This window comes from Papaver somniferum, unplaced genomic scaffold, assembly GCF_003573695.1.
Source record: "Papaver somniferum cultivar HN1 unplaced genomic scaffold, ASM357369v1 unplaced-scaffold_125, whole genome shotgun sequence".
NCBI classification, from domain to species: Eukaryota; Viridiplantae; Streptophyta; class Magnoliopsida; order Ranunculales; family Papaveraceae; genus Papaver; species Papaver somniferum.
In genome coordinates this window covers 18,051,559-18,123,647 of record NW_020621603.1, presented here as the reverse complement: position 1 = coordinate 18,123,647, position 72,089 = coordinate 18,051,559, and the positions used below count along the sequence as shown (strand labels likewise).

Here is a 72,089-nt window from a genome sequence, read left to right as displayed (position 1 = left end):
ACAAGAAGGATAATGCTAACTTGGTTGAAAAGAACAAGGATGAGTTTTCTGCTGTAGTGTTTGAAGTTAATTTGGTGACCAATGTGATGGACTGGTGGGTAGACTATGGAGCTACCAAGCATGTTTGTGGGAACATGGACCTGTTCAACTCCTACCAGAGGGTAGGGGAAGGCGAGAAACTCTATATGGGTAAATCATCTGCATCAGAGGTTGCAGGAAAAGGAAAGGTCGGTCTGAAGCTCACATATGGCAAGACTCTCACATTGAATGGAGTTCTTCATGTTCCATACATCTGCAAAAATCTTGTTTCTTGTTCTGTTTTAGATGATAAGGGTTTTAAAGTTTCAATTGAGTCTGGAAAACTTATAGTAACTAAGGGCAATGATTATGTGGGTAAGGGTTATAAGACTGGGGGGTCTTTACAAACTTAATGTAACCTGTCCTGAAGTGAAATTGAATGATTCTTCTGCTTACATGTGTGTGTCATCGAATGTTTGTCATGGTAGACTTGGTCATGTAAATTACAAATCAATGCATAAACTGGCTAGCGTAGGCTGCATACCCAAATTCACTTTAGATAAAAGTCATAAGTGTGAGATTTGCGTAGAATCTAAGCATGATAAGAAATCATTCAGGAAGAATGTCCAGAGAAACACTAAACTCTTAGAATTGATTCATTCAGACGTAATTGACATGAAGTCAGTTCAAACTAGAGGTGGTAAGAAATGGTTTGTCACTTTTATATATGATTGTACGAGGTACTGTCAGGTTTATTTGCTTAGAGGGAAGGACGATGCCTTAGAAGTCTTTAAGATATATAAACGTGAAGTTTAAAACCAATTGAATGCTACCATTAAAACTTTTAGGTCTGACCGTGGTGGTGAGTATCTAATTCCTGTTGGAGATTTCTGTGAAGAACATGGCATAATACATGAAACTACAGCCCCTTATTCACCTCAATACAAAAGTGTACCTGATTGTAAGAACCGTACCCTTAAGGATATGATGAATGCCATGTTGATTAGTTCAGGATTACCTTTGAATTTGTGGGGGGAGGCTATCCTCTCAGCCAACTACATCCTGAACAGAGTACCCTTTAAAGGATCATATAAAACTCCATATGAGTTATGGAAAGGTAAACAACCATCTTATGATTACTTCAAAGTGTGGGGGTGCCTGGGAAAGGTGGCCATCCCTCCTCCTAAGACAAATAAGATAGGACCCAAAATCGTTGATTGTGTTTCTATAGGGTATCCTGAGCATTCTAGTGCTCATAGGTTTATGGTTGTGAGTTCTGAAATTTCTGACATAGGGTTGAATAATATCATGGAGTCTAGGGATGCTGAGTTCATTGAGAATGTTTTTCCTATGAAAGTGATTCTCGAAAGAGATGTTTAGATGATCCCCTAGAATTTCCATCATCCAGTCAGTCATTACCTTTAGAGGAAGATGAACCAGAAATAGAACCTAGAAGAGGTAAAAGGGTTAAACCTAAGAAAACCTATCCTGGTTACATTACATACCTAGCTGAGTCTGATCCTCAGACTTATACAGAAGCCATGACTTGTCCTGAAGCTCTGTGGTGGAAAGAAGCTTCAATTAGTGAAATGGATTTCGTTCGAGAAAACGGTACTTTTGAACTTGTGGATTTACCTCCAGGGTCTAAGGCCATAGGTTGTAAATGGATTTTCAAGAGAAAACATAATATAAATGGAACTATTGAAAAATACAAGGCTAGGTTGGTAACGAAAGGCTATAAACAGATAGAAGGTATAGACTTCTTTGATACATATTCACCAGTAAGTAGAATTAGCTCCATTAGGATGTTAATTTCTATAGATTCTGTCCATAACCTACAGATACATCAAATGGATGTAAAGACAGCGTTTTTGAATGGTGAATTAGATGAAGAAATTTATATGGAACAACCCGAAGGCTTTGTAGTTAAAGGTTGTGAGAAGAAGGTTTGTAAACTGAAGAAATCTTTGTATGGATTGAAACAAGCACCTAAACAGTGGCATGAGAAGTTTGATCATGTGATGATTTCTAGTGGTTTTAGAATTAATGAATCTGATAAGTGTGTTTATACTAAACTTGTCAAGGATGCCTGTGTGGTTGTATGCTTGTATGTTGATGATATGCTTATACTAGGTACAAACATGGATGTTATTAATACCACTAAGAAAATGTTGAATGAGAACTTTGACATGAAAGACTTAGGCTTCGCTGATGTCATATTAGGGATGAAGATTAGAAAAACTTCTAATGGCTATAGTCTGAGTCAGTCTCATTATGTTGAATCCATACTTAAAAATATAATCAGTTTGATTGTAAACCTGTTTGCACTCCATATGATTCTTCTTGCAAACTCATGAAGAATAAGGGTGTAGGTGTTAACCAACTTGAATACTCGAGAGTCATAGGAAGTCTGATGTATTTGATGAATTGTAAGAGACCAGACATTGCTTATGCTGTGAGTAGGTTAAGTAGGTATACTTGTAATCCAGGGCAGAAACATTGGGATGCACTTAATAGAGTGCTAAAGTAATTGAAGTACAAAATGACCTTTTGTTTGAATTACGAAGGGTATCCAGCCGTCCTTGAGGGATTTTGCGATGCGAACTGGATAGCAGACTCAGAGGAGTCCAGTCAGCAAGGTTGAGTATCCTTCATGACAAGTTTAATTATTTGATCCTAAGCCCCATCCCCTTCGATGCTTTACTAACTATCAGAGAATTTCATTCTCTGTCCCTTCCCTATGGTGTTGATGTGATAGTGTTACTGCATGTGGAGGATGACTTTTAATTAAGTCTTAATGAGTTCTATAGTTTCAATTTAAGATTGAAGTGGGGTGTAGCAATAAACACTCTTGATGGAATTCACCTATCTGAATGAGGAAGTGGGTCGCTTCCAATGAGAATGGAGCCGATTCTCTAAAGCATTTTGAGAAACAGGATATGTCCAGGACCAAAATGGACAAAACGACACAAAGTTAGAAACACTTGGAGGATATGATGCATGGATGTTATTAGAATTACACCAAACGCTAGCAGTTCAAGAAATAGTTCACTGTCTAGCTAGTAGTTCCGGTAACTTCTCTCTAAGAAAGGTTCAAGACCTCATGGACACCTTTGCCTAAATGGTATTTTCCATACTCTGATTTTTCGTTTTTTACCAAGATTTCATTCATGTGGGGGATTGCTGGAGAAAATGAGTTATTTAATAAATGATTTTTTGGCCTTGTTGTGGTTTGATCTCATGACCTAAGGGTCTAAGGATACTCACTCATTTTTGAGTGAATGAAATGGAACCTTTAGTCCCACATTGTGGAAAACTAAAGAGGTTCTCCACTATATTACCATGTTCTCATGGATATGTTGTAAAACAATGTGGGTGGAGCGGGTGGGGCGAAAAATACATGTTTCGACCCATGCCCATGCGCGTGTACCAAGCATCAAGTCCGTGTCTACTTGAAATTATTTTTTGCAAGTTTTTAACTTGATAAATAATTTATTTAAGAGTTTTATTAATGGAAAAAATTCATTTTTTTGTGTTTAATTGTTTTACAAGAAACAAAACTCGTTTTATAAGAAAAAACCTAAACCTAACTTGATTTGCAAGTTAATTTTCCTACAAATACAACTCGAAAATATCTTTTCAAAACACACAAGCAGCGACCATCTCTAGGTCTACTTTTCTTCATCTTCTTGCTTTTATTTTCGTGCGGCGTTTTACTTACATCCCCGTTGCTGAGTTTAAGAGTGGGTAACTTGTATTGTGCTAATACAAGTTATATCGGGCAGTCTTATCCTGGACACATCTTCGCACGTTGGGGTTTAACATTACTTTAGAGTATACCCGCGAACTAATGTGTTAAGGACAGCTTGTTGAACCTGTGATTCTGCCCTCATCAATTTGTTCGTGGTAGAGTTGTTTGATACGGTTCTTTATATTTATTGTTTGATACATCTGACGTTTCTTCTATTGTTGCAAGACTCCAACAAATTTCTTATATGATAATTATCTCTATTAGGCCCATGTGAGAATCTGGTTATATTTAAGATATTGCTAAATATCTAATCCATGGTTTATATAAGGAGTTAGTATCCTATTTATGCTCTTCCTTGATGGACGGTCGAGATCTAAAGTCATATTACTAAAATCTTAGGAACTTGGTCCTCTCTCTACCAATAAAAGAGACACAATAACCATCAATGTTGTGTCTAAGGAATTGCTCATTACGACCAAGGTGAAGAGAGATAAACCATGACCTCCACAAGGTATTACCGCTGCTCCAAGTTGATTGATCACAGACTAAGGATTAACAATATAAGGTATTTCTCATAAACTCTATTAGAATATTATTGTGTGATTATCATGAAGTTCAAGATCCTAAATTACGTATCCATAAAATTAAATCTTATAGTTGGCATCTAGAGCTAGTGTTTAGAACTCATGATCGTCCGTTGATAAAATGTAATAACATGTTATTTTTTGTCTGCTGCTATGGTTTCAAATTTTACATCAAGTTATATACATTTCATCGTGACAATGTTTTCATGATTGATGAATCCGTAAAACTTAAATCAAAATTGAAAATACGGAGAAAATATGCGCATTAATGCTTAGGATTTGTCTCTTCCCGAAATTTGGAAGGGAAAAGATATCATCACCTAGTGGACATGTGGATTTAGGTTAGACAATTTTTATTCATAATGAGTGTGGGCTAATAATGGTAATATGCTGGAAATTAAAATACAGATTTAATTATTAATTGGATATAAAAATATTCCCATTGTAGATACCAAATATAAGCATCAACACGTGGCACTTGATTAAGTCATCAACAACACACAACTCTGCATCAACATACACTACAACTATTCTTTGTTAGCTTAATTATTAAGCTAGGGATATCATAGTAATTAGATGGGTACCTCTTTCCTTTATAAAGAAGGAGATTAGGTTAGAAAAGGGGGTCTTCTCTTTTTCATCAGTTTTACCTCTTTTACTTGCAGAAGTCCTCTTTAATGGAGGCTCTTCTTACACACTTAATAAAATCACTAACCCGTGGACGTAGGCCTCAGTATGCCGAACCACGTTAAATCCGGTGTCAACATTTCAGTATCTCTCATCTCTTTCTTCTTACATTACATTTATCATTCCATTGATATCACTGTCACCATTAAATCAGATTTGGTTGTGCTACTGGATTTTGAGTAGTCACAATTTGGCGCTAGGAAACTGGGAGAGATGTTAAAGAATTTATTTCTCCTGTATTTTATTCAAATCAAGTCTATTCCAGTGAGGGATCTATTCTCTTTTCTTATGCTTCAGTGAAGAATTTACATCGATGTAAAAAATCAGATATCGCCAAATCTATGAAGATATCAACAGATCTAAACACCACCCCTATATTGTTTATTCCTCATTAAAAAGATATCCCATCTTTCCATTTTATTTACGGATAGAAACTACTAACTACTTTGATCCCTCGCCGTTACAGGGAGAAGAGATCGGACACTCCAACCACGCAGCACCAACAACGCAGAGAAATTTGGACCTTGCAAATCGCAGCCGAAGAAAATAAAGTTACATAAGCTGCGTTGTTAAACTTTAGCTAATTTTTTGACATTTGTGAAACCGCAGGCACAGATATGCAGATGCAAGCTTCATTCCCGCAGCTAAATCTTTGAAGGCTCAAAATCCGCTGCTCAAGTCCTTCCCCAAAGCTTCAGTTCCGCTGCTCAGTTTCCGATGCTCAACTCCTACTCCGAAGCTCAAAGCCCGATGATCAACTCCCGCTCCCAAGCTCAAATTCCAATGATCAAATCCCGCTCCGCAGCTCAATTCAACTCCGAAGCTTCAGGCCTGCTGACAAACTCCCATTCCGAAGCCTCAATCCAGAGACTCAATTCGGAAGCTTCAATCCGAAGACTCAATTCCGAAGCTCAATTCCGCAGATTCAATTCCGAAGCTCAACTCCGTGGTTAAATTCTGCAGCTCAGGTTGAACTCCCCAGATTCAATTTCGCAGCTCCAGCTCCGTAGGATATCACCCAGTGTAATCACAACCTCCTCGCAACAGAGAAGCTTCATTTCTTTTTCGTTTCATTTGATATGATTTAACATGGTTTGTTCAATCCATGTCTCTAATCTATATGGATTATCTGCTCATGTGTGAAATAATCCACATTTTTATATATGTTCATGCGTACCCAAAGGCTGCAGGTATGATTTTCCTTTTGTATGGCCTAAATTGTTTTGTATACTTAACATGTTTGGTAAAATGCCTAGCCGAGCCACTAGTATTGTTTTAAGTTTCACATCCTCTGCTTAGGTCTAATTCATGTTCAAATACCATCAACAAATTGGTTTCCGTTTTTTATATCTAAATTAACTAATCATCTTGATCTTATTCTAGTTTTACGACTTAAATTTAGGCTCTTAAATCAACGTATAGTTTCTATTTGAATCTTGTTTGGTGGGGCATTGAATTCAGTAAAGCCTCAAGAGAAGCTCCGCGTTGTCACTGCGGCTAAAGAAAAGAAGCTGCATCACCCATGAAATAGTAGTTGATTTTGGAAATGATAAGCTTTCCTAATTCTTTAAATTTTCATTCTGAGTTCACTTATTAAAAGGCCTATTTTGGTTTAGTCTTTTACCAAGGGGACTAACTGTCTAACCTGTGTTCTTGTCGGATTGTTGATTTTGTAGGTTGATCTTAGTGGATGATCACTACGTGTACTGCATACAAGAGTTTGCTATATGAGATTTTGCACTGCACTTTATAAATGTTTGACTCACTCATTAATCTATGATATATTCAATTGCTTTGTTTCATGAAAGTGCAGGTGCAAAGACGAGCTATTGCTTCTTAACTGATGATTGTTAATTCCTACTATTATATGTTTAACCATTCGCACTAACATTAAATTCTTTGTAAATTGTCTGTTAGTGCAAAATAATTCAGTGATGCATGGTGGGAGTAACCATTCGTTTGATTTCTAGGTGATTATGAAAACTCTCACCCAAAAGTGCCATACCATCATAGCAAGAGGAGCAGCAAAGCTTTTGGCGCGAACAAGGATAAGCACAACCCGACACACAGTTTTATCATTATACACTCTCATCATGGAGGACTTTGGCCTATATATTCCCAGTATTGACACGTTTTATCATCACTAACTATGCCTCTGGTTGTTATTTTTATTAATACTGCTCTTACTACTAATGTCATCACTTACCTCTTGAGTTCCGCCTTTCAGTTCTTAATGCCACAGGGTGCAGTCCTCAATGCCACAAAGAAATCAGACCGTAGAGAAAACAATAAGTGTTAGATTCTATCATTAATCTTTAAGGGCATTTTCTGTTCTTCTTCATCTTGACATTGCAGGGGGCAAAAAGTGAGCTTTAGGCAGGCGCAAAAATGAGTTAATGGCATGTTGTTTCTCAACTGTTGTATTCACTCGACAAATTTTATTGTTACCTCTTCGTTATTACTCTCTCGTTAATCTTTATTGTCGAATCTCCTATTGTATTTTGTTTTTCTTGAAAGCGAAGGTTCAAAAATGAGTTAATAGCAGGTTTTTCTCAACTATTTGTGATCTCTTGACAATCTTTATTGTTACATCATACTGGGGAAAGCACTTACATGCAATCTCTCAGAACTCCCCCGTGAGTGTCTATGAGTGTATGACCGGGGGGAAGGCTTCCATAAGAAAGAGATACCCAACATGACACGCCTTTGGCAGCTCGGCGGAACGGGTGTTTGTTTATATTGCATACGCCACGTTACCGAGAGTTTCGGATCCCCACCGCTTGGTAATCCCCTGGCCAGGGTTTAGCCAGCGGGGTGACAGGTCCACACGTAACGCAAGGTAAAACCCCCTTGTGAATTTACGCGATCAAACACTCATCCACACTTACAAAACATGGACTTCAGCACCAATCAATGGTTTGATCCGCAACAGACAAGACGTAAAGTTGACATGTACATATGCTGCTACTGCTGAGTGCTGGACATAGCTGTTAATACCCGTCAGTCACCAGCCGTTTTTGCTGCTGCACATAACAATTACGAGAAAGCATGTATCAATGAGAAAGGGTAAGACACATTTGAGCTTTTTGTTTGCAGGGATGTTTCAGAACTTCGGTAAAGAATATGGGAAAGTATTAATACTTCGGTGTATCATACTCTTTACCGAATTTCTTCTACAAAGATCCCAAGCCATTCAGCAAGGGGCAATACTTCTTATTACTCCTTATAAACGGTAAAGAGTTGTATTTCTCTCTTATACTTCGTACTTCTAATTGATCATGCTTCATATCTCTAATTGGTTATGGATATACTTCAATATACTTCATATTGGGTATATTTCATACTTCTTATTAGGAATACTTCATGCTCATTATTGGTAATTCTTCATACTACTCCAAGGATTGATACTTCTTATTTTGGTACTTTATACTTCTTGCCGAAGTGTACTTCTTCAACAATTTATACTTATTACTTCCAGTGCTTCATATACTTCTTATATGAGAAGACTTACTCAATACTTCTTACTTCTTATACTTCATGCTTCTTGTAGAAGAGTACTTACTGCGGAGTTTTTATTTTTATCATACTTCTATTCGTTAGTGATTATTGTTTCTATAATCACTCCACATACTTTTTATACGTTTCTCAAAGATACTTATCTCAACGATACTTATCTCATTACCTCTACCCTCATAAAGCGCTATCAGTCGATGTAGGCGCCACTGGCTCCAGTCATGACAAGGTGCTAGTACGTACGAAGGAGAACTGAACTCATTCAAGCTACAACTCGGCTTGTACAACTGTAACGGAATGATGCAGTCTAACTTAACCCAACTTACATGTGTAAGCATAAAACAAATATTAACGGTTTAGTTTCAATTTTCTTTGGTTTTGCAGGTATGTAAGCCACGAATGGGACATCCAGCTTACCCTCAATAGCAGCTTCCAATAGCATTGGACATGAACCTCGCAGATTCCATCCATTGAGCTATACTAGCATTTTTTTACATTGAAATAACTTTTGATTTTAAGTTTACAGGCACAAAAGGAGACAGACATCAAATTAATGTGGCGAGTACACTTTGCTATGAAATTGTAATTTATATTTGAAACTACTTTGTTTGCAGGAAGTTGATCAAAGATGCCTTGGAATCTCGCAAAGAGTGGGGGCAAGTACATATACTCCGGCGTAGTTTTAAATTATTCACTTCAATTCCTACACCATCAACAGCAACAGGACAACCGTAAGACCTGTGTAATAAGGAAGAAATGCATCTAGAGCAGCAGAGCGTGAATCTACTGCTGGGGCAAGATCAACTCAAGACCAAAAGACAGCTCCATCAATCAAAGAAAAATTCAAGCCACCTACAGGTCAAGTTAAAATTTATTTAATACATGTTTGAGTCGCTGAGCAGTGCTGTTTTGTTGTTTCAGAAAAACGTAACCAAGTGTTCGGTACAACACAATTCCGAAAAACTCAACCGTCGATCATTATGCATGATGCAACACGCAGATAACTCCAAGCTGAAGAATAGAAAGTAGGTCCCTCTATCATCTCCAGAATGCACACGCCACAATCGCTTTCCTATAATCTGTTGCAACGAAGTCCACCACGCTCCCAGCAAGACACATAGCACCAATGTGCAGCCATCTCCATAAGAACACAACTCTGTACTTAAGCGGACATTTCAGGATAAAATCTCTCATCATAACAAGGCAGGGAAAAAGAAACCAACGGGGCAACACAATACCCAGGAACAAGGCACTTCGCACCATTGCCAAGAAGCACCAACGAAATGGTAGCCGCATCAAACCTAGCCAAGGCGCATCATAAAACATAGCAACATCAACTGTAAAATCAAGGTACAAGCAAGATACAAAGACGTTTTCTTAAGGATTGTTCTTCCAACAAACCTTATGAAAAGGGGAAAATTGTAGATACCAAATATAAGCATCAACACGTGGCACTTGATTAAGTCATCAGCAACACACAACTCTACATCAACATACACTACAACTATTCTTTGTTAGCTTAATTATTAAGCTAGGAATATCATAGTAATTAGCTGGGTACCTCTTTCCTTTATAAAGAAGGAGATTAGGTTAGAAAAGGGGGTCTTCTCTTTTTCATCATTTTTACCTCTTTTACTTGCAGAAGTCCTCTTTAATGGAGGCTCTTCTTACACACTTAATAAAATCACTAATCCGTGGACGTAGGCCTCAGTATGCCGAACCACGTTAAATTCGGTGTCAACATTTCAGTATCTCTCATCTCTTTCTTCTTACATTACATTTATCATTCCATTGATATCATTGTCACCATTAAATCAGATTTGGTTGTGCTAATGGATTTTGAGTAGTCACACCCATAAAACTACTAATGATAATAAGTAGTTAATATGATCATGAATGTCCGTTCCATAATTAATGAGGATCCATAAACGTTTTGTTTCCATTCACAACATTGATCTGATTGTCACTGTTCTTTGTTGCCAACCATTCGTCTTTCAACTTATATTTCAGTGGTGTTGGCCTTGGCCTTAACACGTGAACGTAATTTCAAAGGAATTAATTAAAGTTAACTTTTATCTAAGGGCCAAAATGCTTCGTTATTTAGTTAACCATATATATTATACACTATATGTACTGATTAAGTTTAAGATAACTGGAGTTTAAGGGTCTAATTACAGATAGCCCAATAATGTTCTGGGTCCATTAACAAGGACCGATTAAGTCTGACAAGTCAACTGTTGACCCATCAGTTGACCAGACCAATTTTTTTTTATTGATTCAGTTTTCATCTGTTTTTGCTCAATTGAGTTAATTTTGGACTAGGTTATTATAAAAACACATTATCACAAGTGAAAACAATTATTAATATGCTTCCGCTTTATCGAAACACTAACACGATTTTTTATCGAGTTTCATTATAAATTTTATGATGAAAACCATTTTTTGACACCATTAAATTTGTGTGTGCATTATGATATGGTTTGTGTGTGTGCTTGTGCGTTATGATATAGTTTCTCTCGCATTATTGTTTTTCTTTAAATTTTATGGGATTATACTTAAAATTATTATGGGACTCTTTAGTTATTACCACAGTGATACTAGAGTGTTATATCTCAGTATAATCATAATATTATTACAAGCATGAATTTGCAAACCGTAAAGTGTAGGTTTAGCAGTTATCGACATCATGTGATAATGACATTATTTTAGTTGATTGACTATCACCACAATGACGTCAAATCATTTTTCGTCATGATCAATTTTTTTTCAAATGCTTGTAATCCTGTTTTTCTTAAATATATCAGAACAAAATTTACCCACGGGAAATTGGAGTTCACATATTTAAGAAAACACTGATTGATATGATTGTTGATCATATGGATATGAGCTTATTTGAATCTTGAGGGTGTCTAGTGTCATTATGTTTCACTTTTCTCCCAATGTTAATGATAATTTCAGTTGTACGTATAAAATTATTGTGCTTAAGATTCTTAGGTCATAATTCTTTAGCTATCACCACAGTGATACTAGAGTGTTTTATCTTATCAATAATAATAATTTTATTGTACGCACGAATACGCTAAGCCGTAAAGGCAAGGTTTAGTAGTTATTATGGCATTATTTTTGAGTTGTTTGGCTATCACCACAGTGATGTCAAATAATTTTTCCAGTCATAACCGTTATCATGTCAAGTGCTTATAATATTGCTTTTCTTAATGTATTAGAACAACAATTACCCACAGGTAATTTGAGTTCACATGTTTAAGATAACATTGAAGTGTACAATATCTGATCATACATTATGGTAATTAAATAATCGGCACATGATTTTACGTTATTTCTTAAAAGTGCATAAAAGAAAATTTACATAAATTAACTCATTATCGAGTTGAGTAACCTATTACGAATTTTTCTTATGTTGTCCAAAACTTAGTGTATCCTCTATGAAATTGAGGTTTTATTTTTGATAAATTTCTCCATAATTCTGAAAATGATATTCAATGACTATTTAACACCTTTCATATTAATTCATAATATATCCGTTATTTATCATGATCTTTAAGCTTGTATCATATTTAAATGAGCGATGCATCAAAGAATTTTTCTTCAACGAAATTTCATTATTGAATTATATTTATAGACTTGCTTCATGCTCGATTTTGGTTTAAGAAAAAGTTCATTATGTTTGGATATTTTTCGATTATAGGGTGTTGATATTTTTTCACAATTTATGTAAGGCATGCTTTTGAATAAATCTTCGTGATTGATTTTTTAAGGTTACTCATTATTGTTTATAAGCGACTAAATATATGATCAGATCAAGTATGTCCATATCATTGAGTGGGACTGTGCAATATCACAAGAAAAGTCAGTGTGATATTTGCAATTGTACATGTTTGCTGGATAGTTTAGTTATCACCACAGTGATGCTATGGTCTTATCTGGTAAGTGTTGTATATTTTGAGTCCTCTTAGTTTGATTTAACGATTAGAACAATGCTTGTCACAAGTATTTTTTCTTCACACGTTAAACAAGCATTAAAGTTATCAAAATGTTTCATATACATGTGAAATAATAGCCACCCACAGGTGACTACAATTCACATTATATTAGGTTGAAAATGTTTAGAATTATTGGAGTTTTTTAATACATTTTAGGACGTGAATTTCCCACAGGTGATTCTAGTTGAAGTATTTGACAGACATAATGTTGAATTATGAGAATGTAAAATATCCACAAATATTTTTCATGTCTTACTTTGTTCCTTGATAAAGTTTTATCCACAGGAGAATCCTATTGAAGGTATGAAACTATTTTAAGCTTAATTGTCATTTATCTCTATTATAACTTTCAGTTTTTGTTCTTATTAATGGTTGATTACGATTATTTTGTAGACTTTTAATTAATGGTCCAATTTTTGGAAGATAAATTTTTTTATTACCTGATGTTGTTTTTCACGTTATTGTGTACATCTATAAATTGCATTATGAATCTCAATATGTGGAAGTTTTCTCGAACATTCATTATTGAAATTGAGAGGCAATTATAGAGAAAGTGAAAATCATAAAGTCTGACAAAGGTGGTGAATATTGTGAAAGGTATGAGAAAACAGGATAATATCCTAAATCTTTCGCGTAATATCTCCAAAAGGTTAGAATTGTTGATTCAATACACAAGGCCAACTTATCCTTGGCATAATGGTGTATAACCAAAGACAAAATCATACTTTTATGAAAATAGTTAGAAACATAATGAGTTATGCATAATTGCCACACATCTGTGAATGTATATTCTTTCTACAACTGTGTGATTTAAATAGATTTCCGAATAAAGCAGTTTCAAAGACACACTTTGGACTAGAAAGGTTGGAAACCTAGTTTAAATCACATTTAAGTTATGGTTGTTTAGTTGGAGGTGAGGCTTACATTTCCAAGAATGAAAATTGGATTTGAAAACTATTACTGTTTCATTGGTTTTCTTAAATAATCCAAATGGTATTATTTAATGTTCTAACTGTAGTATGATTTATTGAAACCAAAAATATAAATTCATTAGTGGTGGCATAATCGGTGGGAGTTCGTGGATATATCTGTTCAAGAGGTCATGATAATGATCTCTTATTTAAGATTTCTACAGATATTGTGAATCTTCTCATTGTCAGAATGTTAGATAATGAAAGACCACAAATTTTTGATCCTATATTCCATAATAAAACTACCGCCAAAAAACAAATTTCCTGATAACAATATTTACTAGCATTAAGAAGTTCCCAAAAGAGATTGAAAGAAAGTTGTTCATGTTGTTTCAGTGATTTGATTACAAGAATTTATTTCATGTTGATATGGAATGGCAAAGACTCGGTTTCTGGTTCACAAACTATTATGTGTATAATAATAATTTTGGTTAATGGATTGATGCTATGTGAGATAAAATCAATGGTTGAACGTCAAGTCCGGGATATTATTTAGTTGCATGAACGACACAAAACAATTGTGTGCAAATGGGTCTTTTAGCCCTAGCATGACTGTAATAGCATAAATAAATGATATAAAGCCCGAACTGCAGCCAAAGATTTTACTGAAATGATGCATCGATTATAAATAAGTTTTTCTCTCGTGTCAAAGAAAGACTTATTCAGAATTATCATAGTACTATTAGTAGCTCAATATGACTTAAGAGTTGCATTACTTAAATGTGAAAATAGCCTATATTAATGATAAATTTTAGTCTACAACTTTTAAAAATCAAAGTATGAAATTTACGAAGCCTCCCATAATGGTATATGAAATTCAACAAAACTATAAATGTTTCAAGTTTTGGATGAAATTATTACAGATTTATGCATATACCTCAAGATCAGTGGGAGAAATACATACTCTTGGTCATGTATGTTAAGACATACTACTTACAAGTAGTGATCTTGACTTTATGCATATCTTTATATTTTTTGAAATAAAGGATATCAATTAAGCTTACCATGTGATAATACATATCATATGGATTACTAAAGCTTTCATATAACGCATATATCGAGTATTCAAAGAATTTTGAGATAATAACATATTTAACAGATTTTATTTCATGTTGGATAGAAGATATAAATTTAATCTTCATTACGTCTTAATTCTGATATGAAACTTATAACAAGTTGTTGATATGTTAAATAAATGCCTTAATAATCGAAGAATAAATTACGGGAAAGCTATCAAGAATTTTGAGATACTATCTTAAGTTTTATGTCTTATAATTAGTTAGCAAACCCAACTGGAGTTGATTGGGTTTTCAGACTTCAGTTTTGTGGATGTATGGATTCTATAAATGGAGAATCCATTAATGCTAGTCCCACAATTGAGTTTGAATATTTATGACTGCGAAACTTAGAGAATTAAAGTTTGTCTCTACATTGCTGAAATTTATCGTCTTAGCTTCGCAACATTAAAGCACGATATCTATACGAAGGGAACAAAACACATGAACATTGAGTATATATACGTGAATTACGAAATTGAGAAACAATAGTTGTTCATTTATTGCTTAAGCACAATTGCATTCGGAGATGCACTTAATGAATAATTACCTTTTAAGACCTCTTAAGAAAATATTAAAATCTTAGGTCTGTGGGAGTAATTGATTACTGAATCAGCTAATTTATGTGCTTCATATTGAACACTTATTGAGATCTTATTAATGTCATTCTGAATTATTTCTGTATCCATGCTTAGTATACATTTATGTGAATGGATGAATGTTAACAGAAATCGTCTTTCTCAAAGACATTATTGGACCATTATGATACTCCTATTTAAGGCCTAGTTGAGCAAGGTACTCATGTTATGGTACATGGAAGGGAACATGTTGATAACAAGACAATGTGCAACCGCTATGAATCGCATGAATAGCTTATTTGATCAAGGTATTACGTTAACCACTAAAGTTATTATTTGGCAATTACGCGCGCCTTATGTTTCCTGCAATTAACCATTTATAGATTATCACATGGACTAGTGGGAGAATGTAAGATAATTTCTTATATGATAATTATCTCTATTGGGCCCATGTGAGAATCTGGTTATATTTAAGATATTGCTAAATATCTAATCCATGGTTTATATAAGGAGTTAGTATCCTATTTATGCTTTTCCTTGATGGACGGTCGAGATCTAAAGTCATATTACTAAAATCCTAGGAACTTGGTCCTCTCTCTACCAATAAAAGAGACACAATGACCATCAATGTTGTGTCTAAGGAATTACTCATTACGACCAAGGTGAAGAGAGAGAAACCATGACCTCCACAAGGTATTATCGCTGCTCCAAGTTGATCGATCACAGACTAAGGATTAACACTATAAGATATTTCTCATAAACTCTATTAGCATATTATTGTGTGATTATCATGAAGTTCAAGATCCTAAATTACGTATCTATAAAATTAAATCTTATATGAAGTAGAGATTTACAAGCTCCAAAGCAACTTTAAGCCTCCCTCGTAAGAGTTGCTTACTCTTCTTCATGGCAGCCGATCCATACAGATTTGGTTCAACAACAGATATTACACTGGCTAAATTCCATAAAGCTAAAACATAGTAATGAACAATAATGTATATGAAAGCAATTATGATAACAAAACTCCACAACAGAGCTCCTGAGAACGTAAATGATAGCAATTCTCCTTGATCAATATATTCCAAGTCCAAGACATGTAGGAATGAGGATGACCAAGTAGTAGGCCACGAACTTGAGAAGTATGGCGTAAAAGAAGGTGATCAGAAGATGTTCAAATATGCGAGGAATTGCAAAGAGAGTTGGGTATAATTAGAGATTGATTTGGATGCATAAAGAGAAGCTACTGTGAAGACAATAGTGGAAGTCGAGAGAAGAGAAAAGAGGGTAAGCATGATGTAGGAGAAGTCATGGATTGATTGGGGATAGAAGGTAAGCAAAAAGTGGGAGAATGAGATTTTACAAAATAACTGAGCCAATGAAACTGGGAGAACGAGGGTTATGATACTAATCAAAAACAGTGGAGATGGTGATATGGCTGGCATTTGAATTGCTTCTTCGATGATTTGATTTGCATCGAAGTTTTTGAGGTCTTTTGCTGCTGCAGAAAAGAGCTCCATTGCTGCTTAGTTTCACTGGTGAAAGAAAGAAATCAGAGAAGAAATAATGCTTGACAGTTTGGAAGCGCTGGTATTTGTAATGAGGGAACCCACTATGAATGATATTTCGCGTCAGTGAACTAGCTAGCTAGAGAGGAAAAAGTTTGAAAGAGTTTGGAGAGTTTGAAAGACTACTCACTAGCTACCTAACTAGAGAAGAAAAAGCATGCAGGATGACGAAAATGACTAATGCACCGTTAAATAAATCAGCACCAGCTAAAAGCAGTTTTGAGAAGGAGGAGTTTCCTAGAAGATGCAGTAGATGTATATGTTCACCGACATTGCCTAATTAGGAACGGACTTTGATGCATGGTTCCATTCATTTTTGATGGTATAAGTGTGTTTTGTGCAATGGAATCTAGTAGTGGTATTTTTTTTTCATCATCTTGATTTACTTTACTTTTACTTATAAGAGGATAAAGGCATTTATATATACTAGAAATGACAAAATATCAAAAAACAAAAGTCTTTGTTGACAAAATCCATTGTTTACAAAAGTTTGGTGACATCTACCAATCTCATTCCCATCTCATCTACCAACTAAATGGTTAAACTCAAACGGCACAAACTTCGGGTAGATATATAAAAAACACAAAATTGGTTAAAAAGACCAAAATCAACAATTCCTGGGTGAAATGGACAGTTAGATTTTGATACTGTTTAAATGGACAAAAATGTAAAAAAAGGAAGGATGTAACCAGTTTCATCGTGCCCATTTTCAAATATTTTTTCTTATTTTTAATTTACACAGGATGTATCCGGTTTCATCCTTGCTATTTTTTAAATTTAAGATAGGATGAATCAAGTTTCATCCTTGCTATTTTTTTTTTGCCATTTCACCCAAACTATTTTTTACTCGTCCATTTGAACCGTGATTTAAATATATTTGGACAAATGACCCATTTTCCGTATAAAAAATCCATGATAATTACATTCGGTTACTAATTACAGTAGAAACTCTTTTAATTAATACTCGATTATTTAATAAACTCTCTTAAATAATATCTTTGGCCGGACCCGAGTCGGGGTCAACGTGCCAAATTAAATTCGCTAAAATTATAAGATAATACATTTTTGATTATCTATGTAGACACCATATGAAATATAAATTAATAATGCATTATATATATACTCAATACATTAATGATTTACAAATACTTTTTTAAAAATGATTTAATTGTCTTCGGTTTTTTGCTAAAATCAATATCGCATTGAATTTCATGCATCTCCAATTTTTCTTATCATTGTAAGAATTTTTGGTGGTGTTTTCTCATAGCTCAGCAAAAAATTATTCAATGTGATTGCCACTTTAATAGCTTCGTTTCGTTAAGGGAGCTATATTGTAGAATTTTCATCTTGTTCTTCCACATCTTTATTAATTCCCATAATGCTCTCGAGTATTTCTTCATCAGTCAACAACTGTGTAACTTCATTTTCTTCCGCATATTTTTGGACATCTTCGACATTGCGATCGCCCAATTTCTTGGTCAAATTTTGCAAGTCTCGAGTGATTTCACTGTCTGTATGTTCATCCAAATTATCTAAACTTGTGTTATCTGTTGATCGAAGTTTACAATGACGAAAGCAATTTGCAAGTGTACTTGTACGAAAATCGATAGTCCATGCTGAAATTGTGCGATTCACTGCATCTAACATATTTATTTTTTATGGATTTGACGTCCCTAGATAATTCATAGCCTTCCAAAAGAACTCTATAAAATCGACGACGATAATGCATTTCTAAAGCTTGTAAATACCCCTGCCTCACAAGGTTGAATTTCTAAAGTTGTCTTTGGTAGCAAAAAACAAAATTCACCATTTTGCAGTCCTTCGATAGTTTTTGGATGAGCAGAGAAATTATCCACAATTAGGAGAACTTTTCTTGCAGCCATTAATATATAAATTAATAATTATTAATTTATCGTTTAGTTAATATCTCGCTTAATTAATACATTTTGATGGTCCCGATAGCATTAATTTATAGAGTTTCTACTGTAATATGGTTGATCTTTAGGTGTTTATAGATTATCCAACCGATGAGTTTATCCTCGTGAAAAGTATTTTGTTTTCTCTTGCCGTCTAATTTAAGAAAATTAATTTGGTTTTCTTTCTGACTTAACCAAAGCTGAACTAGACTTTCTTTCGAATATACTTTTTGTGTGGAAAAAAAGTAAAAATAAACTTTAATTTATCTGGATTGAGTTCCAGATATTTTTCATATAATGAATAAATTACTGTAAGTATGTAACCTAAAATATATTTTATTATAATGATTTGTACTATGCATCTCGCTTCGTGCGTGTATTAGTCTTCCGAAAATTAGCGACCCATCTAAATCTAGTGTTAGACGTAAAACTTGTTGTTCTCAAGCAAAATGCGTTATTTCTGAACAGTTTCTCACCAATTTCGGTTTATACACTGAAAACAAAAGAAATTTCAAAACAAAAATTTGAGACAAACGACACAATTCCTGATGCGACCTTAAAGTTTATCAGCAGTTCAACACGAACCGCTCCAAAAACAACGAAAATAAACCGCCCCTCACAAGATTTTGGATTTTGTGGTCCCAGTGGGCCCCACCCCGGGAGTTTAGCAAAGCCCATGTATATTGGGTCTGGCGGTTTTTTGCGTAGTTTTTTACGCGGTCTGTTGAGACTTTTTGAAAGTTTATACACTGAAAAAAAAAAGAATCAGCTGAGCTTCTTGTTTGTCTTTTTATGTGATGTGTGTCACCGTGTTATTGACGTGTGTGTGACTATTTTCTGAACAGATCTTTTATAATCATTTTCGTTAACTTTACGACCGACAACCTATTATTTGGATTTCGTGTATTGAAGTAACCTTTTTTTGTTTTTTTGTTTCTGTTTTGATTAAGTTAACCTGGCTAAATTGGGGACTATATGAATTAATTTGGGCCTATCATTACGTGACAAAAAAGAGACATTTTGAAATAAAATGAAAAACCCCTTAACCAATTATTTTTTAATGGAAAAATTACCCCTGATTAATTAGTGTTAATTTGGATAATTAGTGATAAAATTTCGTGTTAGATGTGAAATTAACTTGTGTTAATGAATCATCTGAATATGAAAAACATTAAATTTTTTTTTGAAGAACACCAACTCAGAATCGGTTTATATTGTCATTGGTATCAACCGATTGTAACCTCAAAAACATAGAGAGAGTTTTTGAAACTTGCTTCTACCCAGTATCGGTTTATATGGATATGAAAATCAACCGATTATCCAGAATCGGTTTATATGGACATGAACATAAAACGATTGTGGGTAAAAAAAAAAAATTATCTATACCTTATGTGTTGTTAAACATTAAATAAAATTAAAATTCCTTTTTATACCCGAGTTAAGAATGAGTATGACTTCATACTCGGTTTCAGATCGTTTAAGAAGTTGTACTCGTTTTCGATTCGAGTATAAAGTTATACTCGTTTTTAATTCGAGTACAGAACTATTTTCATTTTCATTTGTAATCGAAATGAAATCGAGTATGATTTCATACTCATTTTATCATCGAGTATTAACTGAAAAAAAATGGGTTAACCAGAATCGGTTTACATGATACATGTATAAAAACCGATTCCTGACATTGCACAACAGGAATCGGTTTATAAAAGTGCTCATGTAATCCGATTCTAACAAAAAAAGATACAGAAAAATTGAGAAAAACAATCGGTTTACTCGATACACACATAAAATCCGATTCTAACACTATACATCAACAATCGGTTTTTATAAGTGCTAATGTAATCTGATTCTGGTTCAAATTTCTAGAACCAAGAAACATATCAAGGACAATCGGTCTTTGTGGGCATGAACATAAACCGTTTCTATTTGTAATCGGATCACATATACATTAACGTTAACCGATTCTGATAAACCAGAAAAAATTTGATTTCAAAATTTTCAATTTTTGAGCAATTTTACGTTACTAAAACCTAGTTTATAGGACTAGGTTGAGAAGAAAAGAAGAAGAATCAGTTGAAGTGGAGATGGAAATGAATTTGATTTTGATTTTAGTTTTTAATTTTATGATTTTGATTTTAGTTTTTAAATTTTATGATTTTAGTTTTATGATTTTGAGTTTTTAATTTTATGATTAGGATTTGACAGGGACAAATTAGTACAATTAATATTTGATAGAGGGTAAAATGATAGTTTCATAAACTTAGACACCCCTTATCATTTTTATGGGGTGGATGAAAAAATCCATAGGCCCCAATTAAGTGGCGTATCTCCCAATTTAGCCAGGTAAGTTAACTCCTTCGCAGAGAGGACGAAATGAGTGGAGTTGGTGATCTAGGTGGGATTTGAGTTGTTTCTTCAAAGAAGACGAAATGTCAGTCAATTACAATCCTGTTAAAGGGGCGGGTGGTTCCATTGGAGGGGCGGAAAACCTACTCAGACAAAAGTCATTAGGTGGTAATTCAAGTGCCCCTTATCAAAAAAATATGGAAATGACCAATTAACCCTTATTATTAATAATCGAGATTAGTGATGATAATCAAGATTAGGGTTGATAATCAAGATTAGTGTTGCTAATTAATTTTCACTTATAATAACTCTAAAATCAGATTTTTAGAGTTATAAAAAAAAGTTTATAGGAGAAGAAAAAGAAAACTTATGTGATATTTGTGAAACCCTAGATTTTGATTCACTCAACCAAAATGAGTGATTCCAGTGGCAAATTTGAGAAGGGTGAATCTCTATACGATAAAGAAAACAAATACTACATACCTCTTGATGGAGATCCTGATATGGAGTATTTGTTAGATGGTAGAGATGTTTTAACCCATAGTGAAGGTCAATCTCAACCAATTGAAGAAATTACCCAACAAAGTGAAGAACCCGGCACTGAAAATCACTAGGTATACTTCTAAACTAGTTCCCAATAGCTTTTTGTTGCCTAAAATTCTCTAAAGAACGTAAAAAAAAAAATCAAATTTTTAAAAATTTCAGAAGAACCTATGGTTGGTAAATAGATAGTACCAACCGTAACTGTATGTTACATTTCGTAAAGTATCCAATACCAATCGTAACTGGTTCAATTTGGGGAAAAACCCAAACGTATTACCAGCTACGGCTGGTAGAAAATTTTCGGGACGAACCGTAAGCCCAGTACGGTTGGATATGTCCTTCAGTGGTTACCAACCGTAACTCATCATGCGCATGGCAGTATTTACTGCACTTTTTACGGTTGGTAATGTGTAAATCGAGACCAACCGTAACTTGGTTACGGTTTGTTATCTGTGTTTTTACCAACCGTATATTTCTCTGTTTGTTTTCATTTTCATTTCATCTTATTTACGGTTTGTTACTGGAGGACCATTATCAACCGGAGTTAAGTTACGGTTTCTAAATGATTGTAGTTACCAACCGTATCTCCGTTACGCTTGGTGTTTCCTGTGTCGTGTCCAACCGTAGCTTTATATATGTTTTCATTTTGTTGCCTTGTTTAGACTAATGTGGGTATATTGTTGTCAGAATCATGGATGTACCTCCCCTAATGGATGAACAACCTTCAACAAATCAACTTCTCACCCAAGATTCTAGCTCTCACTATTTAACCGAGGAGACATGGGAGGAAAAAGATGATGCAAAGCGTTGGTCTAGAGAACGAGGCAAGTTGATTATGTGTATCATAATTTGTAATGGTACCACTAGTGAAAGTGCCTTTCAAATGGTTTGCGAGTGTAGTGGACAACATAGAAGTCATGCAAAAAAGGGTACCGTGCAAGTAGCAAAGAAAAAGAGGAAGCAAACTACGTTCACTAAGAAGACCCGATGCCCCTTCAAGCTTCAATTTAAAAGGAACGCGGCAAAAAGGTGGTTTTTGGAGAAAGTTGTATGAGGTAGTCATAACCACCCTATACCGGAGAGTTTGCTATCACATTCGTATGCTGGATGCCTTACCGAAGAAGAAGAGAAGATCGTAGAGTCACTGATACAAATTCGTATGAAGCCCGTTGATATCCTCGCTCACTTAAAGGAAAAAACCCACAAAATGCTTCTACTTTGGCTAACATCTACAACGCAAGAACAAAATTGAAGGCTAAGAAATGGGAACAAAGGAACGAAATGCAACAATTAAGGCATTTGGGGGAGGCGAATAATTACTCGGTTTTCCACGATGATGATGATGAGAAAGGACGAATAAGACATCTTTTGTTGGCTAATCCTGAGTTTGTGAAGTTGGCACGGTGCTCTCATAAAATCCTTCTAATGGATTGCACATACAAAACCAACAAGTTTGAGATGCCGTTGTTCAGCTTTGTCGGGCAAACTTCTACCAATGCTCCTTTTATTGTTGGTTTTTGCTTCTTGAAAGATGAGCTCGAAGAGAGCTATGTATGGGCATTAAACCAAGTGAAGTTATTCTACGTAGAGGGATATACTCCAAAGGTGATTATTACCGACAAGGAACAAGCTTTGTTGAATGCAATAAGGAGGGTTTTCCCGGAAGCTCATAACCTTCTTTGCATGTTCCACTTGTGGAAAAGTATTGAAACTAAGTGCATGCGCCTTGTCCGTCCAACCAAAAAAACGAAATGGATAGAATAAAGAAACTACCGTTACATCAACAAAATGATGCCAAAGAGAAATTTAAGAAGGATGACAAGTTGGCGGAACTAAAATGGGAAATTTCCAAAACGGAGTGGAGAGCCTTGACCTATTCTATCACCGTGGATGAATATGAGGATAGAGCTCGTATGTTAGTGGCTCATTGGAAAATAGGTTATCCAGGTGTTGTGAAGTATTTGTTGGATAATTGGTTGGATCCACACAAAGAGAAGTTCGTATCGGCGTTCACTAACCAATATAGGTACTATGACAACCAAGCTACAAGTACGGAGGAGTCATCTCACAACCGGTTGAAGAAGAAACTTCATAGTTGTAATGGTGGGTTAGTTACGCTATTCGAAGCCATGGATTCGTATTTCCGCCGTGATCACGATAGAGTTACTGAGTCTTTTGAAAAAACCCGAAGTAAACAACACACCAAATGGTTAGACAATAAGTGGCTAAGGGGAATTACACATCAAGTTTCGCACCGCGCTATTGATAAGATAATGTATGAAGTACAACATTATGAATTGGGGGATTATGAAGAAGAGTGTGTTTGTCCAAACATGACAAGTTTCGGACTCCCATGTCGGCATGTTATAGCCACATACCAAGACAAAGTGATCCCAATTCAAGATGTTGATCCCTTTTGGAAACAATTATCATTCCGTGAAACAGTTTTTGATCAACAATTTGGAGGAACGTTTGCCGATACCGAGATTGGTCAAGCTCTAGCCGAGAAATATGCTACATTAATCCAAGGACAAAGGAAAATATGGTTGATTAACTTGAGAGATTTGGTATATCCACAATTTAGGTATGATATCTAGGAACCACCAAAGGGGAAGAGTAAGGGGAGGCTTCCTACCAAAAAAAAAGGTAAGTAGGAAATAAAAAGCAAGGGAATTGGCGGAAGAATCAAAGAAAAGAGATCCTTCTGGTTATGAATGGTTGAGAAAGGAATATGAAGCGGAGGATGAGATGGAAGAAGATGATGTTCAAGGTAGAAACAACCGAAAAAGACGTCAAGCGGATAAAGGAGAACCAAGCCGTCGAAATGTACAACAAAAATGTATCGAGATTCCTACTCAAAAAAGTGCAACAAGTAAAATTGATGTTAAAGGAAAAGGTCCGGTATTTCGCTCTAAACAACAACAAAGTGGGAAAACAAATGATGGAGTTAAAGGTAAAGGTTCCTTTGTCGGTCCCGAGGTTTCAAAGGAAGTGGTTGTTAAAGGAAATGGTTGTAAAGAAAGTGGGAAAATAAATGATGGAATTAAAGGTAAAGGTTCCTATGTCGGTCCCGAGGTTTCCTCCCAAGATAGTTTAATAAAAAGACTTGTTGGTAAAGTTGGTGTTAAACAATTAGCAAGGAACAATGGAAAGAGTCCGATGGTTGAAAAAAATCGGTCAAGTGGTAAGAAGGAGAAGGAGACGATATATATAAAAGGAGTGCCTAAACCACCACCTAGAGATGAGAATGGCCGATATAGACAGAACTATCACATTCTCTATGAATATTACCTTCGTTTTTTCCCCGACTTTATTCGTGATCATATCAAGGACACGGAGGATGTTCATGGTGATGGTAATTGTGGTTACCACGTCTTCGTGGAGCAACTTGGACCCTTTGAAGACGCGATAGGGTGGGGTTGTGACCAAGTTACTTATGTAAGGAAAAAATGCTTAATGGAACTACGTGGTTACCGCGACTTCTATAAGCCGATGATGAGAGTTGAAATAGACGAAACTGATGAGGTGTTAAGTGAGAGCTTCGCAAAAATGGAAAGGCGGTTAACCGGCAATATATGTTTGACAAGATAATATTGGATGCACATGCCTATATGTGGCCAACTACTCTGCAACGCATTCAATTGCGTCATTCATTTAATCTCCAAGACCATGAGCCATACATTTGCACCAACAAGAAACCCGTTTCTCGAAGATTTGTCAACAACAAAAACTGTTGTCATGGGGCATGTGGAAGGAAATCATTACATAGGCCTTCGATTGCATGAAGGAAGCCCATTACCTCAATTATGGAGGGAATTTGGTTGTGACGGTGAACTCCCCAAGACTTGGTGCAATCGATTTGAGAAAATGATTGAATTATGGAATGCCATAATGTTGTCTATGCCGAAGCAATTCATAGTTATGACCGATGATGAAGAGGATGCTTAATTACAAGTCTTGGTGAAATACATTTTATATTTTGTATTTTGGTATTTTGACTAAATGTGATATGATTGGCAAGGTTTCAGAGTAAGTTACGGTTGGTAACTAGTGAGGTACGGTCACCAACCGTAAGTAGTTCCAGAAACACATTTTATCTGTCATTTGCATTTACGGTTGGTCCCGATAATACAGTTACCAACCGTAACTAGCTTTAGAAACAAATTTTAACTGCCATTTGCACTTACGGTTGGTATCGATAATCTAGTTACTAACCGTAACTGACCCTGACACCAAATACAAAGCAATTATAAGTAATTTAAAACCATTAAACCATGTTTATTACTAAAACAACACTACAACCATCAAACCATTACAAATATAAATGACATTACAAATCATTCATTCATGCGAACTAAAAGGATACTAATATCCGGGTCTACGAGTGCGATAGAAGTATTTAAGGATGTTGAAATGACGTAAGTATTGAAAATTCGACCTTTTCCACCTTCTCCATTCTTGAATAGAGCTCTCTAAAACTTCAGCGTTAGTTTCACCCCTTAATCGTATTTCACCCATAATACGAACTAATGCCATAAATTCTTTAACGTTATCCCGAATAGTTCCATATCGAATATACAACATAATTCCATCGCGGTGATTAGGGTTACCTGTTTCGGAACAAAAGTTTTCAAAAAGAGTTCTCAAATAAATTGTACTCACAAAACCACATCGACGTCGTTCTTCCCCTCTTTTTGGATAGCATAGAACAAAGTTGCGGCAAATACATAAATCTTCTTCCAAATTTAATTCAGGGTTTAAAGCCATAATCTAGTTTAAGGTAAGCGATGATTCATGTGGAAGTGTAACTTCTAGAAAGGAGGATAAGTATATATTTATATATAAAAAAAGTTGTTAGTGTAAGGACATTTGAATAACGAATCTATTTTTTGATAATGAAGTTGTTGAAGGTCTCAACGAATATATTTTCAAATTGCACAAGGACATGTCAGTCCAACTGTAAGCACCAAACAATTATTTTTTCTGCCAAAAGTTTAGTTACGGTTGGTGAATGTAAGCACATAACGAACCGTAACTATGTAAAATTTTGAATTCGAAAGTTACGGTTCGTAATTATTTAGAGATGATAAACCGTAACTCTGGAGAAAACTGAATCCCAGAGTTACGATTCCTTAGCCAGAAAGATTACCAACCGTAAACCTGTCAAAATCCAAATATACATATTTACGGTTGGTAACTGTGACTCAAAATGAACCGTAATCAAAGTTATAGGTTACATGATGTTTTACGGTTGGTTAGGGTGAAAGAGTTACCAATTGTAACTTTCTCTACGGTTCGTCTCGATAAATTTTTACGAACCGTAACTTAAGTTAGTAAAAAATGCTTGTTCCAGTCTGTGCAACGGTTCATAACAAAAAATAGTTACCAACCGTAATTGACTCTGTAACTCAAAATTTCAGACAAAAACTGTCACAAACAAACATACATAAGTTTAAATCCATAACTAACACAAATAACTTCAAATTCATAGATAATACCCATAAGTTTAAATCCATAACTAACACAAATAACTTCAAATTCATAATTAATATCCATATGCTAAATTTCATAAGCTAAAATCCATAATTAACACACAACTATTAGTTTGTCATAATATCCATAAGTCGAAATTCAAAACTAACCACACACAACTAACATAAATCCATAACTAAGCATGGCGGCACCATGACCCATTTTGTTGGTGCTACCACCACCACGAGTTTTAGGACCACCACCATGAGTTTTTGGACCATCACGACGACCACCGCGACTACCGCGACCACGACCACCGCGACCACGACCACCTCTTTGGCTAGTGCGCACACCGTGCACCACCTCTTCATCATTTGTCTCTTCGCTGCTAGATGAAGGTTGATGACGACTACTACCCTCACCTCCAAGAGAGTTTATACTCCTCTTTAAGCCTCTTTCGTCCGTAACCAACCCCTCATACATTTCTGCCATGTTTGGATTATGCATGTTCCTTATTTGGTCTTGCAAGATCTTTTGTTCACGAGCTTTAAGCACACCATTACGACGGATGCATGAAGTCATGCTATTTTTCAAAGCTTGTCCTCGCTCTTTCTATTCACATATCAAAAAGAGTGTTAAGAGATTATTTCATAATAATCATTAATCTTAAAATCCAAAGTCATGAGGATAACAAAATTACGTACCGACATGAAATATAACTTCTTCCAAGTCAAACCAAATAGACCTTTTTTCTCTTTAGTCTCGTCGACCGCCTTCCTTTGAGCCATAGCCTCTTGAATATATGGTTGGGCCTCCGGATCATTATTGATCACATATGGATGACCAAAATGAGAATACCAACCCATGTAATCAACAGTGGCTTCTTTCGTGTTGTTACAAGGAATTGCATCTCCCGCTGCGAGTTGGTATCTTTCTTCATGGCGGTTGTTCCAAGCATCAACCGTTGGAGTTCGCCTGTAGTTGAGCACAATGGTGGGGCCTTTTGTCTCGGATCCTTGCTTGGATATTTGAAGTTTTCCTCTACAACCCTTTGTTGAATATGAGCAATTTGGCGTAGAGTTCGACGAGGATTGGTCATAACGTAACATGTGGGATGATACAATGGTCCATTGTAACCTTCGGTCTCTGTGAACCTACGAACATTAACTCCATTTTCAATCCTCAAATAAGGGTCAAAGATAACATCTTCAACATCGAAAGCATCTATTTTCTCCCTCATTTGAATGAGCTTCTCCTCTTTGTTCCTTAGTTGTCTGCCAGTGAACTTGAACTTCTTTCCGGTAGGGCCATAATCATGTTCTTCCCACTCAGTAGGAGGTCTCAGGCTCGGAAAGTGGTCATAAATCCATACCTAAAAAATAAATTAAGTATAAACAATTGACACATGACTAAAAATATAACAAACAAAGAAAAATGTAAACAAACTCACCATTAGAAGCGCAACATTCCCGGCAATTTCAGTAGCTCCAACCGTAGAGGCCTTTCTTAGGATGTCAAGTAAATATGCAAGGGTTGCAGTGGCCCACGAATAGTTTTTGATGTTGTCCAAATTCTTTAACAGTTGTAGGTAATGAACATTGACCCTATTTCCCGAGTTATCGGGAAAGAATACGGTCCCAAGAGAATACAACAAACACGCTGTGGCTGTACGCCTAACTGTTGTTTCATCCATCACCTGACATTCCCTTTCCTTTGCTGATGTTCCTTCAAACTTGGTCCTCAGATTCTTCAACAATAGCTTTTTGATGATTTTTGGTTTATGTGGTTCAGCAGGGTCATAACCACCAGCCAACTGAAACTCCATCTCAGTTTCATCTTTCTCCCACCCAAGTGTTTCTTGAACAAGGATATAAAGGTCAATCCAAGACATGTTGTTTTCGTAACCTTCAAACACAGATTGTCCTTCAACTTCAAGGTCAGTAATTTGCTTCATATCGTCCGGTGCTATTGTCATCTCTCCAAATGGAAGATGAAACGTATCGGTTTGAAGCCAATATCGTTCCCTAAAGGAAGAGACCACAACACTATCATACTCCGATTGAAGGTGAAGAATTCCAGGCCCTAGTCCTGTACTAGCCACTAGATTGCGAACCAAAGAACATTCTTGACTTAACGGCAAATGTTTACCCCTTTGACGCTTGAGCAATTTAATGCATCTTGCGTGGTCCTATGAAAACAAATATACAAAAATATAAGCATATTATGGTGAACTGAAATAAACAAACAAAATGTATCAAAATAATGAATTTTTTAAGAAAAGTAACAAAATACATACCCTTGTCTGACAGACTTTTGCGTACCAGGAACCGGTATAACCAAATAAGATTGAAGACTTATCTGGGGCCTCGCCCCAAGGTCTTTTATTCTTCTTCGGTGGCAACAACAAATCTTTGCCTTTAGGAATATGCATCCTTTCGGTGCGGGCTCCTTTCTCGGCTTCTTTTCTTTCTTTTGCCTTGGAGGTGCAGCTACAACTACCTCTTTTCCCTTGGTATTTTCTACCTCTTCATCATTTTCTTCCTCTTCCTTTTCTTCATCATTTTCTTCATCTTCCTTTTCTTCATCATTTTCTTCATCGACCTCCTCTTCATGATTTTCTTCCTCTTCCTCCTCTTCATCATTTGCTTCCTCTTCCTCCCCTCCATCATCATCGGTTCCTTTACATTCTTCTTCATCTTCATCATTATTAGTTTCTTTCTCCACAATTTCATTTTCGTTGCATTCACGGTTAGTTTCGACTCAGACCTCTTCTTGATCTTTATGTTCCACTCCTTATAGCTCAACTCCAGATTCAGCCACAGGTTGTTCCCTCAGCTTAATTTCAAACCTATTCTTCTTCTTCTTCTTCTTCTTCTCATTCTTGTGGATGCCTCTATTATCTACACCTAAATGCTTGTCACCGCGAGGGGTAGGCGTATGATAAATCGGGGTTAAGTCATTTCCTCTCCTTTTCTTCAGCCTATCAGGATTCCTACACAAGCATTACAATTGATTGATTTACTAAGCGTAGAACAAATAATATAGAAAACAAATCACTCAAAATGACTAAGTCTAATTACGGTTCGTAATAAGCCATAAATTACAAACCGTAAATAATTACGGTTCGTAAATAAGGAATCGAGATCAACCGTAACACAACCACGGTTGGTAATTCAGCTATAGTTACTAACCGTACTCACTACTTCAAAAAATCCTAACATACAAAAAGATGTACGGTTGGTAACTTTCATTAAGTTACAAACCGAAACTCAAGTACGGTTCATAAGTGAGATGCAAATATGAACCGTACAAAGTATTTGAAACATACAGAAGAATGTACGGTTCGTAACTAATGTTTCGTTACCAACCGAACATTAATAAATTTCTCAAAAAAAATAAAGTACGGTTCGTATTTGGGTAGTTACCAACCGTAAGTTCTTCAAATTATGCAGGTACGGTTGGTATCTGGGTTATTTGCATCCGTAACTCACACGCAAAAATCATTTTCCAGTTTCAATTTCGATCCAAAACCCTAATTTTTCATACAAAACTAACTTAAATCAAACAATAGACTAAACCCTAACTGGGTTTCTTCGTAACATACCTCAAATAAGTCATTGTGCTTGATTTTGACGGTTGAGGAGTTTCAAATTGATGTTCTTGACCTAATGGAGGATTTGGTTCATTAGAACGGCTACAATCTTCGTCAACCTTCTTCTTCGGCATCTCTAATATAGTTTCAAATCAACGATTATCAATTTTTCAACTCGCCGATTAATCGAAGAGGACGATGAAAAATCAGTTTTAATGGTGGTAGAGAGGAGGAGAAGAGAAGATGAAGGATGGTTGAAAAAAACTGTTTTGATTTTCAGTTTCAATTGGGTTAATAATGGGAAGGACAATTCAGTCTTTTCAACCACAAAAACAAGGGTAAATTAGTCCATTTGAGGTGAAAAGGGTAATCTAGTCAATTAACAACCCCTATAGGACACCCCCTAACCAATAATAGGGATATTACTATCACCCTTGTCGCCCCTCCAATGGAACCACCCTCCCCTTTAACAGGATTGATCAATTAACCTCTGCTCGGGTTTCTTTGGAATGGGGATACCAACTTGAAATTATTTAGGTGTTTTCAGTTTTTTTTTTAATCGTAGAGAACAGAATTGACATTTCATCTTGAAAAAAAATACTCTCTTAGCCAGATCCGACTCCATATAACCGTGAATATCCCCTAATTGTGCCTTCAGGGGAAAAAAAGAAAAAAAAAGGTGCTCTAAATAAATACTCCAATTGTGCCTTCAGGAGTAAAAGTTAAACGTTCAAAAGACACTCTAGTTGTTGATGGACTCTTTTCATATTGTCAAGGATAAAACTGGGTGCCCCTAAGAAGACACTCTTCCACCATCGAATTTCCTCAACTTTCCTCTTCATTTCCCGCCATTAATTCTTCGGGTAATTACTTTAGTTCACTTTCCTTTTTCAATTAACCATCGAATATGCTTTTCAAAATTGGGAATTTTTGTTGTTGTAAAATTTTGATTGATCTTTTCAGGGTTTTTCTTGATTGATAATTGGTAATTAGGGTATTGAAAGATGAAACGTAGAAGGTAGTAGATATGAAAGATGCTTGCTGAGATGACGATGTATTTCGAATTGCGTTGGTTAGAGAACAAGCAAGAAACTCCAGATTCCAGTTCTTTCTGTTTCTAAAGAGGAGGAAAAAGATCTTAAATGTAGCAGTCTTACGGTCAGGTTGGCTTCTTTTACTTGTGTTATTAGATTAGCACTTTGTTTGTGCTTTTCCCAGATTTTATCAAACATATGAAATCATTTGGTGCTGAATTAAGCTGACTGTTAAAGAAATTTGTGCTATGATATTGTATTAATGCTGATTTATGGGGATTCCTTAAGTCTTCTGGTTTAGTTTGAAACTGAAAACGCATATAGAAATTAGTGAGTTAGTGGGGAAACGAATTTTGTATGATGGGATTGCTATTTGCGTTTTCAGCTTCAAACTAACCTAATCACTAATCTCTAATCTAATCACTAATCTCTATATGCGTTTTCATACAAAATTCGTTTCCCCACTAACCTAATCACTAATCTCTATATGCGTTTTCAGCTTCAAACTAAACCAGAAGACTTAAGAAATCCCCATAAATCAGCATTAATACAATATCATAGCACAAATTTCTTTAACAGTCAGCTTAATTCAGCACCAAATGATTTCATATGTTTGATAAAATCTGGGAAAAGCACAACCAAAGTGCTAATCTAATAACACAAGTAAAAGAAGCCAACCTGACCGTAAGACTGCTACATTTATGGGGATTCCTTAAGTCTTTTGCTATTTATGCAGCATTGCTATGCTTGAAATCATTGTTGTTTCCTAATTGTCAGTTTAATGCATCTGCCTTTCTACTCATATTGCACAGTTGGCATCGTTGCAATAAGTAATGTACTAACTTCTAGAATTATCGCTACAGGATGAGAAGCTGAGGAAAGCTGTTGAATCTTTCAAGGGAAATATTTGGAAGCGAATAGGTGGGGTTTTTTTTCTTCTTTTTTCCAGTGTTTTCATCCGAAACATTTTAGTCGGAGATGTAAATACATTGTTGAGATTATTAGTCCCACATTGTCTGGGCATCTAAGATCCTGCGGTTTATAATCTCTTAGGGCCTCTCCACTCATTGCCAATTGGTTTTGAGTTGGATGCCCGCAGACTTTAACATGGACTGGTCATTCAGTCACGGGTGTACATGTGCCCACTTGGGTCACGACGGCTACTAATTCGGCCTACACCCCGAGTATGGGACCTGGCTCTGATATCATGTTAAAGACTGCGGGCATCCAACTCAAAACCGGGATGTGGGACTATTTGTCCTTTCACGTACATGTAGACATGTATTATGCTGAACTCTACCATTTATAGACAATTTGATTTGATTGCCCTAATGGATTAGTTCCAATTTGGCAGTTATTATGCTGAATTGTTTATGTATGGGTTTGTTATATTGATCATCTATCTGTGCAGCTGCTAGTTTACCTAGTAGAAGAGAAGAGCAATGTCTGCATTGATGGCGAAAGGTTCTTCATCCAGACCTGGTTAAGGGACAATGGACCCTAGAGGTTTGACACCAAGTCCGTCATTTGGTTCTAACAGTTGTCAGGGAGTTTCCAATTAACTTTATATCTTGCTTTCTCATGTTTCTTTCAGGAAGATGATAAATTCATGGAGTTGGTCTATGGACCCTCGCCGTTATAGCAAAAGAGTTTCCAGGTCGCACAGGAAAGCAATGCCGAGAAAGGTAGCCATGATGAGCTGTTCATATAGCGCCAGTAGGTTGTATTCAAGTAAGCGGTCATTCATTGCATGCGTACTGTCAGATAGTCAAGGAAAATAATATGTGCAGTTTCAGGTGGCACAACCATTTGAACCAGGAGAATAAGAGAGATGGTTGGACCGTGGAGGCAGAACTTGCACTCATGAATGGTTCTGTTCCACCCCTTTATCCCTGACTAGGTGAGGAGGGTCTAATTGGTGTACTAGCAACTGTATCCAGTTTTTCTGATGGTCTTGAATGCAGACAACTGGCATCAGAGCATGAGTTTAGTGTAGCAAATTAAACTCGCAACCAAACTTGGTCAGACAGAGAAGCAAAGCAGAAGGTGATCTAGATGAAAGTATTGCTGGAATACCACTACCAACTGCTGATCCAGTCATCACTTCTTTTCAGAATGAAGTATTGGACTTGAACTTGATTATTTCACCTACCGTTTGCTGCTAATAGGTTTTCAATCACTAACTCCATATAAGAAAAAGAGAGGCTAGTGGTACTCTGAATTGGAATGAGCGAGGTAAAAGATGAAAAAGACAAGAGTTTGCATTCATAAGAAAGAATGCATGAAAGATAGAACAAATAAAACTTACTTTAGTGAGGAGATCCCTAGATCAGAGGATGTGATTTGCAAGAGTGACAATTCTGCTTGCCGTGGTAATGACACTGTTAGCTGTTTTACACCTGGAGGCCTGTCCATACGGATGGGTCATTCTATTCCTGGAAGGCTTGTTTTTATTGCTCAAGGCTGACGTTTTCTGGTCTTTAGGGATTAAAATTAGGCACAAAATGAAGAAAAGTTGCTCCTAAATTAAAGAAAAAGAACAGATGAATGACGATTCTGCTTGTCATGCTAATGATGGCATTAGACTGTTCTAGTGATCAAAGGATTCATTCTCATGTCAGCCCGGCTTGTTCATGAGCAACGAAGATTTCTTGGCCTGATTGGATATTCTGAGTACTTTCTGGAATACTGTATAACTCTGGTTCTACAGATAGGGTATTATTAAATTACTGCTCAGTACTATTTGATTTATTTTTCCAATAATATTTTTTTCCTCTTTCTGAATTAGGTAACGTTTGTAATTGGAAACCTTAACCTACAGCGACTGACGAATCAACTGCACATACATTTGATCATCGGTGCGCTTTCTAACATATGTTTACTTGTGTACTTTTCATATCTGTTTACAAGAAAATGGGTGAAATAGATGTGTATTGCAAATGATGTTATCACAGAAATTCAACTTATTTATGACGAGAATAAATGCTGCTGAAATGTTCCATTACTGTTTTATCAGTGTTTACTAGGTTCTTTATTTCTGGAAATCTATCGATTTCAGAAAGTCACGTTATGTATGGACACATCAATTTCGATTTGTAACTGCTCAAGTAAGCGAAAATTTGAATACTGTTCTAGGGAACCTATCAAGAATGAACCCTCTGTGACATGATGGTTTCTACATTGCTTTGTCAATGATGCCAAGTAGCCAACAACCAAGTCATCAGAAACAAGGTCTCTTACAAGCTAGCAGTCTCTAGGCAAACTAGTGACAACATTCTCGGTTCTAATAAGTAACAGGGAAATTCAATAAATGATGACTTAGGCAACATAAATCAAGATTCACAAATGGAAACCAGTAATATAGTTATTCAAGAGAATACTCAAATTCAACAAAAGATCAAGAAAAAACTTTGAAAATCTTAATTCAAACAATTCAAGATTGTACCACTTACAAAAAAACAAACTCAGCAAAAACAGAGAACTTGTGAAAAGAAAAATATTCAAATGCTCTTAACTTCAGCCCAAAAACTCTTTCAGCACCGATTTCTTCCTTCCTGCCACGAGAGCAAAAAGATCCAAGTCAGTAATCAAAAAAATGAAGATTAATGCAATCTGCTTGTATATACTCTAATAAAAGATTAAAACCCACAGTGCAAGCTAGGTTTAAGAACTAAGAAAATGAAAATAACAAGGAATGTCTTCAATACTTCTCCAAGAATTTGATCCCAGTGTATACACATCAACTAAAGAAGAAGTACGTAGCTCTATAATTTTAAATAATTTATAATCATCGGTCGTGGAATCGTAATTAAAAGCATAAGCATGTGTGTTTTCTTCTATTTCTTCGTTTGGTGAATCGGGTAGAACCTTGTACTCTTTGGTACATGGATTCCAAACACAAAGCAAACCCTTAGTAACCTGATCTGAAACCCACATACAAACCAGACCATCGCAACAAGCCAACAATACAATATCCTGACCTAATGACCTGAACGGGTAATCATACTCAACAACATTCCTAACAACCATGTCATTCCTTGGCAATGCCGATGACAACTTATCATAACCCACAGAGCAAATAATCGTGGGACTGTTTCTACGCTTTGTTCCAGTAAGCATGAGTTTATAATTTTTCTTCATGATAGCAAGTTTAAGGTGGGTTTTAATGAAACCAGGGTCGGAAATTATGGAATTCCAAGATTTGGAAACACTTACAGCATAATAGAGATTTCACTGGTACCCATAATAGGATGTCAAGGTATAGCTCCTCAGGAATGCTTGACATGATTACTTCCCCTTACTACTTCCGATATCTTTCTTGAAGATTGAGAGAGAACTTTTTCTTTTTCTTTTAGGGCTTTCTAGGATGATATTTCGTTTAATATCTCGGATTTAGGTTTCGGGTTATGGTATTTGCATAATGGAGAGATTTCGGGAGTGAATATCTTCAACAAAATAGAAAAGTTGACTTTCAGAATTATAAGAAGGTAACTGGAGTACGTACGTGTGAGTGTCATGACTGAACTATTTTAGAAAGTGGTCAGTTGACGAGAAGTGATGGGCACAATCCATCACTTCACAGGACACTTGCACTCTTTGGGTGGAAATATTCTCTATTTTAGATCAGATATAATATTTGGAAACATTTCCAGCTGAGGAACATAAACTGTGGCGCTCTCATGCATATATGACATTAAATCGGGCTTATGGGTGAATCCAAGGGTTCCAGAGAAGGTGGAAGTGGCAGAACTTGGAAATCTAACAAAAACATATTGTAAACTTTGGTGCATTTGGCAAGTAGATAAAGGTAACTCTATGAATCAAATTTGCAGTATGATGTGCATAATTAATAGGATATATACTTTCACAAAAATCAACCTGCAGGCATTGTTGATTCAAACGGGACTGACAACTTCACAAACATGCATAATTAGTAGATGGATATATAAGGTCTGCTAGATACTACAATATTGGATATTAGAAATTACATGACGTTATTTAATATAAGAGGTTTTAGGTCCTTCATTCTCAACACTCTGGTCTCCCACTGTGTCATGATCTTCGACCCATCTCTCCGCACCTTAAATAGTACTGTCAGACAGTACCGTCAGACTCAGTAGTGTCGGTCAGTGCAACAGGCTGATAACCTACTCCGTCGTGATCTTTGACAAAGCTCTGCATTGCCACACCGCCAGCACTAGGAGGATTCAATGCTACAGACATATCACCGAGATCATACCCACAAAGATGATCATACAAAACCTTCTTATCAACCACTTGATTGTGGTATGCTTTACAGGCAAAGTAGAAGACACTCTGAACTAATAGCCCCGTAAGATTAACAGCCACCAACATGAACAAACACATCAATCCCAAGAAAAGCTTAGCCATGACATGTACAGGAAACTGCATGCCATACACAAACGCCTTTTCTACAAACCATGTACCCGACAAATAAAAGTTTACAAGTAAAACAGCAATTGCAGTTCTCCCCTGTAAGAGTTCCTTACTCTTCTTCATGGCCGCCAAGCCGTAAACATTTGGTTCAACAACAGAGATCACACTGGCTAAATGCCATAACGCTGTAACATACAAAGATACAAGAAAGTATATGATGCAAAACATGATAAAAAGACCCCAAAAAAGAACTCCTTCATCAATATGTAACAAATCTACTAGGACATATATAAAAGTCAATGCGGCCAAGAAGTTGACGATCATGAGAAGCAAGGCGTAAAAGAAGGTGATCATAAGATGTTTAAATATGCGAGGAACTGCAAAGAGAGTGGGAATAAAGGAGATGGATTTGGACACGTAAATAGAAGCAACTGTGAAGACGATAGCGGATATAGAAAGAAGAGACAAGAGGAAAAGGGAAAGAATGTAGAAGAACTCATGGATCAAGTAAGTGGCAGATGAATCACCGGAAAAGTAATCGTATAGGGTGAAAAAAAACTGGGTGAATGAAATCTTAAATAATAGCTGAATCAATGAAAATGGGAGAATGAGGGTTATGGTAATCAGAAAGTATTTAAGTGGAGATGATTTGGCAGGGATTTTCACTGCTTCTCCAATGATTTGAAATGCATCGAAGAATTTGAGGTCTTCTGCTGCAGTAAAGAGCTCCATTAATTGTTGTTTAGCTTCACCGGTGAAAGAAATGAAGCAGCCAAGACAACAATTTTTATCAGTATGTATAGAATGGATCTGAATTGCAACTAAGTGAAGCTTCTTGGTTGTTGCTTCTTAATGGTAGTGGTGGTAGTTGAGAGCCTTGAAGAAATAATGCCTGAGAGTTTGGAATTGAAGGCAGCTGATATTTCTTGCGAGGGAACCCATGTGGAGATTGCTATGAATGATATGTTGCGTAAGCTCAGAAGAAGTCACTTGATCAGAGGCAAAGTGTGAGTTTGAGTAATGGAATCTAATCACTGTATGCACTAGTGCTATACATCTTTTTCATCACCTCAAAGAAGATAAAATGCATCAATAGTTGTTTTTTGTTGCGAGTTTTGGATACTAGAAATGACTAAAGTCTTTGTTGTATTCTTTTTTCTTTGTGTGGCCTCCTAACTTGTCCGTGGTCTACAAAAGTTCGGTGACATCTACCAATCTCATTCCCATCTCATCTAAACGACACAAAGAAAAATCCATGGAAATTTCACTCAGCTATATTACTAACTATGATTGTTGATGGTTTTGATATTTTTTTTTTTTTTTTTTTTTTTTTTTTTTCTTGTTTTGACACATTCAGCTGGATGGTTTTGATCTTTAGGGTGTGTATATAGATTATTAAATTTTGTTTTCCTATGTAAGTTCACTAACTGGGACGACTCTTTCTTGCTGTTAATTAGTCAATTTCTCCTCCCAATACTTCCCTTTCAAAAAGCTGAAAATGAAACTAACTTTTTCTGCCATTTGCACAATTACTTGAAGTGTAACATAAAAGAATGCACTACTGACTCTCTTTCCGTCATTATTCGCTGCTGACTGACTCTTTCGCATTCATTATTCTCGAGCTAGAAAAAGAATACACCGCATCACATGGTTTGTGTAGGTAAAAGATTGAATAAGTTGTGGCTTTAGATGTGCTTTTGCTTATATGTCTGCATCTCTGGTACATCCATTTGAGGTACGGTATTTTCATGAACGAACAAACAAAGATGAAAAAAAAAGCTAGCAACAACATAAGTAACTTATCTACTTCATAGTTACGGTATTTTTTTTTTGGGCTTTTTAATAAAATGGTCATGTTTTTGTTATATATTTCAGAAACTGGACGTTATTTTGAATGTTTATATAAAGTGACCGACATTGACATTTTCCATCCCGTTTTTTCAAAAAACGGGTAACAGCTGTTAAATGCACACATGTCAGTTAACCTCCTTAGTAAAAGACAAGTTAACCCTCGGTGAGTCATTCTGGATCGGTGAGTTAACTAGCCTGAACCAGATTACCTCCTCTAACAGTTGCAACTTTATTTCTTTCATGCATCTTTCTTAGTTCAACATCACTACCACTTGGGATTCAACTTCACCATAATTACCATCCAGACCAACTCAGCATAACTATCACCACCTGTAATTCCAACTTCAAACAACATCTGTTCCTGAAAATCCATGTTTACTACCACCAACATAATACGCCCATTGAACCCTAATCCCCTGTGAAATCAAAATTTAACTTCATACAACCATATTCACTCCAATCAGAACCAAACCCAATTATTAATTGATCCAATAAGCTCAATTTCATATGAAATAACAAATCAATTACAAAACCCTAAATTTGACTCACCTCTTATTATGAGTTGAATTAATATTCGAATCAACACCATCATCAATTTCTTATTCTAATTCCATTCGGAATTTCTTCAAGGAAACCCTAACTCTTGTTTCATCTGATTTAAACCCCGCTTTGTACCTCATCTCCATCTCCATAAAATCAAAACCTTCTCTGAAACCCTAAATATTCACTAGATGTCTTCGCTAAAATCTACGTGTTGAATCAGTTCGTTCTCTAACAATCAGTGTCACTGTATTCTTTAATTCTCAGTTGCAATCAATTTTCGGCAGAAAAGAATGATGAAGGAGAAGAACGAAGGGAAAATCGAGAGAAAAAGAGACAGAAAGATATGAGAGCAGATAGCACCAAACCATCTCTTATTTGGGTAAGGCTACAATGGTAATTTTAGAAGGCGAGTTTGACTTATTCAACGCTGCTGACCGAACTGGTGGGTCCATGTGCTAAATCTAACGGAAAGGCCACTTTATAAAAGAATTTGAAATCTTGGACGGTTTATTAATTATATGGTTTGAAGCTGGTCAGGTTATGAATTTGTCCTTTTTTTTGAACTGTGAATTTGTATTTAAAAAAAGTATATATACAAAAAGCAGAGCTGGACCGGAAACAATGATCTCAAGCTCAACCACTCAAAAAAGAAAAAGAAAGAAAAAGAACCATTCGTATCATTTTTAGGGGCCACTCAAAAAGAATTAGGGGCCACTCTTTTATTCCCACCCATTGAAGGAGGTTAAGGGGTATCTTAAAAACATAGAAATTGTCTATATTGTCCTTCACCTTTATATTAAATCTAAACCTATATCTTTTATTTTCATAATCATATCATTCCTCTTTTTTTTCTCTTTTCTACCATTGAATATTTTTTCATTGTTTTAATTTTGGTTGAAACCCAAGATCGTCGATCAAACAAATTTTATGATCGATTGTTTAAACTTAAAACCAACCATTAACTTAGAACATCAAAAAAACAAACGAGTTATAAACAAACAAAACAGACAAATGATAGTAATTGTGATCCAAAATTATGATTTGATTGCTTGAAATCAAAAATTTGATCGAAAATTTTCTAAGATTTGCAGTAGCAGGAACATAATCGGTAGGTAAATTGATTGTTATCTACCGATTGTGTTCCTGCTACTGCTTCAAATTTTCTGTACCACACAATTGGTAGATAATGAACATAATTTACTACCGATTATGGCAGTACAAAAATTCGAAAATTTGAAGGATTTTGGCAAAAGCTCATTTTGGGGCCAGTATACATTCGGAAGTTAAACTCACACAATTTACTACTGATTATGGTAGCACCACAAATTCGAAAATTGAATATATTCGGAGGTTAAAGTAACACAATTTACTACCGATTATGGTGGTGCCAAAGTTCAAAAATTGAAGGATTCTGGCAAAAACTCATTTTGGGGTCAATATAAATTCGGAAGTTAAAGTAACACACTTTACTACAGATTATGGTTGTACCAAAGTTCGAAAATTAAACGATTTTGGAAAAATCTCATTTTGGTGCCAATATACATTCGCAAGTTAAATTTACTACCGATTATGGTAGTATTTAAATTCGAAAATTGAATATATTCGGAGGTTAAAGTAACACAATTTACTACCGATTATGGTTGTACCAAAGTTTGAAAATTAAAAGATTTTGGTAAAATATCATTAGGAAGTTAAAGTAACACACTTTACTACCGATTATGGCTGTACCAAAGTTCAAAAAAAAAAAAAAAAAAAAAACCTCAAAATTTTTTATCACCCAAATCCTACTCAAACTACAGAATATCGAAGAGTAATTTTGTTATTACGAAATATGAGAGATAAGGGGTGAACATAATTTAGGTTTGGGTGACCTTTTTCGTTTTATTGTTAGTCCCTAATTTTTTTTAAGTGGCCCTTAAAAATGTCAGGAAAAATAAAACTATATACAAATTACTATAAATTAATAGAAGAAAACAAGAGTTCAGTGAGGATCCCGAACGAAGAGGGTGTCCCAGCTAATAACTCCCGTGTTCGCGGCCCAACGACAAAAAATAGCAAAATATTAAAAACATGACAAACATTTTTAAGTAGGTTGCCGAATCCATTACGGCTGACTAATTTTGATATGATTTTTCTTTTTCCTCGGCAAAGATAACAAAATTGAAGAACACACAAATCGTGTGCATGCGAATACAATTAAAAAAGCGCAAAAGATCAAAACGAACAAGATAATTTCCAATTGGACGATGGTTTTGTTCAGTTCTGGATTTCGCCTCAATCCTATGATGTATTCCGGTACACAATATTCGTATGTACCAAGGTTAACCTTGCGAGATTTCAATGCATCAGTAGCTAAGGATTGGCACTGAAATGAACTTCACTAGCTAAGGATGACAAAAAAGAGAAAAGAAAAAAACTAGCAGGGCTGAAATGACAAAATAAACAGTAAGCAGACGCACAAGTTTGTAGTTGTGGTGGGCCGTGGCTCTCAGTTTGGTGACACGTGGATAGTTTTTAAGGGTTTCTTCTTTTTTTGGGTGTTGTGTGCGAGTTTGTCTAGGGGTAATTACTTTCTTTAGACGATTTAGCATCATCATCCTCTCTATTTCTCTAGACGATTTCCCCAACTTTTCTCTTCATTTCCCGCCATTAATTCTTCAGGTAATTACTTTACTTCACTTTCCTTTTTCAATTCACCATTCGAATTTCCTTTTCAAAATTGGGGATGTCTGTTCTTGTAAAATTTTGATTGATGTTTCTGTTATCTTTGGGGCTCTTTTAATTGATGATTGGTAATTAATTAGGGTAATGAAAGATAAAACGCAGCCGAAGGTAGTAGTCTTGTAGATATGGAAGATGCTTGCTGAGAAGACGATGAATATCGAATTGCGTTGTTTAGAGAACAAAGCAAGAAACTCCGGATTCCAGTTCCTCCTGTTTCTGAAGAAGATCTTAATGGTAGCGGCCTTTCAGTCAGGTCGGCTTCTTTTACTTGTGTTATTAGATTAGATCTTCGGTTGTGCTTTTCATAAATTTATCAAACATATGATATCATTTGGTGCTGAATTAAGCTGACTCTTAAAGAAATTTGTGGTATGCTATTGTATCAAATGAAATTTGATTCTGATTTGTGGGGATTCCTCAAGTCTTAACTGGTTTAGTTTTGAAGCTGAAAAGGCATATAGAGATTAGTGATTAGGTTTGTGGTATGATGGGATTGCTTTTGCTTTGCTCAATTCTGGATAAATTGGTGGTTTTGTATAGGAGAATTGGTGGTCCTACAAGGCGAGCAAAGGGTGGTTGGACTACTGAAGAGGTGAGACTTCTTGTGAATGAGCTTTTAATAATTCTCATCCACCGTCCAAACTTAGAAACTGTTAGCCGAGCTACGCAGTTTTCTTGAGAAACTCAATGTTGATATCTACTGATTACATAGTTAATGCTGTTTGGGATTCTGATGATGCCTTTTTGGGTAAGCTCTATAAGCTTTTTGTCCTGTAATCTAGTGGCCAATTTTGAAATTGTTAGCTTGGAGTACATATTTTTTCCTGTATTTTATATACAGGTCAATTTTATAGTACGACTAACTTTTGAACTGATTTAAAGACGCAGTTTATTCCGTTGGATAATATTCATATTACGGGGATTGTGTTATTTCATCTATATGCAGCATGGATGTGCTTGACTTCATTGTTGTTTCCTAACTGTCTGTTTAATTTATCTTCCTTTCTACTCATATTTTACGGTTGGCATCGTTACAATAAGTAATGTTCTAACATCTAGAAATATCACCACAGGATGAGAAGTTGCGGAAAGCTGGTGAATCTTTTAAGGACAAAATTTGGAAGAAAATAGGTTGGTCTGCTTTTTGTTTATTCATCTGTTTTTGTAGTATATCTGAAGCTGTGCTAGTTCACAAGACGTAGAAAAATAGACTAACGAAGCATTTTAGTGGGAGATGTAAATACATGTAGACACGTATGTATGTTGAAATCTTACAACGCCATTTTCCTGTCAGTCCTTTCCAGTTACAAAGCTTTTTATTAGTTCAAGTTTACAAAATATATATTTTTTTAATTCGTTAATTTTTACCATTTAAAGAAGATCTGATTGAATTGCCCTAATCGGCAGTTTTAGATGCTGAATTGTTAACATATGGGGTGGTAAAATTGATCATCTATCTATGCAGCTGCTAATTTACTTCATAGAAGAGAAGTGCAATGTCTGCAGCGATGGCAAAAGGTTTGACACCAAATCCAGACCTGGTTAAGGGACAATTGACCCTATATGTTTGACACCAAATCTGTTATTTGGTTCTAACAGTTCTCACGGAGTTTCCAATTAAATTTACGTCTTGCTTTCTCATGTTTCTTTCAGGAAGATGATAAAATCTTGGAGTTGGTCTATGGACCCTCCAAATGGTCCGTTAAAACAAAAGAGGTGCCAGGTTGCGTAGGAAAGCAATGCTGAGAAAGGTAACCATAATAATATAGCAACTGTATCCAGTATTTTTGATGGTCTTGAATGCGGACAACTGGCATCACTCATAAGAACATAAGTTTAGTGTGGCAAATTAAACTCGCAACCAAACTTGGTCAGACATAGAAGCAAATCAGAAGCTGATCCAGAGAAAAGCATTGCTGGAACACCACTACCAATTGCCGTTCCAGTCATTAGTTCTTTTCAGAATGAAATATTGGACTTATTTCACCTACCTTTTGCTGCTAATTGCTTTTCAGTCACTACCTTCATATCAGAAAAAGAGAGAAGCTAGTGGTACTCTGAATTGGCATGAGCAAACATATGTGGTAAAAGATGAAAAAGACAGGAGTTTGCATTCACAAGAAAGAATGAAAGATAGAACGAAAAAAACTGATAATAGTGAAGAAGTGCCTGGTTCAGAGGATGTGATTTGAAAGAGTGAAAATTCTGCTTGCCGTTGTAATGGCACTGTTAGCTGTTTTACACCAGGAGGCTCGTCCATACAGATGGGTGGTTTTATTCTTGGAAGGCTTATTTTTATTGATCAAGGCTGATCGTTTCTGGTCTTTAGAGAAGCAACTGGATACAGATGAGCTTACGAATGAGGTACCAAATGGAGAAAGGTTAAACCCAAATGAAGGAAAAAGAACTGAAGAATGACAATTCTGCTTGTCATGGTAATAGCGGCATTAGACTGTTCTATTTGATGCCAATAGCATTTATAGTAGCCAATCCAAATCAATGGATTCTGCCTCATGTCAGCATGGGTTGTTCACGAGGAGTGAAGATGGCTTGACCAAATTAGATATACTGCGAGTACTTTCTGGAAATATTGTATAGCTCTGGTAGTACAAGGCCCTGTAGGGTATTAAATTCTACTGTATTGTACTATTTGATTTAATTTTCCAGTCTGAAGTTAATCATTTTTGTTTCCTCTTTTCGACTCTGAATTAGCTGTTTCTTGTACATCTTGAAGATGAAGGGTGAAGATATCTCAGTATAGCAACTTAAACCTCGATACGTAATATTTCGTAGTTAACAAATCAACTGCACATTTGATCATCGGTTGCGCTGTCTAAAATATGTTTAACTTGTACAAGCAAGCCGTCTCCACGCAAACTAGTTACAAGTTTCTCAATTCTAATTAGGTAACAGCAAAATTCAATAAATGATCACTCACTTAAGCAATTTAATAACAAGATTCACAAATGGAAACCAGTAATTTATTTATTCAAGAGAATACTCAAATTCAACAGTAGTTCAAGAAAAAACTTCGAAAATCTTACAATCCAAGATTATACGAATTATAAAAAAACTCGGAAAAAAAAGAAGTCTTGTGAAAAGAAAAATACTCGAATGCTCTTAACTTCAGCCCAAATACTCTTTCAGCACCAACTTCTTCCTTCCTGCCAAGACCAAAAAGAATCCAAGTTAATAAAGATAAAAACCCACATGCAGTGCGAGCTAGTTTAAGAGTTTAGAAAATGTGCAAATAACAGGAGTTCATTCGCTATGAGTCAGATTAAGATACAAATAATGACAAGTTAATTTACTTCAAAAGAAAACCAAAATGTGATCGTTCTACTTACCATTTACTATCTCCCCACATAAGTGCCAGAGCCGAGTGATACTAGGCTTTCAAAATGATTCTCAACATGATGCAAGCTTCTTAAACCGTTAATCTCTGGTCTTCTAACTCTCGCCTGCTTCGGCTCATATAAAAATAAATCATGCTCAGCACATATTAGATACTTATGGTCCTCATTATTCTTGAAAGACCACATCAGACTTATTAAGCGACGGTCCCTAATCTGCTCCTTCATAATGGAAAATTGTTTTGTCCAAGATTCCTGCACTCCATAATCCTGCATTACCCACAGATCAAGCTTAGAATCGTCGTGAAAAAGTACACAGAGACGCCCTTCCAACACTCCCAGACTCCTAAAGTTGTGTTCATTCTCCAAAGGTTCTTTCGCTAATTGCATTTCGTGGAATCTTTCGTTGCTGACATCCAAAGAGCTTATGACTTTAGATCTCTCCACAATTTGGGTATCAGTTATCTTGCATGACCAACCTAACCAATGAAGATTCCCATTGGCAAGCACCCCAACTTTTTTCTCATTATGAAAGCAATAAGTTATGTCTTCAATACTTCTCCAAGAATTCGATCCTAGCGTATACACATCAACTAAACAAAAAATACTACCAGCAGGTATCTGTATAACCTTAAATAATTTGTAGTCATCAATGGTAGAATCATAACCAAAAGCATAAGCTGTCTCATCTTCTATTTTTTCATCCGGTATAACCTTATACTCTTTGGTACATGGATTCCAAACACAAAGAAAATCCTTGAAAACCATATATGAAACCTGCATACAAACCAGACCATGGCAACAACCTAGCAAGACAATATCCTGACCTAATGATCTGAATGGATAATCATATTCTATAGCATTTCTAACGACCAAATCATTTCTTGCAAATCGGGATGATAGTGCATCATAAGCTACAGAACAAATAATCATGGGATCGATACTACGCAGCTTTCTTCCTATAAGCATGAGGTTATAATTTTTTTTCTCCTGGATAGTTAAGTTAAGGTGTGCTTTAATGAACTTATGGCTGGAGATTGTTGAGTACCAAGATTTACAAACGCACTTACATGATAATAGTGATTTTGCTGGTACCCATAATAGGATGTCAAGGTATAAATCCTCCGGAATGCTTGACATTGCTTCTCCTTGCGCTTTCGATTTCTTTCTCTCTTAAAGATTCATAAGAGAAATTAGGTCGTTAAAGATTTTTCGGCGGCAGCTTTAAGTTTTAAGGATGAAATGTCAGCTCTAGGTTTTGGTATTCTCATAATGTAGAGATATTTGGGAGTTAATATCCTGGCGTTTTTAGGGGCCACTCAAAAGGAATTAGGGGCCAACAATAAAACAAAAAAGATCACCCAATTTTAAATTGTGTTCACCCCTTATCTCCCATATTTCGTAATGACAAAATTATCCTTCAATATTCGGTAGTTTGAGCAGGATTCGGGTGATAAAAAAATTTGAGGAATTTTTTTTTTTTTTTTGCTTTTTCGAACTTTGGTACTACCATAATCGGTAGTAAAGTGTGTTACTTTAACCTCCGAATATACTAAATTTTCGAATTTTAGTACTACCATAATCGGAAGTGAGTTGTGTTAATAAGTGATGTTTATTATCTGCCGATTGTGTTCACGGCCTCAAATTCAAATTTTCAAAACTTAACAAAAATTTCAAATTTTTCTACTTTCACAATCGGTAGTTAATGGTGTTCATTATCTATCGATTGTGCGTAATTTTTTGTACAGAGAAATTTAATTTTTAGAATCAAGAATAATCGGTAGATATCGATCAATTTACCTACCGATTATGGTTGATGTTCTTAAGAAACGAAGAACATCAACCATAATCGGTAGGTAAAGTAGATTATTATCTACCGATTATGTTTCTGCTAGTGTAAATCCAAGAACATCAACCATAATCGGTAGGTAAAATAGATAGTTATCTACCGATTATGTTTCTGCTACTGTAAATCCAAGAAAATTTTCGGATCAAATTTTTGATTTCAAGTAATCAAATCCTAATTTTGAATCACAACTACTATCATCTATTCGTTTTGTTTGTTGAACTCATTTTTTTTTGATGCTCTAAGTTTCTACTTTAAGGTTAATGAATTTTGGGTTTTAATTTTAAACAATCAATCATAACATTTGTTTTATCGATGATCTTTGTTTTCAATCAAAATTAAAATGATGAAAAAAAAATTCAATGGGTGGAAAAGAGAAGAAGAAATGGAATGATATGATTATGAAAATAAAGGATATAGGTTTAGATTTAGTATAAAGGTGAAGGACAATATAAACAACTTTTTATTTTTAAGACATCCCTTAACCTCCTTCAATGGATGGGAATAAGAAGATGGCCCCTAATTCTTTTTGAGTGGCCCCTAAAAACGCTAGGTTAATATCTTAGCTGGCAGTTGACTTACGCATAAAATGAGGGAACAAATTTAGGTAACTGGAGTACTGGAGTACGTGGTCAATTGCACCATGTGTTTGATTAAAAAAGAAAATAATAAAAAATAAATGTTTGTTTGGCAAACATAAGTTTGGTGCATTTGACAAGTAGATAAAGGTAAGAGATATTTTTGTAAAAGGGTCCCATCTTTATGGCAATATTAGGGTCTGGGTCGTAGAAGATGCGGTTGATGTATTTGAGTTGTTGATTAACTTTGGCCGTGTATTTTTTTACTAAAATATCCTTATCAATTAGTTAAAAGGTCGTAACATCCTAACCTTAGTTATTAACATAATCGGGTTTATCCGACCAACCCGTTTAGAAAATGGACCCGATATATTTGAATTTGGTCTCTTTTTTATCGGTGTATAATACAGTTGGCTAGGTTTAAATCTAAACAAATCCGCTCATAACCTCACTGATGAGTTTCAACAAAAATTTTGTTTCAGAAGAAGAGTGTGACATGATTTGGGTTCTTCCCGATGGGCTTTTTGGAGATGGTAAATCCGAGGTTGAAGAATTGATGTTGTAACTTTGGTTGTTTCCATTTTGAATCAATCCGAGAACCAAGTTGCTCTAAACCCAACTAATTTAAAGAGGCTTTTAGATAGATTACAAAAAATATTTTAATTTGGAATCACTGTAACAAGGGGGAAGAAGAGATTGGAACTACAAAAGCTCGTGGAGAAAATTGAGAGAGACGCTGACTTCTTAAGAAATTTAAAAGACCATATAATTGGTAAGAATTTTCTTGTTTGCTTGCAATTGATATGATTGAATTTGTGACACTTTAGATAAGGGTTAATATAATTTTGTTAGGTAATTGATTTTCACTTTAGATTTTCACTTTTAATTTGAACAGATTTGGTTCAGGTTGATCTAATTTTGATAAGGATATGCCCAATTTTTTGTTGATTGATAAGGTTGCACAGATGCACATAACGTGTTTGGTTTTAGTTCTTAGAGATGATGTTTGTCTGTTTGAAACAACATCGGTTGATTTTAATGAAGCCAAAAATTTGAAATGAGATGAATGGTTTCATGGGAAAGTCTGGTGATGATTTTAGGGGTAAAACAGAATCCCCTCATCAATACTTAAACGGTCAGCACAGTCAACTAATGGTCAGGGGTTTTGTGAACATTGGAAAAGTCAGCTAACTGTTTCCTAACAGTTTTCGGTTAATCCACGACCCAAATACACCCGTAAGTTCTACGACCCAGACCCAAATATAGCCAAAAAATAAGGCCCTTTTACAAAATAACTCTGAAGGTAAAGCCTGAAAAGGCATTCAAATTTTAATTTGAACCCAATTTGCAGTATGATGATATTCAATCGGGACTGACAATTCCACAAACATGCATTACTAGTAGCTAGCAAACCTTATAATTATATATACAATACTGGAAATTAGAAATTACATTACGTTAATTAAGATAAGATAAGAGGTTTTAGGTCCTTCATTCTCAACAACATTCTGGTCTCCCACCGTGTCATGATCTTCAAACCATCTCTCTGCATATTAATTGTACTGTCGACGCCAGTGGTATCATTCAGTGCAACAGGATGATAACCTACCCTATCATGATCTTTGACTTATCACGGAGATCATACCCACAAAGATGATGATACATAACCTTCTTTCTAACCACTTGATTGTGGTGACTTTTACAAGCAAGGAAGAAGACACTCTGAACTAGTAGCGACGTGAGATTAACGGACACCAACCAGAACGAACACGCCAATCCCAACAAAATCTTAACCATGAAATGGTCAGGACTCTGCATCACATACCCAAACACCTTTCCTATAAAGAATGTAGCCGCGAAGTATAAATTTGCAAGTTGGAAAGCAATTAGAATTCTCCCTTGTAAGAGTTTCTTACTCTTCTTCATGGCTGCCAAGCCGTACACATTTGGTTCAACAACAGATATTACACTGGCCAAATGCCATAACGCCATAACATAGAGATGAACAACAAAGTATATGATGGCAATTATGATAAGCAAACCGACCGCTCCCCACCACAGAGCTCCTTCATTAATATTTAACGAATCAAAGACATATGTAGGAGTGAAGAGGATCAAGTAGTAGGTCACGGACTTGAGAAGTAAGGCATATAAGAAGGTGATCGGAAGATGTTCAAATATGCGAGGAATCGCAAAGAGAGTGGAGATAAAGGAAACGGACTTGGATGCATAAAGAGAAGCTACTGTGAAGAGAATAACGGATGTAGAGAGAAGAAACAAGAGGAAAAAGGAAAGGTTGTAGACGAACTCATGGATTGATTTGGGATAGAGGGTAGGCACAAAGTCGGAGAATGAAATTTTACATAATAACTGGATCAATGAAAGTGCGAAAATGAGGGTAATGATACTAATCAAAAAGAGTGGAGATGGTGATTTGGCTGGGATTTTCATTGCTTCTCCGATGATTTGATTTGCATCGAGAAATTTGAGATCTTTTGCCGCAGTAAAGAGCTTCATAGCTGTTTAGTTTTGGTGGTGAAAGAAATAAAGTAGAGAAGAAATAGTGCTTGAGAGTTTGGAAGGCGCTGGTATTTGTAGTGAGGGAACCCACTATGAATCACATGTTGAGTCACCTAACTAGAGAGCAAAAAGTTTGAAAGAGTTTGGAGACTTTGAAAGACTACTCACTAACTACCTAACTAGAGAGCATTCAAAAGACCGGAAAGAGAACTCTGATCAAGACCCAAATGGAACGGAAAGAATTAGAAAATCACCAAAGGAAGTGATAAGAGGAGAGTTTGGGGCCGGAGAGGTAAAAGAACTCAAATGAGGAGGAGGACTTAGTCTTGTGGTTTTCTTTGGTTCTTATTTGTCTTTGTTTCTTGGCGCTGGTTGTCAACCTTGTGTTTGGAGACTGGCATTTTTTTGGCCAAGTCTCACATTTTACCGGTAGCTTGAAAATATGCACCAACATTATACTGGAACTATGGCACCATTTTATTTTATTTATTTATTAAGTATACAAATATGATAAAATGCACATATGCACGTCAAGTGGTTTCCAGAAGTGGTGAAATCCACCAGTTAATGGAGAAGGGTGTCTGTTGTCAAATGGCTAATGCACTGGTAAAAGCAGTTTTGAGAAAGAAGAAGTTTCCTAGTAGATGTATATGTTCACCGACATTGCCTAATTAGGATCGGACTTTGATGGTTCCATTCATTTTTGATGGTATAAGTGTGTTCTGTGCAATGGAATCTAATCACAATTCAACCTCACTCACACTAGTGGTATTGTTTTCATCATCTTGATTTACTTTACTTTTACTTATAAGAGGATAAAGGCATCTATATATACTAGAAATGACAAAATATCAAAAAACAAAACTCTTTGTTGTATTGTGCCCTCCTAACTTGTTTGCAAATCCATGGTTACAAAAGTCTGGTGACATCTACCAGTCTAATCCCCATTCATCTACCAACAGTGGTTAAACTATTGATCAAAAAAAAAAGAAAAAGTTAAACTCAAACGGCGCAAACTTCTGTAGAATTAGTGGGAGTACAATTAACTAAACTATTGCCAAAAGAATGCCAGACTCCAACGCAAAAGAAAAAATTGACAATAAAGTCAATCCATGCATCCTCTTGTTCTTTATAACATGTACATATTAGCCACACAACAAATTAGTAGGCATTCGAACACAAAAAACAACTATGAACTATGATACTCTTGAAATTACACAAGAATCAACAGAATGCACCATCCTTGTCCTGCATGCCATCCAAGTTGTGGCATGATCATATCCTGTAACCCAAATTTGTGATAAACCGCATCTTTCCAAGGATCATATCCCTCTCTTCCAAGTTGTAGTAAACCTCATCTTTCCACAGAATGTCTAGTAGTTCATCTGCAATGTCCTCTGGTCTGACATCAGCCTTGTAATCTTTATGCCCCCAGCCATAGATTATTAATGTTCTTTTTGCCTGTTTTGCCAGAAAATAAGCAGCTTTGTTCCACCCAAATGGCTGCCTTGTAAAACTTGAGATATGTAGCTTGCCTTGGAGTACATCAAGGAGAGGCGACTCAGCTTTGGAGGAACCCTCCTTAGTTACAAAAGGGACCATGCTCATCATACAGCTCTGGCAAACATTATTAACCTTTAAGCCACTGCAATTGGGTTTAATGCAAAAACCAGAGGCAACGTGGCTGAGAAGCCGAATAGCTATTCTAGAATTGCACTGCACACGAGGACTAGTACAACCATGTTCTAAAGCAAGTCTGAGACCAGCATCAATTCCCTTCAACACTTGATAAAGGTAAGTTACTCCATCCATTGAGAAATAGACTGAAGCAGCTATTGGCTTTGCAGACATATTGCGCACAATAACTCCATATCCTCCGTAGCGCATCTCTGCGTTAAAAAAACCGTACACATTGACCCAAGCAGATTCTGTTGTCTCGCCTTCCTGTGGCCAAGTCAGCTTCCAGTTATGCATATAGGGATCATTGCTTGGCTTGAAAAGCTCAAACACTTTAGGAATATACCCTTCAGGGAAACCAGATGGAGCGTCATGGGAACCATCTAGTACAAGATCATCAAAATCCGCAATATTTCCGACATCACAGTCAGTATCAGATGATTCAGATTCACCTATGCCTTCCTCGTAGTAAGAATAGCTGATAGAGGAGAAGCAGTCGAAATCCGGAATATAACTTGGAAGTTGAGCCCGGAAAGTACCCAGGGTTTCTTCTCCAAAGAACAAATCTACCTCATCAAGATAAGTAGTCATATCCCTTCCTCCAAAGGCATGTTCAACATCAGACAAAGAACCAGGAAGTGGAGCCTGAAAAGAACCCTCCGGCGAGGTCATAGTACCCCAGTTGTCTCCTCCAAAGATAGCTTCTTCAATGTCTCTCGCGTTTGGGTCATATTACATGTATATTTATAGTGATTCTAGGAACCGAAATAGGAAAGATTAAAATATAAGCGCGGTCCAATTCTATTATAGCCGTTTTGAGTCGTGAGTCAACCCACAAGCCAAAGAAAATAATTTGCCTGTTTGGCAAATAGAAGCTAATGGACTGTTTGATTTCGACAACTAAAAGCTGAAAAGTTTTAAAAGTCTCATATTTCTTCATCGTAAAGAATGCATGCAACTCATGGGCGAGCGACTAATTAACTCAAGTCGAACTCAGTGTCCTCTCTCAGTCTTGTATAACGCTTACTAGCTGTTGAAGAGAGGTAAAGCAAATTTTCAACTGGTCTCGGAACAAAAGTATACATGCCCTAATCTGTTATATACAAGAAATGCAAAACGTCTTAAATCCCGACATGTGTGCGACAAAATGCCTAATCTAGTAAAATCTCAAGCTACGAAAAAGTGCAAAGTTATCCATGCCAAGACCCTGAGTCTTGGGTTTGGATACAAGGAAAACTTGGAAATTCATTTATTCTGTTTATTTCAGCATGGGCTCAGATGAAGTTCAAACGAATAACGAGAGAACTCATGATACACAGTCTATTTATTTGCATACCTTTGCGGGTGTATTAGTAGTGTTAAGAGTTCTGTTAGTATGATTATACTATTTTATAAGACCATATTGTACTGTTGCGCTGTGCTCTTATTTTACTCTCACCTATAAGAGGATAAAGGCATCTATAGTTAGGTCGGTCGTTTTTTTGTTGTGAGTTTGGATACAAGGCATGACAAAAAGTCGAAAGACAAAAGTCTTTCTTCTTATTCTGTTTTTCTTATGTGCCCTCCTAACTTGGTTGAATATTCAAGCTCTACAAAAGTTGGGTGACATGCATCTACCAATCTCATTCTGATACGTAATCGATCAGTGGTACCTAGAATCAGTACTGTCCTGAACAAAGATAGGAAGAACACAAAGAAAAAGAACAATAATAAACACAAAAGAATATGATTGTTGCTACTAACTTCTTCTTCTTCTATTGCTTTGAAAGAAAAACTCTACAAACCAATAACTTGGCTGCTCTCTCTCGTTTTTCTCTACCTTTCTAGCTTACAAGTCTCCTCCTTTTATATGAGCGAGAACTTGCTGTAAAAGAAATAAAACTATGAGTTTTTAGAACTCATCTAAACTAGGAATCCTATTCAAGTTAGGAAACCTCAAACTTCTAGGCTAAGTTAACAAACTTTACACCTCTTCTAGTATCTTCTAGATACTCTCTAGCCGTAATATGGCTTAATTAAATCTAGGCTAATGATTAGCCTCAGCTAACAGCCTTAGTTGTCCCTCTACTTCTGTTACTTTGCTTGTGTGAATATAATCTTCACGCTACTTAAGTCATGTGCATATGACCTGCACATGTAATTCTAACTGTGAAGCTAATCTTCACAGCATTCTTCTTCTGCTACGATACTCATGTATCATGGCTCCCCCATTTTAGGAAACTGGAACTCCTGTGTAAGCTCTAAATTGCAGGTGAGGAAATTCAGCCTCCCCTTGTTCCTTGTTGAACCATCTTTCTTTACTTGGCATTTGTACGACTCGCCCTACACGAAACATTATACAGTCTCCTCTTCTGGTGGGTGTCACCTTTGTTTCAATAATACAATCTTCTTCAAGAACTTCTTCTCGTTCTATCCACAAGTTTTCTGCTAAAGCATGTACTTTACCTTTCTCCTCAATAAATCTTTGAGCTCTAGTGTCTTCTTCTTTAATTCGCACTTGGTTATAACCAGATTCGAGATCAAGTTTGGTAAAGAACATTGCATCTCCAACAAGTGCAATCTCATACTTAACACCTCTCTTGGGTGGTATAATGACTTCTTCTTGGAACAAATCCACGAACTTCTTCTTTAGAGAACTTGGTTCACTTTGTTTCTTGGTGTAAAGTGTAGTATATAATACCACTTTCTTTTCCTCTTTGATCACATGCCTGATGACTAAATAGAACTTCCCACAAGCGTTGATCAATATCTTGACTTGGTTAGTAGTAACCAGTTTCATCAGTAAATGAGTTTTACTAGCCTGAACCCGAAAATATTTTCCATCTTTCTTGAACAAATATACACGTTCTCTATGATAGAGAACAGCGTCACGTTCCCATAAATATGGATTTCTAAAAATAACTTGTGCTACATCCAATGGCACAACATCACAGACAATCTCATCAATGAACTTGTCAGTGATAGCAAATTTGAATCGACACTGCATTGATACCTAAAGTTTAGTATCCTTCTGTATCCATCCTAATGGGTAGGGTTTTGGATGTGGAGTTGTTGATAATCCCATTTGTCCCACCAGCTTTTCTGAAATTAAGTTCTTTTGGCTGCCAGAATCGATGATAGTCTCGACAATGCTTTGTTTTACTTGAATATTGACATGGAACAATTCTTCATGTAGATTCTCTTGTCCTGCGTCTCTTAGCTTGGTCATAAACAAAAGCTTTGGGTCTTGCTGATCTATTTCAGATATTATTTCGGCATCCACAGCTTCTGCAATCATAGAGTTCTTCTTAAAACTTCTTTGTCTTTCAGCCTCACGCAATTTCTTTGGTTTGAGATGAGGATAAAGAGTCCAGCAAGTGTCTTTTATGTGACCTTTCTCCTTACAATGCTCACACACCTTTTCTTCTTGTTCATCTAATAGAGATTTGTTTTTATTAGTCTCAATCCTTCTTTGAGTCATATCTTCCCCTCTCGTAACAAGTCTATTGTTGTCTGATCCTGCAGCACCTTTAACCTTTTGTTCAATGGCCACAGCTTTGTTTATAGCATCTTCAACATCGTGTACATTGAAAAAGTTTTAATTCTCTTTGTATATAATCTACGAGTCCACCATTGTATTTCCGGAATGTCTCATCACTAGTAATATCCACATCTAAAACTAAAGCTTGATTGTAGAATTTTGTAGTGTAATCTTGGACACTTTGTTGATACCGCTGTCAAAGGTGCTGCCACTTATACCATCTTTCATCCAAGTAGCCCACAGGATAAAATTGTTTCCTCATGAGATTCTTAAATTGATGCCAAGTCATGTTTTCTGTAACATACCTCTTCTTGTAAGCCTTCTACCATGTTGAGGCATGGTTTGATAACTTCAGACTTGCAATACTGATCTTTTGTGATTCCACAAGTTGATGTACTGTGAAGTACGTTTCAAACTTGTCTAGCCATCCATCAAGTTTTACAGCTTTCATGACTCGATCATAGTCAGATATCTCGAGCTTGAATTCAATTTTCAACCCTCCATATGGGTTTTTATTGATTATGTCATCTTCTTCTTCTTCTTCTTCTGATGGGCTTTCTTCATCATCTTCCTTTAAATCTTCTTTTTCTCCCTTTGTACTTTCTTTTCTATGCTTAGGTTTTGACTTAGAAGTACTTTCCTTGATAAACGCAGCAAGGGTATCTGCTAAATCTTGTATCTTGAGTTCAAGTTTAGCAAACTTGTCCTCATCTGACAGTTTAGGATTCTTATCATCTTCACTTCCCAGCTTGGTTTTCGTAATTCCTATAGGTTTTCTTGTGTCTGGTAGAACGACAGTTGCTTCTCCTGATCACGTATATTGTTCACGTGTTAAGACCATGCACCACAACTAACCCTAGAAGTCAGAACGTGGCTCTGATACCACTTGATACGTAATTGATGGACACATTTATGTGTCTATTATGATCTCAATTGTATATATTGTTAGTGCTCGATTTCGTATTTATTACGGTTTTTTATGTCTTTGTAGGTGTTGTTGGAGAAATAAGATTTTGCGGGAAAATTGGCTCGAAAAGTGGTATTTGCGCTCGTGAGAGAAAATTATTATTCAGACTCCCACTTTGGATAAGGGGCACACAAATTACTAAGGGGGACCTAAATCACTATCGGCACCCCAACAACATGATAAGGGGCACTCCATCTTCCTGGTTTAAAAATAGAAAAATGGAGGGAAATGTTATGTTCAAAAGCTGCTCACCTGCGAACTTCTGGTTTGGATTTTGGACGTAATTTTGACAGATTCAATCACTAAACTCGATTGGGATGGACTTGAATGGACCAGACAGGGGATGTATATGTGTTGGATCCGAAGAACATGGGCTGGATAATCCGGACTTCGTTAAACAGGGAAGGATAGTTTCTCGGTTTGAACAGAGAAGATTTTGGGAGAGATATAATCGGATTTTCTCAAACAGTTGGATTTGATTGGGCTTGTGTTGGGTGATACAGAGAAGGTAGTTGAACGAGTCACGTAAAAGAAGAAATTAACATCGATTTCTTGTAAAACAGGAGAGCTATAATATCTCGGTTGTTTTGGAAATCATTTTTTGGTAACTACGTGGAGAGCAAGAAGATATATTCGTCTGGAATTTGTCCAAGATATTTTAGGATGTTGGTTTGGCTGAGAAGACGCGTAGGAGAATTAAAGGGAAATAAAATCCGTGAATTATTGCCAAAGAAAGCCGAAGAAGAGAAAGATATTTCAAAAAGATTTTCTCGGATTTAATTAGTGATGTGGTGTATATATAGTCGTCTGGAACCTAACAGAAAGGAGTCGAGAGTTTGGGGGTCGATAGAAGCGGAGCAGAGAAGCGCAGGTGAAGTTGCAGGAATATTCACCTGCTGCTGGTGAACAAGAGAAGCTGAAGAACATTGGACAGACGAGAACAGTCGCAAAGGCTGTCGTATTCAAACAACACATCAGAAGTATCGTTGTTCAATAGATCACATATATCATAAGATGTCATCTTTTCTCTGTAATAGTTCAACACCCGTTGTAACAGCTGTTTGTAACGCCAATACAGCGTTGCAAACTGTATGCTTTATAAGTTTTCTATTGTTTTTCACCTATTTGAGCTATGAACACCTATTTTGTGAAGGTGAATGATATGAGGAGCTAAACCCCAATACTGGGACAAAGGAGGAAGGTATTTTTCATGCATGTGGTAATTCTACTTATTTTTTGTATGACTTTTTGCACTTGATTTAATTGTTTTATGATTTTCACTAATTAGTTGTGATTTCGTTTGATAACGTATGCTTAGTATTAATACTTTTGATGCGTTATGCTTGTGATTTACAATTAATCTTTTAAAAATCCACCTTGGCAAAGAAGAAGAGTCTATAAAAAGTTAACTTTGGAGCTATTGGTGGAATCCGAAGTCCTAGTATCTCTAGTTATCGTGACAATCTTGTGAATATATTTTCTTTATTTTAGTGTTTTGTTTATGTTTAAGTCTAGAATCGAGTCTTTACAAGTCCGAGCGAACAAATCTTATTTACCACTTCTACAATCACTATCAATTTTTGGCGCCGCCGACGCGGACTTGTATTTAGATTTGTTTTAGGTTTCTTTTTATTTTTCTTTTTATTATTTTTTTTTACGCGTTTTGGTATTTTTCGATTCTTTTCAGATTTGGAGCGAAGCTACAAGGGAAGAAAAAGTGTTATAAAAGGAAAGCATCGCCAAAGCAAGAAAGAAAACAGGAATCCGAAAGGAGTGAAGAAGAAGATTTTGTATATAGTTATTTTGTTTTATTTTTAGAAACTGTAAATAGGGTGTTATTTTTGTAATTTTTCTTTTTCTTTTTGGACATTTTTATTTTTGGACTTTTTGGACATTCTTGGACATTATTTTTAAACCCTAAGGAAAGGTCAAAATTAAATATCAACCGTTTGCAGGGAAGGACGACAGTTACGATACTGTCTCGGCCCCTCGGGTTCGTACACTGACATCGGAGTCGGTGGCCTGAGTCAACTTCAACGGTTCATTGCCCGTCTGGTACGGGAGGTAAGATTCTATCCTCCCACGAATCCCCTGTCAGTGGGTTTTATTTTGTGTGACAACTCACACACCTGTAATAGAATGTCGAACTGGTATTACAATAGCCAATACAACGAATATCAGACTGAGTGTCAAAATGGACGTTACTACTTTGACCATAGTGTGAATAATGGTTGGGAACATCATCCTTTTGAAGGTTATGGTCCATACCATGGTGAGCCCAATTACTATCCACACGCCAACCGGTCATACAAGCAAAATTCCTCTCTACTAGAGTCAACACGTAGGTTAGATGAGTCGACACGTAAGTTAGCAGAAATGAATAACTTAGTTATGGACGAAAGCAATGCAACGAGTGAACTTTCTTTCTTAGATTCAATCAGGAAGTCATGTGAGTCGACTCAAAATATTTTATTAGAGGCCCAGAACATAACTGTTCTTAATTTCCAATATAGAGTTTCCAATAGTACCTTTGAAAATGAAGATAGTTATTCACATAATCAAGATGACGAGGATAAAATTGGTAACACTACTTATTTAGATGAGGTTCAACCATTTTCATGTTATTATAATGATGATTATGATGAGGATAGTGTTGATGAAGAATTTGAAATAAGTAGGCATAGTGATCAGGAATTTGTTACTTCAATTGAGCTTAATAATGATAATGTTTCTAGTTCAAATCCAAATAATTTTAATAATTATTCACCTATTCAAAAGGGCGAGGATTTGACTAGAGATACTCCCGTTTTAGACGATATAGTATTTCCTTTTGATTACGAAGCTAATTATGGTTTAGAGGAACGAGTTTTTTCTGAGAATATTGTTTTAGAGTCTAGCGATTTAGAAACATTAGTCTTAGACAAAGAAAGTGAACTCGTAGAGATGAGTGAGGATGAACCTGACTTAGAAGAATCAATTGACCATTTTCAGGAATCATATGACCTTGAAATTAAGGAAGTTGTGACTAGTCTTTCTAGAGACACTGAAAACTCTAAGTTTGGGGGTGATTATCATTCTCCATGTGCTTTAACTATTAGAAAGGTCCCTCGCTTGGGACTTGACATATGTGCCTCAACCATTTTACAAGATTATCTTCATACACGTTTTCCTGAACCTAGTGATGTCCATAAGGAAGTTCAGTTGTTAGAAACCCATCCTCTGGTTGATGTGGTTTACCCAGGCTATGATATCCAGATTGACTTTGTTTTCCCACCAAATATTTTTTGACCAATTGTGGGAACGTATAAGTTTCATATGTGTCAATTATTAAGTTTTAAGACTAAACCTAATTACTTTAGGAGATTAGGGTCGACACATTTGTTTAAGGAATACCACCACTCTCATTGTGGTCAGTTGTGTGAGTCAAAACTGATTGACTTTAAGGATCCACAATTATTCAGGTTATTATTATGTGCTTCTAAGTTTTTACTTGAGTTTTTCCAGACTCTAATACCTGAACCGTACCTTAGCTTTGAGGAATTCCAGTGCATGAAAATATTTTATCTAGACCCTTTCATAGAGCCTGAACCTGAACCACAACTAGATGTAGTTGTCTTAAACAGGAAACTAGACGAGGGTGCACTTTATTTGTTAATTTTCTTGGCATGTTGCAGATTCCTTTTACTTGTGATAACTCTATTTGGTTTTGATGACCCACAGATATTTCGGATATTACTTTATGATACGAGGTGATTAATCCTTTCTTATGTCTGGCTGAAGACGTTAAACTTAGCACTTTTTGGGAGGTAACCCAATCTCATGCAACACGGTAATATCTTTCCTTATCTCTTTTACTTCAAATGGTAACAATTTCTCCTTGTTCATGCTTTTAATTTTATCTTTAGAACATTGAGGACAATGTTAGATTTAAGTTTGGGGGTACGGGAGAAACTTTTTAGTTGTAATAAATAAACTCCAGAGCCTAGAAATTTATGCCTATTAAGGATTGCACTAACCAATCTAAGTGGATGGAAGCATTTTGGTTGTAGGAGTTGAGGAACCAATCTGATTAGATGGAAACATCTAAAGAGTCTATTCATAAAAGCACAGAGCTCAGGTGTTATAAATAACATGGTAGTTTCGCCATATCTCGTTGAGTCCTTTTCACTTCTGTTTTTATTTTTCTTTTTAAATATGTTTCTAAGTGATTTGGTTGGGCTCACGATTCAAGTTGTTACCAATGCTAGGGTGAATTAGAGTGATTGAGATACCATGAAATTTTTTTTGAGACCAGACCATTTCACCAAAAGGAATAAATTCAATAAAGTCGACCACTGGTACCCTTGTATATGTCAGTTGTGTTGACCTAGAGTTAGGTTATCGACCACTGGTTCCCTTTTATATGCCAGTGTGTTGATATTAGTCATACTACTACCTCAATCCATTAGGATAGGTTCATTTTGGCGGAGGCCTTCAGACAGATATGGGAAACGTCGTTCACTTAGTAAACATCAAAACCATCTATGTTTTTCTCTATATCCATCTTCTTGATCTATCCATGTGATTAGTTTTGACTCCGGATATTGATGTCCATAGTGCGACTATCTGAGTAGAGATCTGTCACTTATATATGAATTTTAGTATGCTTGAGTGCAAACTCGTGTACAACAATTGGAATTTCGCATCAGGGTACTTCCTCTTATAGTCAATTAGTATGCCAACCAAGGAGATTCTTTAGTGCCTTCCAAGGTTCTGCGTAGATAGTTAGGGTCTGGAGTAAAGGTTTTGTGGGTATATCTCTTGTAATCCCTCCCGAGACTATAACTCGGCCACAAGGGCCACCTAGGGGTTTAAAGGATTGTTGCATACGCTAAATGCAATCGACGATGCCTGCGATAGTGAGTAAGGATTTTATTTTCTAGATTTGAATTGCTCGAGGACTAGCAAATAAAAAGTTTGGGGGTATTTGATGGACACATTTATGTGTCTAATATGATCTCAATTGTATATATTGTTAGTGCTCGATTTCGTATTTATTACGGTTTTTTATGTCTTTGTAGGTGTTGTTGGAGAAATAAGCTTTTGAGGGAAAATTGGCTCGAAAAGTGGTATTTGCGCTCGTGGGAGAAAATTACTATTCGGACTCCCACTTTGGGTAAGGGGCACCCAAATTACTAAGGGGGGCCTAAATCACTATCGGCACCCCAACAACATGATAAAGGGCACAACATCTTCTCGGTTTAAAAATAGAAAAATGGAGGGAAATGTCATGTTCAAAAGCTGCTCACCTGCGAACTTCTGGTTTGGATTTTGGACGTAATTTTGATAGATTCAATCACTAAACTCGATTGGGATGGACTTGAATGGACCGGACATGGGATGTATATGTGTTGGATCCGAAGAACATGGGCTGGATAATCCGGACGTCGTTAAACAGGGAAGGATAGTTTCTCGGTTTGAACAGAGAAGATTCTGGGAGAGATATAATCGGATTTTCTCAAACAGTTGGATTGGATTGGGCTTGTGTTGGGTGATACAGAAAAGGTAGTTGAACGAGTCACGTAAAAGAAGAAATTAACATCGATTTCTTGTAAAACAGGAGAGCTATGATATCTCGGTTGTTTTGGAAATCATTTTTTGGTAACTACGTGGAGAGCAAGAAGATATATTCGTCTGGATTTTGTCCAAGATATTTTAGGAAGTTGGTTTGGCTGAGAAGACGCGTAAGAGAATTAAAGGGAAATAAAATCCGTGAATTATTGTCAAAGAAAGCCGAAGAAGAGAAAGATATTTTCAAAAGATTTTATCGGATTTAATCGGTGATGTGGTGTATATATAGTCGCCTGGAACCTAACAGAAAGGAGTCGAGAGTTCGGGGGTTTGATAGAATCGGAGCAGAGAAGCGCAGGTGAAGTTGCAGGAATATTCACCTGCTGCTGGTGAACAAGAGAAGCTGAAGAACATTGGACAGACGAGAACAGTCGCAAAGGCTGTCGTATTCAAACAACACATCAGAAGTATCGTTGTTCAATAGATCACATATATCATAAGCTGTCATCTTTTCTCTGTAGTAGTTCAACACCCGTTGTAACAGCTGTTTGTAACGCCAATACAGCGTTGCAAACTGTCTGCTTTATAAGTTTTCTCTTGTTTTTCACCTATTTGAGCTATGAACACCTATTTTGAGAACGTGAATAATATGAGGAGCTAAACCCCAATACTGGGAAAAAGGAGGAAGCTATTTTTCATGCATGTGGTAATTCTACTTATTTCTTGTATGACTTTTTACATTTGATTTAATTGTTTTATGATTTTCACTAATTAGTTGTGATTTCGTTTGATAACGTATGCTTAGTCTTAATACTTTTGATGCGTTATGCTTGTGATTTACAATGAATCTTTTAAAAATCCACCTTGGCAAAGAAGAAGAGTCTATAAAAAGTTAACTTTAGAGCTATATATGTCTAGAATAATTAGTTGAACCACATGAACATGAGAATTAGTGGAATCCCAAGTCCTAGTATCTCTCGTTATCGTGACAATCTTGTGAATATATTTTCTTTATTTTAGTGTTTTCTTTATTTTTAAGTCTAGAATCGAGTCTTTACAAGTCCGACCGAACGAATCTTATTTACCACTTCTACAATCACATCAATAATCGATCAGTGGTACTTAGAGTCAGTACTGCCCTGAACAAAGATAGGAAGAACACAAAGAAAAAAGAACAATAATAAATAGAAAAGAATACGGTTGTTTCTACTAACTTCTTCTTCTTCTATTTCTTTGAAAGAAAAACTCCACAAACCAATAACCTGGCTGCTCTCTCTCTCTCTCTCGTTTTTCTCTACCTCTCTAGCTTACAAGTCTCCTCCTTTTATATGAGCGAGAACTTGCTGTAAAAGAAATAAAACTATGAGTTTTTAGAATTCATCTAAACTAGGAATCCTATTCAAGTTAGGAAACCTCAAACTTCTAGGCTAAGTTAACAAACTTTACACCTCTTCTAGTATCTTCTAGATACTCTCTAGCCGTAATATGGCTCAATTAAATCTAGGCTAATGATTAGCCTCAGCTAACATCCTTAGCTGTCCCTCTACTTCTGTTACTTTGCTTGTGTGAATATAATCTTCACGCTACTTAAGTCTTGTGCATATGACCTGCACATCTAATTCTAACTGTGAAGTTAATCTTCACAACATTCTTCTTCTGCTACGATACTCCTGTATCACATTCCCATGATCATCTACCAACTAAATGGTTAAACTCAAACGTCACAAACTTTTGGTAAACCTATCGAAAAATCCATGGCAATTTCATACGGTTACTAATTACGATTGTTGATGGTTGATGAGTGCGGGTGTGCAAGGCTTGACAAGCCGGCGTAAAAATTAAGTTATACTTTTATGAGATACTCTCTAGCCGACCCGATACTTGCTACTGGAAAAGGCTTTGGATTTGGATTTGGATGGTTGATGAGTTGTAGCAATCTGCAGCATTCAGGTATATCACTTCCATAGTACATGAGATACTATTTTCTTACCTAGTTTAGAAACTGATGGCCATTCACAAATGTAAGCATGGAAATTTAACATCGAACCATAAATCGAACTCTTAGCAACATTAAACACCTATATATTGGACCTAGGTGATCGAAATACTATTACTCGAGCTAATCAATAATCATACACTTGCCAGAAAATGACTTAATGCATAAGGAATTTTGTTATCTTGTGCACCCATGCACAAGATAAGAACCAATCATTGGCATGGGAAATTGAAAAAATGAATAAAATATAAGAGAGATAGTGTTTCTTTACATTGGAGAACGCAAATATTCATGGATTTTTAAACTTCTCTTTCTGCAATTACATTCTCCAATGCAAAGAAACACTATCTCTCTTATATTTTATTTGTTTTTTCGATTTCTCATACCAATAATTGGCGCTTATTATAAATAACCCAAAATAAGATGATCATTAAACCCTAAATCAACAAAAAAAAAATTAATTATCTATTTTTTATAATTAAATTTATGTAAGATATTTGGCATAATTAATATTTTTGAAGAGTAATCAATACCCTCGATCAATTTTGGTGCAATCATGATTGAGAAAAAAAATCATCTTATAGATTTTTCTTTTATTGGTTGTGTTTATAGAGTTTTAAAAAAATGGTCTTAGAAAAAGAATCAAACCCCAAGTTAATTCCGATTCGATTGATGTTGTTGTGAAAATTTTTGAATAGAATAATTAGAATAGACACTCCTATTAATTTTATTATTATCATTATCATGAATAAGAGAAAAGAATATCATTTTAGAGAGAATTAAGAATTAGGATCTTTTTGTTTTGGGAGAAAAATAAGATTTATGGTTTACAATTGTATGAGCATTATAAAGGGAACAATTAACTAATTTAAAATACGATGAAGGATGATTAAAAATACAAGTTAAGGTTTATTTTGATTTTGAGTAAAAAGAAGAACTTAAGTTTAAATTGTAAGTGAAAATTAAGAGGTGTTAAGGTCGGGTAAACACTTGGGGAAGTCAATTTTCAACGGCTAAAGTCAATAGCGATTTTGGGTTAGGGTTTCTTCTCCTTCTCCGGAAACCCTTCCTATGGTAGTTTCCTCCATACCATTAGAGGATTCTCTTATGGGGGGTGTTCATGATTCTTCTAATCCTGGATGTAAATCTTCTTTAAATCCTTTTATTCCTCCTGGTTTTGAAAATTTCCCCCATTCTGGATCTTCAGTATCTCCAGTTGCGTGGTCTTCTTTGTTTGAAAAGCAGAAGGAATCAGTTATCTCTGAGGATATGGAGTTCTATTCATACCCAGTGATTGATGGTAAAAATTCTATGGATATTCCTTATGAGATTTTTAATGAGGATACCCGTCTTTGTGAAGATAAGGTTATTGGAGCTTTTGTGGGTAGAAGATTGTCGTTTAATTGGGTTCGCAGTGCTGTAACTCGGACCTGGAAACCTAAAGGTAACTTTCAAATGACTATACATGGTGAGAATATGTTTATTTTTGATTTTCAGTCTGCTGAGGATAGAGTCCGTGCTTTAGAGATGGGTTCCATGTTCATTTCAAACAGATTATTCATCATTAAGCCTTGGTCAAGAGTAGTTGAGCAGGAAATAGTTGAATTGAAATCAGTCCCTGTATCGATGAATTTTAGAAATGTTCCATTGTTCATGTGGAATAACAACGGGTTGAGTATGATAGATAGCTCCTTAGGGAAACCTCTAATGATGGATACTCAAACTCTAAATAAAAATAGAATGAGTTATGCTAGGATTTGTGTTGAAGTGGATGTAGAGTGTGAATTTCCTGACTCATTTATATTGGGTGGTAAGGATATTGTTGAAATCCAAATGGACTACTCGTGGAAACCAAAAAAATGTAGTGTGTGTGCTGTGTTTGTGCATGTCTTAGTGATAGGTGTCATAAACACCTTGATATTTATCTATTGTTTATGCTTTCTTTGCAAGTTTTCATGTAAATTATGTATCTTATGTGTGAGTTTGATTTTATTAGATGCAATGGAGTCCTTGGGAACAAAAGAAGGAGAAAATGACCATTTGGAGCGAAAAGGCAAACACATCAAGTCGCAGGCGAAAGAACGAGGTCATTTCGACGTCGTATGAGAAGGTTACGAACAAAACCAACAGTTAAGCTTGTCAGTTCCCAAGGACTAACAGTACAAGAAGAGTACTGAGTGGCCCATATTGATATGTCGGGTGCCTATAGAAGTTTTGGCTATTAGCAACACCTGAAATTGAGAGAATGATTTCTCAATCATTCATTCCCCAACTCAGGGAGAAAAGAAATGGCGGCTCCATTAGAATTCAGATGGAAATGGAGATCGAGAGATTGATGAAGAATTTGAAGAAATTAAGAGGTTTAAATGAATGTTAGGACAAAGGTTATGAATGGGCTTTCAAATTCAAGCAGTACAGTTGAAGAAACGAGTTACAGAAATTAGGTTTCTTAAACAAAGTCAGGGATTACAGATTAAAGGTTCAACTGTGATGAAGATGGTGAATTCGAGTTCGTGATGCTGTCTGAGATCGATTTGGGAAGATGGGTTTGTCGGAAATTAGGGTTTGATTCAAGCTTGAATATGGCATGAAGAGGTGATTATAAGTACATGGTGGTTTGAATTGAGAGCTGCAACAGATGGTGATTGCAGTTGAGTGAAAGCTGAGAGTTATGGAGCCACAGATGGAAGAAATGATGCTTTGCCTTGTGTTGGTGAATTACATGATTGAAGTTCTGGTTATGTTGAGAATGATGGTGAACTGGTTGATTTGTGGCAGTGAGCTGAGAAGAATGGGAAGAGGAATTACAAAGGTCAGTGATGAGCTGAGGAGATTGCAGGCTATGGCACTGGTGGTTTGAAGTGATGGCAGTGATGTTGGTTTCAGGAGCTAGAGCTGATGCAATGGAGGAGTAGTAAGCATTGCAGGCATTTGAGCAGATGTAAAGGACTTGGTGCCATTGGAGCATTACAGGAAAGAGTTGTTGGAGCTGTTAACTAAGCAATACATGGTGTGCTGAGAAGGATTACATGAAATGAAGTATGGTTGCAGTGTTGTTGGTTGTGTCGTGGCTGCTAGTGCACAAGAAGGAAGAGTTGATACCGCAACGAGTAGCGGAACCTGACAGAGGACTAAGTTTGGCTGTAACATTGCAAGTTGAGTTGCATTAGAAGAAACTGTTGGTCTTGCAGCTACAAAACATAGTCACTTTATTGAGTCTACAGATGGCCGAGTTTGAGATGGAATGATGGAGCTTCTGGTGACGCTGGTCACGTAACTGAATCAGTGCAATGTTTATGTGTCAGATGGAGCATTACAGGGGTTGAGCTGAACTGACAGGAGACGCAGCTGTAGACATGTGTGGAAGGTGGCTGAGATAGAAAAAAACACTGGAGCTAATTGATGCAGTTGAAGAAAATGAGTTTGTAATGGGTTCTGGTGACAGCAGTAAGAGGAGCTAATCTGTGCAGCTGGTGCTGAGATGCTGCCATGAATGTGCGGGTTGCGAGAGGACAGGACTTTGTATCTAATGAAGAGAAGAAGCTACTGTTGCTTGCGAGAGAATGAATAAATCTTTGTAGGCAAATGGGAAAACGAAATTGAATGACTTAGATGGAGGCATATAACAGGTGCAGGGAACTGAAACTGGGAATGCCATTGCAGCTGTAGTTGGAGTTGGACCTGTTTTACTGGGCTTGGATAATGGGTCGTGAGAGGCTTAACTTCGCAGTCTGCTAACCTAGTTTTGGAAAAGGAAGGATAAAAAGGAACTTCTCTCTACATACTATATTCATCTCTCCTTTACGGAGAATCACCTTTTACTTCTATTTTTTTGTTCTAGAGTTTGTGAAGATGATAGATTTATTTCTTCTTTGGATGAACTCCATGAACATGAGCTAGTTTTCTTTTGGTTAAGGAATAAGTTGGAATTCCAAACATGATGTTTTTTTGCAGTGAGTTAGTTTTGTCTCCATCCTTTATCGTTTTGTGATTCACCATGAATATCGTCACATGATTTGAATACTTGTTTAGTCGAGTCGCGAATGGATTGAGTTTACTTTCATCTCTATTGCTAGATTAGAGTTTATTATACGCAAAAGTGATACATTTCTGATTGCAAGTAGCATAATTGTGAATATTTCTTGTAGTGATACATCCTAGTAGTCACAAGTGGATCATAACCTTTGTTAAATCAGATTAGTACTTTTACACGTTCGATTGCTTTGATTGGCCTGATTTCATAGAACCTAATGCATCTAGGGAATTAAACAGGATTATTGCTTTTACACGTTAGGTTGTTCTCTTAGATAGAACTCATACTCGCATCTTTTAATGTGTTTGTTGATGATAAGAGGAAATTAGCGGGATATTCTTGCGATCAAGGTATCCTAGGACGTTTGATAAAGAGAGATTAAATATCAATTCTAATTATTGTTTTGAATACATGTTTGTGAATGAAAACTGATCCTTGACCAATATCTTCACATATTTGCGTGTTTGCTTTGCTTTGTTTGTTTTTACTTTAATTTCCTTTACATAAAATCAGAAATCCCCCATTGTTTATACAGGAAACCGAACAATTTGACAACCCAAGACCTCTCTGTGGGAACGAACCTTTCTTGCCCTTGCTTCATTATATATTTTGCGTAGTAAAAAAATGACGCCTACGACAGCGATCAAATTTTGACGCCTACGACCTAACGTGTAAAATTTTGACGCCTACGACCTAACGTGTACGCCTACGACCTAAATTTTTGACGCCTACGACCTAACGTGTAAAATTTTGACGCCTACGACAGCGATCAAATTTTGGTGCCTATGACCTAACAAATTTTGACAACCCAAGACCTCTATGTAATAATTTTTGACGCCTACGACAGCGATCAAATTTTGGCGCCGCTTTGTCACTTGTTTTTGGTTTCTTATTTTTTTATTTTTTTTTGTTGTAGTTTTTCTTATTTTATGGTTTTAACCTAGTGTTGAGAATCTTGTTTCAAGTACCAATTTCTATGGACGGATCATATTGGAACAATGGATACAGTTTTCAACAACCTCAACACTATGACAATTGCCCACCATCTACAGGATACAATCAAAACCAATTTATTGGTTATGATGCATATCCTAGACAACCTTTCAGTGATTTTCATACATACCAACAACAACCTTGTAGTGGATATGTAATTCAAGCACCAAGGTGGGATAATTCTACTTATAATTGGCTTCATTCGAGTTGTATGAAGATTATGAATGAATTGCAAGGCATGCAACAAAGATTAGACCAAATTGACCGTGATAGAAAGAACGTCGATCAAACCAATTTTTGCAACACTTTTTCTTACCCGACTCCAGATCGTAGTTATGATCATTCATCCATTCAAAGGGAAGAGTCATGGGAAAGAGTACCCATTGTAGTTAATGGTGGAAAGCGTGTGAATTTCAAGAAACTAGCATAGAAATTATACAAGTTGGAAGATGATGGAACCTCGGAAGAGCTTGTCGCAGAAATTAGTAGGACCATTCATGTGGAACTTAAACGACGTCGGGATAAAGGTTGGGAAACCGATGAAGATTATTATTATGGTGAGTCTGAAAATGAAGATGATTGTGTTGAAAAAGACCAACCTTTGGAGATATTTTATGACACTAGTGTAGTTGACTCAACTCTTGATCTTTATAACGATCAAACACCTATTCAAAAGGTACATGAATATGATGAAACTAGTGTTTTACAAAACTTCCTTGCAACAAGGTTTGACTCGTTTGAGTCTAATAAAGAGGAGCATGTTGAGAATGTGACCATTATGACTAACATTGTGGAAGACCCAATTGAGCCTGCATATGATTGTATGATGATGTTGATGTCGAGACTTTGGTTAAGGAAAAAACGGATGAAGAATGCTTGCAAGGTTTGATAGAGGACCACCATGTGCAAGAGGTAAGTAATTCACTTAAATTCTTTAAGGATGAAGAGGATACCATAACACAAGAGTTGCAAGGTTTGTCTAACCCCTTGCATATTAATCCTTCTCCTTTACCTGTTATTGTCTTGAATGTATGTGCTTCGAGAACATTGTTAAATGACTTTATTTCGTGATATCCGCCGTTAGAAACATTTGATTCTCATATTATGGATGTTTGCAAAGAAGAAACCATAGAAGTTCCTGATTTCTATGTTCTTTATACACTTCCAAGTGTAGAAAAGAATAAGTGTGGGGGAAACTTCTACGGGGCGATAGCTTCACTTCTGTTTTCTTGTACTAATGTTTGTGTGAAGCAAGTGTTTGCAAAACAGGTTACATGGAAGGATCCCCAACTTTTCAGATTGTTGGTATATGGGGAGTGAATCTTGCGAGGAGATAGTCCGGCTGACGACTTTAAACCAAGCGCTACATGGGAGGAAACCCATAGGTTTTGTATCTCTTATCTCTTATTTTCTTTTCTTGTCTTGTTTTTACTTTTTCTGATTTCTTGTCACTTTTCATGTTAGGATTTCCCACCTTGACTCTACTTGGATGACTTAATTTACATTGAGGACAATGTAAAGTTAGTGCGGGGGGGTGGTTAAGCTTGCACTTGCATTGTAAATTTTTCATGATTTTTCAACTTTTTTTTAAATTAGTGCATGAAAAACTCCAACTTGTAGTTAGTTTAGAGTCACATAGTATACATGTCGCTAAGATTACATCTAGATTCTCATAAGAGTGACAGAACTTAGAGATGACAGAGAACTATGATCGGGTTTCTTACTTGTATGAGAGTTAAAGTTGGATTTAATCATGCCAGTGGCAATTGAGGTGCAGACTTAATTTTGTATTAGAGTTGTGATCCCCTATAGTGGAGACTACCCATGTTACATCATGAGAGGCACCGACATTTACTTCTTTGTACATGTCTAAATATGTGCTTTTAGAGTGTGTGTCACCGTACATAAACTCCGGGTAGAATGGTGAGCTACCCAACCTCCCACCAATAGAAGCACTATTTTGATCTTTTGAGTGCTATTTTATGAATCATGATGGTGAAATCGAATTTCTAACTTACATACCACTTGTAATCTTTTTCGCAGTTAGCACCATCCACTTTATCTCTCTCTATACCAGCAGGTCCATAGAAACACCATCATCATCAACAAGAGGAGCATCACGAATTCGAAGGAAAGTTGAAGACGATCAAGGTTTACAAGCAACAATGCATAAATGAGCGATTTCAGATTCAAGTAAAGAAACAAGACAAGGAGCAGAATTTTTACAAGTTGAAGACTTATATACAAGAGCGAAGATAATCAAGATGAGAAAGAAGTTTATGATATCGAGACATACAGGTTGTGAAGAATCAAGCGGTAAAGTACTTACACCATAGCCTTTTTACTTGCGTTTTTATTTTATCTTTATTTGTATTATTTTCTCTTGTTAAAAAAAAAAACTTGGGACATGGACATCACTATGCTAGGTCCCTTGTCAAAAAAAATGAAAAAAAGAAAAAAAAAAGACAAGAGAAAAATTTTAGGTTCATTATTAGTTTTATTATTTTGTTTTGTTTCATTTTGCATTTGTTTTACTTTTCTTGTCTCAATTAAAAGAAAAGAAAAAAAAAAGGAAAAAAAAAAGGAAAAAAAAAACAAAAAAAAAAAGACAAGAAAAATTCATTGTATCATATTTTGGTTTGTTTAGTTCATTTTTAGTACAACCAATGGAAGAAGAAATATTCATAATGAAGTCTCAAGCAACAAGGATTTGAAGAAAAAGAGCTACATTGTCAAGATTCCATGAAGTTCAAGATGTCATCATCAAGAGTTGAAGACCGAAGACGAATATGAAGACAAGGATTGAAGACCGAAGACGTTTCTATGGATGCTGTGAGAGTGGTGCTAACTGCACGTCGAACGGATAACGAGTTAAGTAAGCATATTTCCACCTTCGTTAAGTGGTTGATTTCCTT

General features: G+C 36.1%; 3 protein-coding genes and 2 long non-coding RNA genes across 9 annotated transcripts; 2 read left to right on the top strand and 3 right to left on the bottom strand.

Moving 5' to 3' along the window:
* The first annotated feature begins 31,352 nt into the window (after positions 1–31,352).
* Positions 31,353–34,608, top strand: LOC113331540. Of its 3 annotated transcripts, none has more exons than XR_003351010.1 (5): positions 31,376–31,455; positions 31,556–31,664; positions 32,490–32,547; positions 33,038–33,132; positions 33,221–34,608. It is a non-coding gene; the product is annotated as an uncharacterized LOC113331540 (long non-coding RNA). The 3 variants fall into 3 exon arrangements; XR_003351011.1 differs by having other exon boundaries at positions 31,382–31,455; positions 31,586–31,664; XR_003351012.1 differs by lacking the exon at positions 31,556–31,664 and having other exon boundaries at positions 31,353–31,455.
* Positions 34,609–36,720: 2,112 nt separating this feature from the next.
* On the bottom strand, positions 36,721–37,755 carry LOC113331386. Its single transcript, XM_026578096.1, has one exon. It carries the CDS (start codon positions 37,753–37,755, stop codon positions 36,721–36,723), a length of 1,035 nt encoding a protein of 344 aa, XP_026433881.1.
* Positions 37,756–41,967: 4,212 nt separating this feature from the next.
* On the top strand, positions 41,968–44,849 carry LOC113331154. Of its 3 annotated transcripts, none has more exons than XR_003350739.1 (6): positions 41,968–42,078; positions 42,222–42,394; positions 42,682–42,733; positions 43,215–43,272; positions 43,607–43,659; positions 43,795–44,849. It is a non-coding gene; the product is annotated as an uncharacterized LOC113331154 (long non-coding RNA). The 3 variants fall into 3 exon arrangements; XR_003350740.1 differs by having other exon boundaries at positions 43,549–43,659; XR_003350741.1 differs by lacking the exon at positions 43,607–43,659.
* A 645-nt stretch (positions 44,850–45,494) lies between these two features.
* On the bottom strand, positions 45,495–46,463 carry LOC113331385 (F-box/kelch-repeat protein At3g06240-like). The gene has a single exon (XM_026578095.1). The coding sequence runs from the start codon at positions 46,461–46,463 to the stop codon at positions 45,495–45,497; it is 969 nt and encodes a 322-aa protein (XP_026433880.1).
* A 3,060-nt stretch (positions 46,464–49,523) lies between these two features.
* Positions 49,524–50,435, bottom strand: LOC113331384. Its single transcript, XM_026578094.1, has one exon. It carries the CDS (start codon positions 50,433–50,435, stop codon positions 49,524–49,526), a length of 912 nt encoding a protein of 303 aa, XP_026433879.1.
* Between the last annotated feature and the right edge of the window lie 21,654 nt (positions 50,436–72,089).

Coding starts and splice junctions, on each gene's coding strand:
- LOC113331386 (XM_026578096.1), bottom strand. CDS start 37,755: ATGGAGCTCTTTACTGCAGCAGAAGACCTCAAATTCTTCGATGCATTT.
- LOC113331385 (XM_026578095.1), bottom strand. CDS start 46,463: ATGCTTATAGGAAGAAAGCTGCGTAGTATCGATCCCATGATTATTTGT.
- LOC113331384 (XM_026578094.1), bottom strand. CDS start 50,435: ATGAAGCTCTTTACTGCGGCAAAAGATCTCAAATTTCTCGATGCAAAT.